Consider the following 64,166-nt stretch of genomic DNA (forward strand, 5'->3'; position numbering starts at 1 on the left):
GTGCAACCCCATCCAGGACAGGGCAAACATCACCTCGCCGGACAGATGAACCACCCGCTAACAGCACCTCCGTCTTGTCTGGATTGAGTCTCAGTTTGTTAGCCCTCATCCAGTCCATTACTGTGCCCAGGCACTGGTTCAGAACAGTCACTGCCTCACCTGGATTTGATGAAAAGGAAAGGTACATTAAAAAGAAGACATAATAATCAGGGCTGGGAAACCATCTAGAAATTTCCAGGCACTGATATCAGGCTTTTAGGCACTTGAGAATCTTCCCAGCCTAAACATAACCGCCTCAGAACATAAACTCCTTTCATCTTTTTTCATGTACAAAAGAAGCAAGTATGTGAAAGCAGGAGCCGGCTCTCTTATTTCTCATGGGGTTGCTAACTAGTGCCCTTTAGCAAAATTCGTCAAGGAGAATGATTGCTTTGCAAGAAATTTTGTGCAATCATTATTTTGCCAAACTTCTCTGCCCAGCTTCAAGATCAATTCAGGTGAACTAATTTTCTTCTCCTTAATGATTAATGTTTCATATTAATATAGCCATAAGGAGGACAAGTCCAAGAAGCCTGTGTTTTCATTCCCTGACACAATTACATCTCATTTGAAGAATAATTTCTTATCATCCGTGTGTGTGTGTGTGTGTGTGTGTGTGTGTGTGTGTGTGTGTTTCCTTCAATACTCAATTTTTTAGGCATAACAAGAGAGGGCAGGATTCAGATTTTCCTGCAGATACTTATCAATATTTCCTGCAGATTCTTATCAATAACAAAGCACTGACCAGTAGAGGGTTAGGGTTAGGCACCCAGAGGAGGACCTTAGATGTTGAATGTAGTGTTCGGGTAGGTTCATGTCAGGAAAGGCGTTCCATCAGGTATTGCAGTCCCAAGCTGTGTAAGGCTTTATAGGTTAAAACCAGCACCTTCAATCGGGCTCAGAAACATACATGCAGCTAATGCAAGCAGGCCTGGGGCCATAGCTAGATAGGCATAACGTGAGCGGAAAGTGTGGCCGGGCACCGCAGTTTGTCCCAGCTCCTCGCGGTTTGTCACAAGGAGCCGGGATCCGCACATGTAGGGTGACCATATGACCGGATTTGCCCAGATTTGTCCAGGTTTTTGATGACAAATCCGGAAGTGGGGAAGGGAAATCCGGATTTTTCCAAAGAGCAGCTCTAATGGGACTTAACAAAAATGCTTATAACTGTCATTTTTTAAGATAAAGACATGAAACTTGGCATGATGGTAGCTCTTAGTAAGGGCTTTAGTCAAACCAAATTTGAAACAGATCCGTTCATCCATTGATTTTTTAAGGAATTTTTTTAAAATTGAGGTCTTAAAATTATTATTTTTAAAATCATCATTTTTAAAGATAAAGTGATGAAACTTTGCACCGTGATAGGATTTAGGTAGAGCTTTAGCCACACCAAATTTGAAACAGATCTGTTCATCCATTGATTTTTTAGGAATTTTTTAAAAAATTGAGGTTTTAAAATTATTATTTTTAAAACCATCATTTTTAAAGATAAAGTGCTGAAAGTTGGCACCATGATAGATTTTAGGTAGCGCTTTAGCCATACCAAATTTGAAACAGATCTGTTCATCCATTGATTTTTAGGAATTTTTTAAAATTTGAGGATTTAATTTTTTTAAAAAAATGTTATTTTTAAACATAAAGAGATGAAACTTGGCACCATGATTGCTCTTAACAAGGACATTAGCTATGCTAAGTTTGAAACATCTGTTCATCCATTGTTTTTTTAGGATTTTTTAAAAAGTTCAAAGTTTTAAAATTATTGCGTTTTAAAACTGCTGGAGCCATATCCTTCAAACTCAGGTTGTCAAACCTCCTCTTAGGGGTGTTGCACATTGAGCAGTTTCAGCCCTTGGCATTAAGGGGATCTCCAGTCTTTAGGTAAGAAGTCTTGGGCAAGTAAGGCACCTTTCCTGTTGCAGATTTGGTGGGCAGTTGGGTACCTGGAGCTCAGCAGAGGCAAGGCATCCACAAATCAAAATGACATTGAATCTCTCACTTGTTCTTTATTTCAGTGATTTTAACATTAAGATGTTATGTAGAACAGATTTGTCTTAAATGTGTGCTGTAAAATCAGACATGTGACCAAGGCTATGTTCGGGTGGGCACGCCCCCTTGGTGCTGGACATGCCCCCTTGGGGGCCAGCCATGTTGTCCTCCTTTTTGGTTTCCAAAATATGGTCACCCTACGCAAATGGGGCACAGAGCTCCTCAGGAGCACTGCGCCCATTGGGGATGGGGTGGGGAGAGCGGGGAAAATATTTTTTAAAAAATAACCATTTACTTTTTATGCACAAGCACTTATGCGCTGCTGGCTCTTTAAGAAAACAAAAAAATGGCGGGTGCAATGCCTCTCCATCTGAGGTCATCACGCGCCACGTGTGAATTGAGGGGGGAGATCTTGCGATGAAAAAAATCACGAGATCTTCACCCCTCAATCCTGCTAGGCCGCTAGGTCTAGCTAAAGCCAGAGTGGGTCTTATATGCTCAAACCTTCTGGTCCGTGTTATCAATCTGGCCACTGTATTTTGCACAAGCTGCAGGTTCCAAACCATCTTCAAAGGCAACCCCATGTAGAATGCATTGCAGTAACCTAACTTGAAGGTTACCAGAGTGTAGACAACTGAAGCCAGATCATACCACCCTAAGTCAGTTAGTCCTCAATTAGGGTAAATGAAAAAGCACTACTCCCCCAAGATAGTGGGAGAGAGGTCCTAATTTTGTTTGTTTGCAACATGCACAAACTACCTTTCACCAGAAAACTGTTCACACAATGGCTCCACCCCAGTATATACATTAAAAATGAATGGGAAGAACTTTCACTTAATGCCACAGTAGCTGCATTATTATTGATGCTGCATTTAAGATAAAGAATTCAATATCATTACGTATTTATTTTCCAGTTTGCACCACTGGAAGGTTGTATCAGTGTTGCTGTTGTTGTTTTAAATGTATGACAAAGGTGAGAACCCCACATATAAAGCAATGGTGGTGTTGTCCCGATACAGAAGATAAAAGGAAAGGGTATTAATATTTCAGTACTTTAAAAAAATCTTGTAGGAAGGTCACACATCCAAAAAGTCAAGACATTAACATCCAGGAAAATGTGAACAGAAAGCAGGATCAAGAACTCTAGGAAAAACAGGAAAATAACATCTCCAGGACTGTGGTATCAAAAGCAAGGTCAGAAAGCGTAGTTCATGTGGAGTGGCATCAAAAGGGTGTGGGTGTGAGTGTGATGTAATATATTTAAGTGATATAATTGAACTGGATGTATTAAATGATATCTGGTATTGATGCATGTATATCTTGTTAGAGTTTATTTTTTGTAAGTTATCTTACTTTAGAATACAATTGAAATATTTTTGTTTCAATATTAATGCTCTTGTTTAACAGTATATTAATCGAGGTCTATTTGACTCCCCATATAATAAAATAGTCCCATTATACATCCACTCACAGCACAATCCTTATGCATCTCTATTCAGAAGTAAGGTCTGTTGAGTTCAGTGGGGCTTACTCTCTAGAAAGTAGGATTGTAACTTCAATTTAATTTCACTGCAGCAATAAAATAGCAGGAGGAAATTTTGTGGCCAGAAGATATTATTTAAGGTATGAGTAAAATCAGAGTTTTAGTATCTTGTAGCTTGAAACTGTCACTTAAAAGGAAAATATTCCATTTGTCAGTAACTAAACCCTCCAGGTAGATTAACTTCCTGACTGTAAAACTTAGGCTGTTGCTTTAGGACTAAGGCACTCAACTCTGTTCAGTCTAAGTGTTCACCGGTAGATTTATTATAACCAGAAGCAAATCGTTCAGATTAAATGTGGGAAGAAGGTACAATTGAGAATGGTCAAAGTGTTCTCTTTTTTAAAAAAATGCACTCCCGTGTCAAATAGCAAGAAATCATCAGCCCACTTATTTAGGATAGGTACAAGAATGCCAAATCATCAAATATTGTCAAATCACAGAAACTGGCTCGCAGCCCTGACTCTTCCTTCCTCCTTCAGCATCACTTGCTCTTTTTATCCAAAGTGTACGTGCCTGGCTGTGACTCTTGTCTTGTCAAATCCTTCTCTTCCTCCTCCTCCTCCTCCTCCTCCACCACCACCACTATCCTCTCCTCATACATCTTTTCTGCAAAGGACATTTGTTCCCACTGCACCACAACACTCCCTTCCCTCCGAACCTTCGATGCAGCCACTGTGTGCAGCAGCCGGACCAGGGCGATCTGCAGCAGCCCAGGAGCAGGCCGCACTTCCTGAAAGTAGAACCAGCTCTGGGTCACTACAGTTCACTTTGCCATCATGCCACTAACAAGTAGGTCTAGCTGTTGTTTCACGAGGGTCATGAGGACAGCAGCAGGGCTGCGAGCCCTCAATGCCTCGTACTGGAGGCAGCCCTAGTTTAAACCAAGTTTCCCATTCCATCTGAACAAGGAAACTGTGATTTAATCATGGGCTAAAAACCAGGGTATGAAAGGGAGGTTGTTAAGAAATTATTTAAATTCCCAAGGAATGAAAATTGTGGGACGTTGTCTATATATATTCATGTTAGGACTCAATTGTATATAAAATGTTTGAATTAGTGTTGTTAGAGTGTTGAACTGGGACCGAGGAGACCTGGGTTCAAATCCCCACTTAGCCATAAAACTCACTGCGTAACTTTAGGCCAGTCAATGGTTCTTGGCCTAACCTTCCTCACAGGGTTGTTGAGAGGATAAAATGGAAAGCAGGAAGATTGTGTACTCCACCTTTGGCTCCTTGGGGGGAAAGGCAGGCTAGAAATTTAACAAACAAACAAGCAAACAACAGCTGGGAAAATAGAATATATGAAAACAGAGAAAGATATTCATAATGCTATTTCTGCTATATATAAGGAAGGATTCTTCATTTTTCTGTATCAGACTTACAAAAATGTCATCCCATTTTTAAAATGGGAGAATAGGTGCACAGCTACCATCTTCATTGAAGGAACTCCATGTGCATATCAGAGTTTACAAGGAGTACTGGATTGGGAAGCCTGGCTTTTCTACCTTCTTAGGCATGTTTTATTAAGAATATGTCTGTGTGGCAGGATTATCTGGGATGCTACCACATTGAAAAAGCAACGTCGGACACAGGGTCCAGTTTTAGCAGTGATGGTGGTCGAAAAATATATTTGTACAAATCCCCACCATGAAGTCAAAGGTGTATCTGTGGATGTTATTTCCTCTATTAGGCTGCATTCCCCAGAATAGTGAGGCCGCTCCACACAGAAGCAGAACTAAAGTAGACTGGCCCTCAAAAAAAAGAGTACCTGAAATGATGATACATGGAGCATTCACATTGACACCTGGCTGGTTTGAAATATTTTTGGACTTTAAAAAAAATGTTTTACATCCTCAATTTTGGCCAGTCAGCAAATTTAACCCAATTAATCTATTGAAATGGGAAATGGCTAGTTCCTTGCTTTCTAGAAAATGTACCCACCCTACTAACAAAATATCAACGCAAATCCTACCTTCTTTCTGCTGTGTTTCCACAGGTTTTGAATATTGCACTAGGCATGGGGGGAGGGGAAAATATGTGGCATGGAAGAAGGAACACAGCTAGGCAGACCATAATTTAACATTGTAACTGAAAAAAGAAAGACCGAGAGACCATCACTTAAGAGAGGGAAATAAAAATTAATCGGATTTATTTTTATTTTAAGCCATTAGGACTGATATGGAAAGACTCAATTATATCTTTACTTCCTGTGGGAAACCTGTATGCAGTTAATTTGAATAATACATTGAAGTTCCAGTTAAATAATGTCAATTACTGTATTTGCATACAGGTAGCAACAATACCAAGCATGTGTTTATAGGGGGATGGGAGCCCCCTGCCTCCTGCTACCAACTGTTGCTGCTGAGGCCATTGGAGGGAAAGGAAGCAGCAGCAAGGCACCTCTCCGTCATGTGTGGGTCCAGGTCCAGCTGAGACCCCCCCCTCCCTCCTGCTACCAGCTGTTGCTGCTAAGGGCATCAGAGGGAAAGGAAGCAGCTGCTGAACTTTGCAACTAGGAATCAAGTGCCTGAATTTGCATTTTTTTCCTTCCTCCCTCCCAATCCCCTTTCCTTTTGTGTCACATTTTTTAGATTGTAAGCCTGTGGGCAGGGACTGTCTTAAGAAATATTTTTGTAAGCTGCCTTGAATGCCTTTTTGGCTAAAGGGCAGGATAAAAGTACTACATTATTATTGTTGTTGTTGTTGTTGTTGTTATTTTTTTATTTATATAGCACCAACAATGCTGTACAGAATATACAAATAAAACAGCAATACCCTGCCTAGAGACTTACAGTCTAAAATCACATTAAAACATATGAAGGGGGGGAAGGGGTTACACAAAACAGAAATAAGGGAATAATCATAGCAGTGAGATATAAATAAATAATAAATAAATATAATAAATAAATAAATGCGATGCTGACACTTCATTGCTGAGTACAACCAACTTATGAAGCCGGCAGCAGGATTTCTTATCTGAATTACAGATAAGAGTGATGCCACCTTTTGAGTGATGCCATTTGTGTGTCACCAACGCATTGTATCCAATGGTAGCTGTCTGCCAGTAGAATCGACACTGCACACACACCCCTACACACCCACAACTCTGCTCTGGAAGGTTGGGAGACCCAGCAAAGCAGGTTTGGGGCAGGGGGGCACAGAGGGGAATGCAGAAGGCAGGGAGAGGAACACAAATGCAAATCTGGTCACATAACATTTAATGGAGTCCATTATTGGTTGAAAGCATTATTAAAGCCTAAATTAGTAGTCTTATACAACCAATGGCTTTCTCATTCACTATAATATTGGGTTTAGCATCCATGGAACTTAGAGATAACACCAACATTACTTTAAATCCATATCTAGCAGTTACATCTCTCTCTGTTTTTCACTTTACTCAATTTTGGCCCGTATTTATGTGAATCAAAGTCTCATGGAGCTGTACTTAGAAATAAATCCAAGTTGTCTAATAGAGCTTACTCCCTAGTAAGTATGTATAGGGTTACAGCCCAATTTATATAGGGTTGGGTTTGCTTTCCATTGGCCTTACTCATGGAAGTTGCTCCTGCTGAATTTTCAGGGATCCTTCCTCCCCGCCGACATATACTCACGTGCATGAACCACAGCTCACCCCATTCAGCAGGATCCCCTGACCCTCTGTGTAGCATTCTCAGGGGGGCTGGAAAGGCTGCAGATGAAGAGGGCAGAAAAGTCCACTTCTTCTCGCCCTGTTGAACATACCTAAATCTGAATCCAATCCATCTACTTTTATGCTATACGCGTCATGCACTGCTAGCTGTTACAAATAATATTGATCAGTGATAACAAGAAGTTATCAAAGAAGCTTTGTGTGTTTTTAAGAACCTTTTAAAAAGAAGTGTATAGTTCAGGGCCTCTGTAAGATAGGAAATTCCCCAAGTATCTGGTGAACAGTTGTTATGAACAAGCACAGATTAAATATATCTCTTCCGGAAGCAAATAAACATCGGTAAAAGAAAGGCCACCCATGGTCACAGGGCTTGAGAAGAAGAAGAAAAATAATGAAAAGAAAAGTGTCTTTAATCATATATATATATATATATATATATATATATATATATATATAATCATAAACTCCAAATTAAAAAGGCAGGCCTGGTACAGCCTCCAGTATTGATTAAAAGCCCACAAGCTTTATCACCATGTAATTGCTTCATGACCTGTTTTTCAACAGCACAAGCACCAAGTTTTCTGAATGAGAAATTTTAATTTCAAGGTACTTCTAATTTATTGCGCCTGTTACTGTTATATTACAAAGGGGCTGCACAGTTGCTCTGCAGGCATGACATTTTCTACTCAGCTTCAGTTCAATTTGCTCCTTAATTTCCATGTAACAAAGCCTTTATTTTCTTGTATCTGCAGTGTTCCCTCATGCCTGCCTTAGAGGCTTGTTCTTGGCTCTTCTTCATGGAATAACTTTTTCTAATTAAAGAGGTCAAAGGGGAGTCATCGCTCTCAGAGTGGTACTCCCAAGCCGGGTTGGGTGGGAGACTTGTAGTGGGAAGACATAGCCTCTTCTACTTTTAAAGTAAGAGAGAACAGAAGGCACTGGTTTCTGTTATGAAGGAACGTTACCCATTGGAGTTGGAAGTTCTGAAGCAACTCCCCTGCCCTTCCTGCCCTATTTTCCCTAGCATGATTGAGACAAAACTTAGAAGAGGAAATTCCCACAAGCCGCTGGTGAATGACTCCCAACCCATCTGTCTCTCCCTGCTTCCCCTGTTTACTTTCCTTAGTGGTTCCACTCTCATGGGAAATTGGAACTGGGTAGGAGGCAGATAGGCAGATAATGGGCATCTCTACATTAAGGAGCACTTATGTTGCCTTACCAGGACTTTGTGCTTCCTGCTTCTTTTGTGTGATTGTAATGCACTGCATTTACACAGGCAGAGAGGGGCAACCACATGGTTTGAATGGCTAACCACGTGGTCTGTTATTGTAAACTTTTCCTCTTTCTGCTGCTCATATACTTGAATGGGACAACACCCCCTAGTGGGTGCTTTGGGGCCTTGCTAGACATGCCAGATAAGCCAGCAGGGAGGCAGGGCGACAGCGCGCTACCTTTAGCATGCACCGCCACCGCCTCCTCCTAGACGTTCGACGTGGAGGGGCTGCGGAAGCCCTGTAACGTTGGCCATTTTTGTTTTTAATTTAAAGGGGCCATGTGAGCCCCGAAGCCGCCGGACAAGGTAAGTGCCTTTTTAAAAAAAATTAAGGCCCCCCCCCGCTCCTGATCCCCCCCTGCCATCCCCGATGCCTCCCTGCCCACTCTTTCCCTGCCCGCCCTCCCCATCCCCGATGGCCGTGCCCGCCCGCCCGCCCTCTCCCTGATGCCTGTGCCGCCCGCCCTCCCTGTCCCCGATGCCCGTGCCGCCCGCCCGCCCTCTCCCCGATGGCTGTGCTCGCCTGCCCTTCCTGTCCCCGATGTCCCCAGCCTTCTCCCCCTCTCCTGCCGGGTCTGGCCTTCCCCCCCCCAGCCCGATGGGCACAGCGCTCGTATGAGCACTGTGCCCAGTCCGTGGCTTTTCCCGGCTACTCGCGAGCAAGTAGCCGCAAAAAGCCACAGACCTTGCTAGACGTTCCGCACCCCTGGCCTCAGGCTGGGGCTGCGGAAAAGGCGCACCATAAGTGAATTCGCTTATGGCGCGCTAAGGGAGGTCTCAGCGCGGCCTGACCCCGGACTCCCCTGTGCGTCATCTGGATGCACAGGAGGGAAACTGGGCCTCACACTGCGCTAAGACCTCGTCTAGCAAGCCCTTGTAGTGCAATTTCAGCTACACACATTAGGAAATCCAGCGATATTTCAGGAAAAATGGTATATCCAGGGGGGGCGTTTAAGAACAGAATTATCAGGGGGTGACAGGGAAGCAGCGATGGTCACAGTAGATCTTTCAAGGGTTAAAACAACTAAATGCCATTATTTAGCTATAGACTGAGCATGCTCAGAAGCTCACAATCAATTCTTAATAGTGAATTCATAAAACTCTGGCCCAGGCTCGTTAAAAAGGTGAAAATTACGAACGTGCAAAGTTTGACCAGCAATGCAAATAACTACGAAATTTGGTGGCATAACTAGTGTTTTCCTAGTGATTCTTCCACCTCTTTTTATATAGATAGATAGATAGATAGATAGATAGATAGATAGATAGATAGTAGGGAAAGATGGAAGAGGGGCACAGTTTCTTTTGTTTGGTACTGCTAGGAGATGTCCATTTGGAATCAGATAGGGCCGGCCCTGCAATTAGTCAATTCTCCAGCATTTAGCTCCCCGAAGGAACTAAAGGACTTCTTCCTAGTCCCCTAAATAAGGACTTAAAGGGCTAAACCAGCCAATTCAGGGGGGTTACATGGATACTTTCATTAGCAGTTTATACAGGAGGTTCAGTTGTGCAAGACAAGGGAGAAACGGGACGCATCAGTGGGGTTGGGAACCTCTGTGTCACCTTCCCAGTCAAAGCGAGCTTCTACAGTGCTCTGTGCCATGGGGTTACCAGAGTGGGGAGTTGTAATTGCACACAAGGAACAGGCTAGTTTCTGATGGTGTCAGCCCCTAACTTGCCCAGTCAGCAGCACATACTATTAACTTAACTAGCCCTTAATGCTTATTTTCTCCACTCCAATAAGCATCCAACCCAAAATTCTAACAAAGAGAATGGAAAGATGTCTACTGTGTTAGAGTTGATAGGCTTTTATTGAGCCCCGTGGCTTCAGACGTAATTCCATTGGGATTATTGTGTCACTAAAGCATAATCAATTTCTTGCTTAGAAAAATGACCTTGCACCTGAAAGCCACTGTCTTTAATTATGCAGCAGAACACCACTGCGAAACATTGTAAGGCCAGCAACGAGGTGCCTTAATCACCTGCATTTCTGCCTCCTGTCCCCGAGAGGTTTTCAATATCTGTTAAAACTTGCCTCATGAAATTGAAGCAGGCTCCAAAAAACATCTCAAAACAAAAACACCTCTGACACTTGCAGCTTTTGTTTCAGGGCAGGGTAAGACTAGGGTGACCATATGGAAAGGAGGACAGGGCTCAGGTATCCTTAACAGTTGTATAGAAACGGGTATTTCAGCAGGTGTCACTTATGTGCATGCAGCACCTGGTGAAATTCCCTCTTTGCAGCCCTGGATTAACCTTTAAGCAATATAAGGGCGTTCTTACGGCACCAAGGGAAGGGGGGCATCACAGAGTACCAGTACCATAGCTGTAGCCATCTAATTTTAAGGGATGCCAGATTCATAGAAAGGGCCTAGCGGCATATGCTAAGAAATTTTTTCATTTGCATTTCCCCCCTTATAACAGTTTTATTTTTTAAAAAATGCATAAAACAGTGATGAAAATTGTATTTCTTTTCTGTTGCCCTAGTTATAAGTAAGTAATTGGCTTATATTGCTTGCTGCTATTTAGTGTTAAATAAATATAATTTTAAAAGTTTATATTTAATATAGTTGTGTGCTCTGGCATGGGGGATGGCCTTGAAGAAAACTTTAATGTCTTATTTCACCTTCAGCACCTATTGAGTCTTAATGTCTTGCCTGCTAAGCAATGGAAGGGCCAAGGGGGCACCATTATTGGGCTGTGCTTAGGGCATCAGCTGGCCTTAATCTGGCCCTGCCTCTTCGTCACAACCGTTCAAGCTGCAGAAGTTCTGTCCTGTTTTGTAGCTGAAATTCCCTTTTCTATACAGCTGTTAAAGATTTAGGAGCCCTGTCCTCCTTTCCATATGGTCACCCTAGGTAAGACAGCAGAAGAACTAAACCTGTATGTCTGAAACTGTGTGTTTGTTTTAGACACCCCAAGCAGGCTCACCTGAACAGAGATGGATCTAATGAATCCTTTGGCTTGGATCCTCCGTTTCCCTCCTTTCATGGAGCAGCACCTTGGGAAATATGGGAAATGGTGTACATGCCCAGTCAGAGCCTCAGGATGACCTGGACCTCTTTTATTAGCTAGAGTTCAGATGTTCAGGCTGCTCTTGATCAATACAGAAAGGGTGCCTACTACCTGGGAAGCCATCCAAGCAAAATGGAAAGAGATTGCCTGGTTTTCAGAGCACTGTTCTTGGCTGTGATGAACAGCTAAATGGAGATCAATTTCTGCTGCTGCCGCCACTACAAAAAGACACCGTGTGGAAGCTGTGTGTGTGAAATGATTTCGTAGGATGGGGAAAGTAATGCAGAGGAGGCTGGGTGATCACATTTTTGTGTGTATGAATACTTAGTGGGAACATCTTCCAGAACGGTCAAGAATATAATAAACATTATCAATGGTCTGGACACAAATGTTTCCCTGCAATAAGGTACATTTCTGAATGAGTGTGGCCCACTGGATCATGCCTTGCTAGAGGAAGAATCAATTTTCTTCCTGGAATACAAGCATACAGACTTACTTGTGTCTCTTAAAGCCAACGTGCTCTGAATCCCAAAATGCCTGCTTCAGCTGGGAGCAGAAAGCAGCAACTACAGCACCTGTGTGTGCATGTGTATACATGAATACCTCACACATCTATACATCCATACGCTTATATATTATATTATTTATTATATTGTGATATGATATATTATACTAGTGTAAAGCCCATGTCGCCATGGACGCTAGTATTCCTGCTCCTTTCCCACTTTTTTTGCCCCTCTGTCTCCTTACCACAGAGGGGCTCATGAATAATGAAAATATGGCTCATGTATAGTGAATCCCTCTCTGAAATTTGTATATGATATGGCCCCTCCCTCACAAGCCCCAATTGGCCACCTCCATTCCCTTTCCCCTCCCCACTGGCAACCTAACCATGCTACCTGCCTTTGTGCCACACTCACTGGCCAAGTAGGGTTGTCTGTCATCCCACTGGCGGAAGGGCTGCCCTGCCTGTTTGGTGTGGAGGAAATTAATTGCTATTAAAGCTCAAGCTTTGAACATGCTAAGATTTTCAAAATTTTCCGTATGTCTACACTGCTCAAGCTTCAGGTTAAAACAAAAATGAGCAAAATCGATCTGCTAGGTCTCAAGTAATAAGCGTTACATTACTGTTTTCTTATATAGATTATTATATTTATTATGTTATATTATATTCAGAGTTGTCTATGATTTCTTTTTCATTCCAGTCCTTTTTTGAGATGCCCTACACTCCGCCACCACCCTTAATACTGGTAAAAGTTATAAACAGGCTTTCAAGAAACTATGTCTTAAAATTATTGGTTAAGGATGTGCTTCATTTCTGTAAAAATGTTGCCAGCTTTGAAAACTACTGCAATAGCCAGCATGTGTCAAACAGCAGGATAATTCGGTAATACAGAGAAGGGTATACTTATATCCTGAATTACACAAGTGAAAATGGTTTATATACAAATTACAAGAATTATTTAACTGCAATATAATTTCAGTGAGAGAAAGTACTGGGGTGCTGACAGGCAGAATGGCTGGAGATTATAGCAGGGAGTAATGCCAATCCACCTATGAGGACACGATAAATGGTTAAATTGATGATGATTAAAAACACATTTCACTGGTCATGAGGGTTTTCCTCTGGTGGCATTGCTGATGCAATGTCCCCTTCAGCATAGCGAAGACCTGAGGGCAGGAGATGTAATCTGGCTTTACTTTCTTTTGAGATGTAAATTTCTCAATTATTACTTGGCTCTGGATTGGTTCAAGATTGGGTCATGTTTAGAATAGCCCAGGGGGAGCCAACTGCAGGAGGTCTGGGGGCCATTTTCATCCCCTGGATGCACCCCAGACCTCACTAACACCCCCCCAAAAAAGTTGCCAGTTTATCTCCACCCCACAACCACTGTGCTGCTAAATTCAGCAACAAATGCTTGCACACACACACACACACTCCACCCAGTTATTTTTAGTGGGGGAGGCATCTGTTGTGCTGTGGACACCTTCGTTAAAAAAATATTGCTACTGCTGAATTTGGTGGGGGCCACAGCAGGGGCTGCATTTCGCCCATGGGCTGTATGTGGCCCGCCCCTAGAATAGACCCATTAAAATAAATGGGACATGTTTGTCATGAACAAATTAAGTCTCATCTATTTCAATTCGTTGACTCAAAGGACGACTGGTCCAACATTCCTTTATTAGGTAGATTGCAAAGAAGGTTCTAAAGTAGGAAATTTCCTCCCATTCGACTTGTTTTGGATGGGGTTGCACTCCCCTTGATGGGGCAGGTTCGTAGCTTGGGGATCCTCCTGGAGCCACCTCTATCACATGAGGCTTAGGTAGCCTCAGTGGCATGGAGCGCCTTCTACTAGTTTCAGCTGGTGGCCCTGTTATGCCCCTATTTGGACAGAGATAACCTTGTTTCAGGGATCTATGTTCTGGTAATCTCTGAGTTAGATTACTGCAATGCACTCTATATGGGGCTGCCCTTGAAGATTGTTCAGAAACTGCAGCTTGTGCAAAATGGAGCTGCAAGATTACTAACTGGGACCAGGTTCTGAACATATAAGATGAATTCTGGCCCACTTGCCCTATAAGATGAATTACACAGATTGGGACTGCAATACATTATAGAATGCACCTCTAGACCTGAACATACCAGACACTATGATTAGCATCTGGGTGCCCCTTCTTGAGTGCCACCTCCAAGGGAAGCTTGGAAGGTGACAACAAAGCCCATTATTGCACATCCTTCTCAGTGGTGGCCCCCTGACTATGGAATAAGGTCCCCACAGAGGCCTGCCTGGCGCTGACACTGTCACCTTTTCAGCACCAGGTAAAAATGACTCTCTACTCCCAGGCTAATAAACTGAATCTCAATCTGTAAAGTTTTTAGCTGTTTACATTTAGCTATTTTTCTATGTTAGAAATTGTAGACTATTCTTATTAGTTGTATTTTGTATTTTTATGAATTGTTGTAAACTGCCCAGAAAGCTTTGACTATGGGGTAGTATAGAAATTAAATAAATAATAATAAATAACTGCATCAGTTGTATAAAATCTTTCATAGATGCTGCATTTTATGCTAATAAAAATTTACCAGCAGAAATTTACAGTGTTTTTTTTAAAAAAATAATTTTAAAAAACTGTGAAGAAGTCTAGGGAAACCCACCACCTTTGAAAGGACACCAAAATAATTAACAAAATTAATCAGAAAACAAAAAACTGGTGTTATCACCTCCCCCATCAAGAAGATGCAAATTGCCTCCTGATAGAACAAAATTCAATAACAGGCAGTTGCTTCCAGATCCACAAAACAGCCCGCGGGACAACAGAGATGTACGATTAAGGGTGAGGAACAATAGTTGCAATGTGTCTGTTGTGCGAACCTCTGATAAAATGGGGCCTTGTGTCTACTGAATGCATTAGTAACTGCTTAATTTGCTGCCATGGTTAATTTGCTGCCATGGTTATTACCCTCTCAGGGCTTTTAGCTGCAAACACACTGACTTCAAACATAGTTCTCTGGTGATAACTTACAGCTGAATATGTTCTCTGTTACCCAAAATATCATTTAAGAACAGGGGAAGCTTCCTTATACTGAGTCAGACCTCTGAACTACTAAGGCCAGTATTGTCAGCACTGACCACCACAGGCTGTCCAGGGTTTCAGGCAAGGATCTTGGCCTGGAGATGCCGGGACTGAACCCGGGATCACATGCGGACAAAGCATATGTTTTACCACTGAGCCATGTCCCTGCCTATTTACTGAGGGAGTGTATCAGGGCTAGCAAAGCCAATGCCATTCCCGTCAGATAGATCTAGCAGATGATGATGATGATAACTGGTGGTGGTGGTGTTTAAATGAATAACAAGTGGTTAAATGAATGACATGTGTCCAAGTGTGCCCAAGCGTCCTGAAAAGAGTACATGGTGAAAATACCATGTACAAAATAGTTTATTATCATATTACCCCAGATATAAAATTTGACACATAGGGTGCTTCCAGCCAGAGGGCTCCTAACGCTACCAATCAGAAGACATTGTGCAGATATTGCATCTGTTCCTCCAGAACGGTTATCCCGAGGTAAGAAAAAAGACAAGAAGAGGTTGTGGGAACATGTGGAAGAGGTACAAGCGGAAGACAACATCACCTGGACATGGACACGTACACCATAAAATTCTATGAATTTGGCGTGGTGATGGTCACAAAGGTGATCAAATAAGTGCCAAATTAAAGGTCTCAGCTGAGTTTTTAAGGGCACACTCCTAGGCATGTTCAGACAGAAAAGCATGGCTGGCTGGGGAATGTTGGGAGTTGTAGAGCTTTTTTCTGTCTAAACATGCATGGGATTCTGCCCTAAGTCTCTGAACTAGTTTGGAAAGGAGATTCGTTCTCTCCATTCTTATCCCCTTTTCCAAGCTGCTTGCTAACCAATACCTCAGCTGCCCAGTCATGGTGGTAGCATGGATAAAATAGTGGTGATAGCAATAGGGTAAGGTCTTATGCTAGCACCTTGGATAGTCCCTTTAGAGTCCTGGCTGGTTTTGAATGAAATTCAGAGCGGATTCACCACCCCACTGACATTGGAGCCACCAGCCTCCACTGGCTTCAAGATACCCGGAGAAGAGTTACTATGAGCCCAATAGTATACATGTGTTCCCAGGGCCCTCCCTCGTCAGAACCTTGATGTGAGCTGATCTCCACAGTGCTGCGTGCCAGGCCTATTGGGATCCACTCATCACCGATTCTGGTGAAAGGGGTTCCCGGCCACTTAGGCTTTATGCTCTTGCTGCTCTGTAGTTGCTTGATGCAATCATTTATTTTGCAGCGTTCTGCTTTAATCTTCCATTTCCTTTCATTCTGTTAATTTGCTAATAAATCCTTAGCTGCCCCTTCACCCATTAGTGTGTTTATTGTATTATGAATCCGAAAAAGAACTGTTGCCTTGCCTGTATTGGCAACACAACTTGCATCAGTACTGGATACTGGCCTGGCTGGACCTTTGAACACCAATACAAGTACAGCTCTTCTATTTCTTCTTCTAATGCAGGAAGAGCCAAACCTAATTAGAGATCATTAGAGTTCTTGGTTCCCATAACACAATACAGAAACAAGATCCTCATTAGTGGTGGGAGGAAACATACAAAGAAAATTTACTAATGCAAAATGGGGTGGGATGGGGGAAGAGCCTTCCAATATAATGCTTAATGAGTAAGTCCACGGGCTTCATTAACCTGCACAAAGTGTATGTGTGTTGGTACAGTGGCTTTATTACCTCATTAATTAAAACATTACCAACAAGATGCATTCATTTAATGAGACTGCTCTTGGTTTAAACGGCAATACTAATTAACCCCATAATTGAGACATTTCTCACTCAATGAGAAAGAAAGAAACCCGACACAGCTACCTTGGTATTACCAAGCCAAGGTTTCCAAAGAGGGGGCAAAGCAAAAATCAACAAGACACACACACTCTTGGAATTATTTAATGTTATTAAAGGGAAGCTGGCCACCAGTTTCGGCCTGTTTGTCAGCACAGCTCTGCGTTGCCCTGTGTTTCTTTCTACTGTGCTAGGTACTCTGTGCAAGAAAGATGTAGTCCCATTGTTGTGTGGTTGTATGCTTGGGAAGCATAGTGGTACCCATAACAATTCTTGGGCAGCAAGAAGCAGCCACCAAGGAGAGGAGGCACCTGATTCAGTTGCCTCACTGCAGTTAGCGCTGCTATCATGCTACACCTGCACAGAGACCTCCTGCGGCCTACACAGGTGTGAAACGATTACATCAATTGCCAGCAGTGATTGCTAGAAGCCCTTGCAAAAGAACAAGATGTCAATGGTTGCATCACAGAAACCAGGTCCACCATCTCCACACCACCCTGATCATTTACCTCCAAACAATACCAATAGGTGGAAGGGTATCTCCACCCTCCCACAGCTATTACTCAGAGGTGGGACTCCAAAATAGCAACTACCTTGGGAGACAAGCTGGAACTTCCAGTACCAGACCACAATGGCAACATTAGGGTGACCACATGACGGGATTTGCCCGGATTTGTCTGGGGTTTTTATGGCAAATCCGGGAGGGGGAGGGGAAATCCGGATTTTTTTCCCCCCAAAGAGCAGCTCTAATGGGAATTAACAAAAATGCTTATAACTCTGTCATTTTTTAAGATAAAGACATGAAACCTGGCACAATGGTAGCTCTTAGGAAGGGCTTTAGTCATACCAAATTTGAAACAGATCCGTTCATCCATTGATTTTTTAGGATTTTTTTAAAAATTGAGGTTTTAAAATTATTATGTTTAAAATCGTCATTTTTAAAGTTAAAGAGATGAAACTTTGTACCATGATAGGATTTAGCCACACCAAATTTGAAACAGATCTGGGGCCAGTAGCAAACCCTATTAACAACAACAGCAGCTTGCAATGAGTGAAGATACAGTCAGAAAAGATATTTGAGGGAAGGGGGGAATGTAACACACAGAGTATAGCAAAAGCTTCAAAGTACAGCAAAACCTACAAAAGTAGGAGTGAGTGAAGTTAATTTCAGATACATTGAATCCCTCACTTGTTCTTTATTTCAGTGATTTTAACATTAAGATGTTATGTAGAATAGATTTGTCTTAAATGTGTGCTGTAAAATCAGACATGTGACCAAGGCTATGTTCGAGTGGGCACGCCCCCTTGGTACTGGACATGCCCCCTTGGGGGCCGACCATGTTGTCCTCCTTTTTGGTTTCCAAAATATGGTCACCCTAGGCAACATAGCCCTTTGAATAACCAATCTTGGCTAGCCCTGAGGAGAGGGAATTTATTCAGCAGTCAAGATTTAAGGCTGGCTACTGCCTCTATTATTCTATAGAAGATGGATAGAATCTCAGCAAAAAGGGCCAAATTGATCCTAAGCCTTAGGAGAGGCCATGCTCCCTCCCTCTGGCCCCATCCCAAACCCACCACACACACACACACATTGATGGTTTAGTGGTTTCCCATCTTTTGTGTAGTTCTCCCCTGTTGTAAAAGGTTTAAAAGCTTCACCCAAGACTTCAAACTAAAATATGTTGGTGGGGGTTTTGTATTTCTCGTCCTACCCCTGCCACTTTGGCTCCACCCCTTTGCCTTTAGCCCCACTCACCACTGAAATTCAGCCCCCAAGAGCATTTCTGAAATTGAACTCAACCCCTGCTCTACAATTATAACACAGTGCCAGGTTGTTGACGTTTTCATGCTTGAGCAAGGTACTAGGCAAGGATGTCCGCTTTCCCCATTGATATTTGATCTATGTTTGGAACTCCTGGCTTGTGCAATTAGACAGATTAGTAGTATTCACGGGTTTGTACATGCTGACCTAGAATTTAAAATTATTCTTTATGCTGATGATCTTTTATTGTTTATTTCTAAACTCCAGGCATCTACTATTCCTGCTTTGATGGAATTGATTAACACCTTTGGTGATCTTTCTGGTTACTCAATTGATTGGTCAAAGTCAGAGCTGATGCCAACTGGAGATAGTATATTTCCTAGTGTGTTGGCTAATGGCCAATTTCAGTGGGGCCTTGATCTTATCACCTATCTGGGAATACTCATTCCAAGTGATATATCTCAATTGATCAAAATAAACTTAAATAAATTGATTAGTGAGATTACACGAGATATAGACAGATGGGAGCCATTAAAGTTGAGCCTGTGGAGTAAAGTCAACACACTTAAGATGAACCTTATACCTCAAATTCTTTATGTTGTGGATAGGATTCCATTACTTATACCTGGCAAATATTTTCAACAACTTAATGCTTTGTTTCATAAATTCTTCTGGGTTTCTTCTCCACCTCGAATATCTTTGAAAAGGATGCAGCTTCCAATTAAAGAAGGTAGGTTTGGTTTTCCAGGCCTAGCTTTGTACCATCGGGCTTACCTATTGGCTTGTACTAAGTTCTGGTCATGTTCTGCTCCCTCAGAACTGCCACCATGGTCAGAACCTCTTCCCAAATGGGCAGCGCTCAGTTCTCATTATATCAGAATAAGTAAACCACCACCCCTCTTACAATTCTGGCTGCTAGAGAGACATGGTGTATAATGCCACGTCAATTACAGTTCTGTCATGCAAAATTGTCTATATGGGGAAACCCAGATTTAAGAATTGGAAAGAAAGCATTTCTGTGGAGGACATGGACTGACAAGATGATTTTTACTTTGGATCAATTAATAGGCTCAGATGATGAGTTTTTGTCCTTTTCAGACTTGTGTATTAAATATAATTTACCTGCTATGGCTCATTGCAACACCTGCTGGAATCTAGGTTTGGTCCAGCTGCTTTTACAGCTTCAGAGCCTCCAGCATTGTTAGAAACACTTTCAACAGCTGAACTGACACATCAATCCATGACCCATATATATATATATATATATATATATATATATATATATATATGAGCAGCAAGTAAATATACCCATAGTTTAAGACTAGATTGGAATAGAGAATTGGAGTGCCCTATCTTGCCTAACCAATGGACAGTTGCTCTAGCATCTGTATCTGAAGCTTCTATGGATTTCAGATTACATCTTATACAGCATTTTTTGTTTTTGTTTTGGGTCTATTGGGCTCCACAATGCCTTTTCAATAAGGGTTTGTCTAACTTGCATAATTGTTGGAGATGTAACACATCTAATTCTTCTTTAATTCATACGTTTTGGCAATGCCCCATAGTTGTCCCTTTTTGGAAGGAGGGTATAATAGGGATCAACTTTGTACTGAAACTATCTATAATATGGAACAATGTGCATGTCCTCCTAAATTACCTGACAGCTTCTTGGAAGTTAACACATGGTCAGTGCAGATGAATCTTCAGAGCCCTTATGACAGCTAAAAGGACAAATCCATACCTCCCATAATGCAATGGATCGAGGACCTAATAGCAACTTTTGAAAGGGTGTTATATAGGCACAATTTGTAAGTGAATAACTATACGGTCTGCTTTTCTTGAAACCTTTGTATAACTCTCCCTTTAAAAAAAGAAAAAAGAAAAAGAATGGTACATATGATATAAAATGAGGATAACCTTATATGCATAATGTATGGGGTGTTTTTTCTCTCATTTTCACGATGTATTTTCTCTTCTGTTTTGTTGATATTCACAATAAAAGAGAGCGAGAAAATAACACAGTGCCAGGTGCTGTACAAAACAAGAAATGAAGCAGTTCTACTACCTGACACAGCACTTAAAATCTGCATTAAGCTGATGAGGAGAATGGTGGAGACAAGAGATCAGGAATTGATGAAGAATAGTAAGTTTATTGTTTTGACCAAAAGTCTTAGCTGACAAGCAAATGCTGAACTCTATGACTAGATCCCCTGTATTCCAGTTTTTTACATATTAGTTTTAGCATGGGAGTTTCCCTAACGTTCATTCTAAGTAACAAAAATATTGCACTTCGTACAGAAAAAAAATTATACAAGCCAACACATTTTTTATAAAGTCTGAGAGAAAGACCTTTCTCAAGCCAAAGTGGGTTTAAACCAATCCAAGTAAATGAGAATTGTACATTATTTTGTTGAAGTATATGCAAATTTACTATATGATCATTGGACAACTTTGAAGGTCATCTGGGAGAAAAATACTTTGTCAGAAAACCAAGACCAATTCTACACCAGATCTACATAACACGATGAAAGCGGTTTGAAAACAGTATACAGAACGTGTCATGGGGCCCAACAGTTGTCAGTGCACTTCAATAGCATTACAAAGCAGTAGTGTAGATCCTGCCCAAACTATTTTAAAACAAAGTGCTACGGGGATATTTTTCATCATCCATGCCATGTTATCCATACAAGGTGCAAGAATCAGGATCATATTTTTCCCTGAACTAAAGCCAAAGCAGTTACATAAAAACTTTTTTAACCTATAAAGATATGTGGAGGAGGCTTGAAGCAAAAAAATTATAATAGCTTTTAAAATCCTCGAGGCTTTTCATTAATAGGGGAAAAAATACTATATAAGCACAGCAGGAAGTCTCTTAAGGATTTGTCTTAACCCTTTTTTTGCTTTAGATCAATCCATCCAACAAACATGAGTACTTGAACTAGTTTTGCTAATAGCTAGGAATCCAGAGAAATAAATGTGCATTCATGTTAGAGAAAGCAGCAGTATCAAATTACAGCTCAGGTCAGCCATGAAATTGCAGCTGCAATTTTTTTTTAGGACCACTGTATGCTAACAGACCAGGGCCTATCTGTTTTTCTTCACCACTGGTATTGAATTTCTAAATTGTTTCTGTGGTTCAAGAAGTTCTGATACCATTTATGTTATGTCACTAACAAAATATGCATCGGTAGGGAAAGGCTCCAGAAATCTAATAATCATGTGTCAACAGAAGAGAAAAGCCGCAGTTTCCTCTTTATGAATAAAACATTTTTAAATATCATTTTCATTTCTCAAGTCATGAGACCCAACAACATCTCAAACTCTCTGTTTGATCATACTATGCTCATTTGACTTTGGCATTCTTGTTTGGCACAAGTGGGGTTACAGGCTAGGTGCAAACTGTGGTAACTAATAAGGCTCTAGAGAGCAGAACTTTTTGCTGCCATACCGACCAGTCAGTAGGGAGAGATCACACATGTAGACTCCTTTCAGCTGTTTATATGGGGAGAATACAGTTCAACAGGTAGTTGTCCTGAGCAACCATCTTAAAATGAATGAGAGTTGTACAACAATCCTACTGTAACAACATATGAGGTAAAAGAAAGAATGTAGTTAAAACCTCTTCATTAAAAGTATCTTCTAGAACAGGGGTTGCAGAACCTCCAGCCCATGGGCCTGATTGGCCCATAGAGAACCCCCATCCAGTCATAGAATCATAGAATAGTAGAGTTGGAAGGGGCCTATAAGGCCATCGAGTCCAACCCCCTGCTCCACCTTAAAGCATCCCTGACAGATGGCTGTCCAGCTGCCTCTTGAAGGCCTCTAGTGTGGGAGAGCCCACAACCTCCCTAGATCATTGGTTCCATTGTCATACTGCTCTAACAGTCAGGACATTTTCCCTGATGTCCAGCCAGAATCTGGCTTCTTGTAACTTGAGCCCATTATTCCGTGTCCCACACTCTGAGATGATCGAAAAGAGATCCTGTCACTCTTCTGTGTGACAACTTTTCAAGTATTTGAAGAGCACTATTATGTCTCCCCTCAATCTTCTCTTCTCCAGACTAGAGAAGTCCACGAAGCCTGTGGGGTTCTTCCAGCTCCAAGTCCTACCCCCTAGAGAATTCCCCTTGGAATGCATCTCTCACTATTTTCTCTGATCTCAGAAATAATAGTATGGAGTCTAGCCACCTGCATCTCTGTGGTTATCTCCAGTCTGAGATGGGAGATAACATTGGGGGTTCGCCTGAGCACCAAGCAACAGCAGCGGACACACACACACCCCTCTGTTTTCTCAAATCAGAGAGAAGTGGGGGATACAGGGCAGTGCAATCTGCCCATGCTGGAAGAGCAGTAGCTCTTCCTGGCATGGCCCAATCCAGCTGCTCTGCATCCCTATGGTTATCTCAGATCTCAGTTCAAAGGTAACAGCAGAGATGCATGGTAGCATGCTGGCCACTGTCACAAAGAGAAGACAGGGACTCCACTGGCACTGCTTGAGTCCTTTTCATTGTGCTGGGAGAAGGCACCTAACTCCATGCCAGCAGAGAGAGAAAAAGGGGGCAGCTGATGTCAAGGGGTGAAGATGCCCTGATACCATCCAGCCTGCAGTGGGCCTAGTAGGGGGCAATCTGCCACCCCCGCACTAAAACGGTTCTCCCCTGTCCCAGCAAGTTTTTAATTCCTCAAAATTAGCATTGCCTCCTTGCTCTTTAAATAGAAACAATTCTACCAAACTTCATAAAGAACTGTAAAGGTGGGTTCAGTTTTCTTTTGAAATCTAACTAATGTGAAGCTTTTCTGCATCCAGTCCTGATTTACACAACGTTACCCTCAGGGTTTTTATTAATGAGATAACTACAAATATAAAGCATTATCCTGGCAAATCAAGTAATGCCATTAAGGATGAATTCTCACAGCTGTAGTAAAACTGCCACCTTGCTTTTTAAAAATGATGGCTGTGGTATCATTACTCATTGTCACCCAGGGAAGAGCCCAGGAAAAGGGATGGTCGCAGTGCTCAGAAACGTAATTCTGAATATTGCCTCTACGTTCTTTAAATAGAAAGAAGTCTACCAAAGCTTTATGCCTATGTATAGAAATCATAGATTATGTTGTATTATGTTGGACGAGGAGGTGCAGGGAACGCTTATCAAATTTGCACATGATACAAAATTGGGTGGGATAGCTAATACCCCAGAAGACAGAAACAAACTTCAAAGTGATCTTGATAGGCTGGAGTGCTAGGCTGAAAACAACTGAATTAAATTTAATAGGGATAAATGCCAAGTTCTAAACCTAGGAAAAAGAAACCAAGTGCACAGTTACAAGATAGGAGACACTTGGCTCAGCAATACTACAAATGAGAAGGATCTTGGAATTGTTGTAGATCACAAGCTGAATATGAGCCAATGGTGTGATGTGGCTGCAAAAAAAGCAAATGTTATTTTGGGCTTCATTAATAGAAGTATAGCTTCCAAATCGCACAAGGTACTGGTTCCCCTCTATTCAGCACTGGTTAGGCCTCATCTTGAGTATTGTGTCCAGTTCTGGGCACCACATTTCAAGAAGGAAGCAGACAAGCTGGAGAGTGTTCAGAGGAGGGCAGCAAGGATGATCAGGGGTCTGGAAACAAAGCCCTATGAAGAGAGACTGAAACAACTGGGCATGTTTAGCCTGGAGAAGAGAAGATTGAGGAGAGACATGATAGCACTCTTCAAATATTTGAAAGGTTGTCATACAGAGGAGGGCCAGGATCTCTTCTTGTTCATCCCAGAGAGCTGGACACGGAATAATGGGCTCAAGTTACAGGAAGCCAGATTCTGGCCTGGACATTGGAAAAATTTCCTGACTGTTAGAGCAGTACAAAAATGGAACCAATTACGTAAGGAAGTCATGGGCTCTCCCATACTAGAGGCCTTCAAGAGGCAGCTGGTCAGCCTTCTGTCAGGTATGCTTTAAGGCAGATTCCTGCAATGACCAGGGAGTTGGACTCAATGGCCTTATAGGCTCCTTCCAACTCTACTATTTTATTATTCTAAGTTATAATAACCAGACGCATTTGGACTAGACCAGCATCTTGACAAGCCAAAAGTGATGAATTTGCCATTCGCAGGAACCCTTATAATTAAGGTTCAAAATTGGGTGGGAGGCAGGGGGAACAGTACTACTACAGTTACAATGTTGGTCTTCTGACTGAAATTTTGGCATTTCATAATAGATCAAGCCAGTTTTGCATATGATCATCAATCCCCCAGTATCTGGTAACCTTTGGATGACGTTGTATCTGCCCGCTTGAGGGTCATGATTGTGTGACATTCCTGTGATTCAATTATTATCCTGTAGATGGAGCTGGTGTTTCTAACACAGATCCTCTGGCAGACACCTGGCCTTTTGAAACCACCTGTGGTGTGTTCAAAGTCCTGAAAATAGCTGGTTATCCTCTCAGTATGCTGATATGAAACTGCATTTTGCATGTTCTAGTCATTGTTGAAGCCCCATCAAGAACTGACCTCTTTCTTATCCAGAGTGACGCATAACCCTAATTTTACAGTTTTGAGAGTAGGAGGTCTCATTTTCCTAACAGCAAAACCAGTGTATGGTGAGGCAGCAAAACTATTAAATATTTACAGCCAATAATATAAAGAGCCAGTGTAGTGTAGTGGCTAGAATGTTGGACTGGGAATCAGGAGATCCAAGTTCTAGTCCCCATTTGGCCATGGAAGCTCACCGGGCAACTTTGGGCCAATCACAGACTTTCACCCATCCTACTTCACAGGGTTGTTGTTGTGAGGATAAAATAGAGAGAAAGAGGATTATGTATGCTGCTTTGGAGGAAAAAATGAGGCATATAAATGGAATAAATACACAAATGATGATGAAGGGGGGGAACTCTACATGCACTGCATGTGGAATGCTCATCTTCCTGTACCCAGGACCAAGAACTAATTAGCAGAAGGCTGACTGGGGCATGTTGGGAGTAGTAGGCCTTTCTTCTGCCTAAACATGCATAGGATTGCACCCTTAATGGTTTTATGAGGCTGGGGCTCTTTTGATGGTGATGTGTATTATTTCACTTAATTCCAAACGGGCCCCTGCTGCATCTGGGGAACCTCGTGCTCATCCTGCAGTATGGAGCCCTAGATTTCTACCCGAAAGGCCCACACTGACAGTGCCTCTGGGGGCCACTTTGCTTTTTTGCCTTCTTAATTGAGATAATTATAACCCAATCCTAAATATGCTTACTTGGAAATAAAATAAGTAATACTTGAACAATGTGGGGCTTACCCCTGAGTAAATATGCATATAAATGGTCTCTGAAATTAGTTAGCCAGTAAATTATTTCAGGGGAAAGCTGCTTCAAAAACAATCTATGCCACTATATATATATATATATATATATATATACACATGCAGAGAGAGAGAGAGAGAGAGAGAGAGACATGTAGAGCTAAAGTCTTCATGCCCTGCTTGAAGCCATGTGGTTGGTCACTGTGGAAGGTAGGACTAGACCAAGGCTGGCCCAAGCCATTTTGCTCCCTGAGGCAAAAAAGCAAAATGGCTCCCCCTCCCCATTCCACCTACAGAAGAAGCTGACTAGACTACCAGTAGAATCTTATTTCTATATTGTTGGTTGGAGGAGTGTTTGCTGGAGAGGGACTAACATCAAGGGCTTGAGCATTTTCACCTGCCTCATCCCACCCACCACCTTGGATCCTGATAAATCCTGCTGCATGAAGACCTGGGAGGGAGAGGGTGCTTGGTGTAGAGATGCTAAGAGCTTTGTGGGACGAGATGAAGGTGAGAGATGAAGGCTGCCACAACTGCCAACCTATGCTTGTAGGCTACTTAAGAAAGTAAGAAGAGCCATGCTGGATCAGACCAACAGTCCATCTGGTCCAGCACTCTGTTCACACAGTGAAGAACCCTCATGTAGAATGGAGATGTATATATGTGTGTCACTATTTTTGTACTGTGCTTTATTCTCTCTCTTGTTTAGTGCTGTTTATTAGTTTAGTTAGATATTATATATCTATTGATATTTCTAATATGTATTTATCTGCCAACATTATGGTTATTTGTAATTATTTCTATTGTATTTTTTTAATATTGGTATTTATTGCTATTTGATATCTTGTAAATTTTGTTTATTGTTCAATTATTATGTTGTGAGCCCCTTTGGGCACAATTTTGTGGGAAAGCGGCATAAAAATAAAACTTTGAAATGAGATACCGTTGATGGGATAGCATACTCCACCACAACTGGAGGGCAGCAGGCTGGTTTAGGGGATGCAAGACAGGCTGTGTGGCACACACACAACTTTCTCCTCCAACATGGGGGAATGACTGAGGGAAGGAGCATTCAGGAGAACAGCTGGGGGCTGTTGCTACTGCCTTCCCACACCAGCCACCTGAGGCAGTTGCTCTACTCTGCCTACTGGTAGGACCGGCCCTGCACTAGATGGACTGTTGGTTTGACCAAGCAAGGCTGCTCTTAAGTTTTTATTTTGCATTTCATTCCACGGCAAAGCATTTTTCACTCTTGCCACAAATGCTAAACCACAGTCCCCTGTCGCTACTCCCTGAAGAAAATTGATCCCTGGCATTACATTTTCCATGAACTATTAATGTTAAGAATTAAATATGGCAATAACAGTGTTTATGAAATATTAATGGTATTCAGTTTTCCATTACTACAGCCCTCTAGGCCTAAACATAGAAACTGAGCAGTTAATTTCAGTTCTTTGACTGACAAGTTATCTCAGTGCCTCACTACCGGTGGTTCTACATGCACTGACAGACACCAGTGCCATTGAAGCCCAGGGTTTTTAGAGGAAAGGCCACTAAGGGGCAGCTTCCAGCTCACAAAAATCAGCATCACTTGATTTTTCAGCACTTGAAGACTTTCACTATGGCTGGATAAGTGAACCAGTTTTCCTGGGAAAGTATTGCATTTGAGATGGCATTGGGCAACCAAAACTAATTCTGGGGAATTCGACTTGCAGTGGCACATTTGTTTATTCAGTAATAGGATTTATTTTATTATTTATGGCAATTATTTATAGCCTGCCTCTCAGGATAAAAACCTACTAAGGCAACATAAGTAAAACAACATTAATAAAACCCATTGTAAACCAGTATTAAAAATAACTCATAAGGTTCCATCCCAAGGGGCAGTTGATGGTAGAAAGCTTTGTGAGGGAAGGAAAGGGCAGTCTGGTTAAAGCAGGAGCCTGAAGTGATCTTTGCCTGCCCACTACCCTTTCTTGTTTGGGATCCTTCTGACATGGCAGCCAATAGTCTTCCACTTATTTATAAGCCAAGAGGCTAATTGTTCTTTCAATAATGATCTACCCTTGTTCGAACCCAGTGTTCTAATCTACCCGAATACAGGGAAGGAGGGAATCCAAAATACTCTAATAATCAGATAACAGGAATTGGCAGTGCTTTGGAGACCCACAGAGAATTCAGGATAGTCAGGAGACTCAGGTAATTGAGAATGATGAAGCTTCTGCTTGTGACAAGATCTCTGCACTGTTATTGCTAGGAAAAGATTCCAAGGAATCTCCTCCCTACATTTGAAAAACATTATGCTGGATTCCTGTTGACTTTCAACTCTAATGGGACCGAGGAACACTACAACATAAGTAATTACCTGTCAAATGTCCTTGCCTTTCAGATCTGTAATTTTATTCAGCAGAGAATCTATCCCCCTTGGTAGACCAGCTGAGTATCTTCACTTAGTGGTACCTTCAAATCTTCTAGAAGTTTCCAGGATGATGTAGTTGCTGTGTTATTACCTGAGACAGTAGTAGGCCTATGTTGCTGGTACAATATAGCCTGATTGCCCCAGAATTCTGTAGTAATCTGTTTATTAAAAACATATCACATGCTTGCACCTTGCATCTGATAGTGGACTTTAGCCTATGAAAGCTCATGCCATAATAAATGTTTGTCTTTAAAATGCTACAAAACTCCTTGTTATATCACACTGTACAACTGCATTGAATAAATAGAAACAAAAAGTGACATTTTAGTACGTTTTCATGGTACCCCATGAATTTTGCAGATATCTGCTTTGCCTGCATGTGCACAATTCAACTTTTGCTGATAACTTCCATTCTTCCATTTCAGCCCTCTTGTGGTGTCTCAAGGGATGTACATCATTATTCAGAAGAAATACTTGCACGAAAGAATCTGTTGTTTGTAGCAATGGTCATTCATTGGTAGCTTTAAGCACTTACCAGAAATGATTCCCAAAAATTTTTTAACACACACACAAAACTATTTTCTGTGTTAAAATCTAACATCAGACTGCCTGATTTAGGATAACTCGAACATTTTAAGAGAGAGAGAGGGAGGAAGACAATGACACCTGTTATAGGCAGCAATAAAACTGTCCAGATGATCAATCTTGTTTCAGGCAGGGGTAAAACTCCTTGAACTGAAACACAGCAATCAATCAGATTGACAGGAATATTACACACACTATCTCTTGAAGTAGTATGCTTCCTAGCTAAAATTCCTAATTTGTCTTTTCTTTGCTGCCTGTCAGGCACAAGATCTGTCATTCATGCAGTTACTAGCCATAAGCAAAGAGCAACTATGCACATCTCCATTTTTAAAGCACGCCTGTATTTTTCTGCAGTCAAAATTCCATTATCACAAAATGGCCTCCATTTTTCAGGTCTCCCATTCTCTCTCTCCCTCTCTCTCTCTCTGTGGAGAAAGAGAGACCTCCCTCACACAGTATCTTTGGGATATATGAGAAGCTGCCACTTACAATATATCACAGAAGCCATAGCCTGGTGACTTCTACATGATCTAAGCTAGTGTAACCCCTTGGTTTGTGTGCATAATTACAAACATGTATTAGAGCACTGTGACGTCACCACCATCTGTTATGCTGCCACCACCTTCTTCCTTATTAAGAGAGAACCTTAAACTTGAGTGTGTGTGTGTGTGTGTGTGTGTGTGTTTATAACCTTTGCCTTAATTACTTTGTGGTTTCATTCAGCCCTTTATTGGTAACAAACAAGACTGAGAAAGGGAGGGGTTACAAGAACTAATCAAGATTTAAAACTTTATTTACAAAAAAATAAGATGTTTCAGTATAGCTTAGGTTTCATCGTGTTAAACGAATGTTATGAGTTTTTATTTATTTTTATTACATTTTTATACTGCCCGATAGCCGAAGTGCTCTGGGAAGAGCACAATTAAAACCATAAAAATACAATAAGTATACAATAAATTAAAACTTTAAAAGGTAAAAGTGCAATATAAAATCAGATAAATTACAGTCCAGGGAAAGCCTGCGTGAAGAGGCACGTTTTAAGGAGGTGTTTAAAAGCTTTAACACTTTCCGTCTCCTGAACCACACAAGGGAGGGTTTTCCAGAGCATGGGTGCCACTACAGAGAAGGCCTGCCATCTCTTGCCTCCTTAAGAGTCACACCTTCCTTCTTTTCCCCTTGCCCTTCATGTGGCGTTTAGGCTGTAGTCGTGGGGTGATTGGGACACCATATACTTTGGGTTTAAACACAACAGTTTACTAATATATTAAAATCAGCCAATTGGTAATAAAGAGATGTTCTCCCCTTCCAACACCTGTCACAAAGGGGAAGCAAACCTCCAGTCCTACATAGTTTTCCAGTTCCAGCCCTTAAAAGGGGGCATAATAGCATAGGAACCTGTACAAACCCCAAAATATATAATTCCCACAGGTTTGATTTTGTGTGTTTCTACCGGTGGAGCCAGTGAGCATACCACATTAGATATTTTGCTGTTTCTCACACACACACACACACACACACACACACACACACACACACACACCTCAGACAGTAGGCCTGGGGCTTTGCAGAGGACAGGAATGGGGGCCAGGCTAACAACATAGTTAGTGCCACTTGCAGCAGCTGCACCACACACACACACAGACCCCACACAAAACCTCAAGGGGGGAAGCAATTGTGCTATTGCAGTAGCTGTAGTTTAGTGAGACTCCTAAAAAAAACCTGGAGAATTTCTCATCCCGCAGGAGAAATTTAGTGAACTGGTTCCTCTTCCCATTTCTCTGTCCATGTGAATTTCAAGGTAGCATTTGCCCAGAACTCTAGAGGCAATTGATTCTCACACAGCTAAACCCCTTGATGGATCTGGAATATAATTGCCGTTTCAGGCTTTTCTCTAATTTTCCAGGCTAAATTAGAATGAAAAAAATCCCTTTTCTTGGCTGCTACCAGCTTAACTAAGAAAGCATGAAGAGAATGTGAACGTATGCATGCGTGCAAGTACGTGTGTGTGTGTGTGTGTGTGCATGTGCGCGCACACAGAGATCATTTGAGCAGAATCACGCTGCCTATTTCAAAGAGAGCCAATACAGGGACCACTTAAACCAGAGTCAGAATGCTTTGTTTCAAATAAGAAGATAAAGGTTGTGACTTTTGATAGAAGGTGATTTGCATAGCTATTGACAGATCACAGTGGTATTGTAATACGTGCATTTTGAATTTAGTTAATATGCCTTTCAACACTCTGCACCTCTGCATGACCAACTGAACTGAAGGAAATGCAAAGCCTCTTAAAATAAATATGGTTTGCAAAAACAAGCATTTGAAAATGCAATTAAACTATGCTGCCCCTTCAATGCAAAGCAAAGATGTAAATGAAGCCACAGTGCCCTCTTGTGGGAGCAAATCACATCTTTAAGACACAAGAATAGGACAGAAACCAGATATTTGTCTAAGGACTGATTCACACATATAGATAGGTACATGTACACAATAACTGGGTTTGGATTATTTAACCCACAACAACCTGTGGCATTTACGAGCACCAAGTTATATATGCAACTGGAGAGTTGTCATGTTGTGCTAAGCCAGTGAACGCAAGTTATGCCAGGGTTAAACACTAACCCTGGCATACCACACGTGGGTTGCATATTCAAAATGGTGGCCTAATGTGCCACAGCTTTACCATGGGTTAAATATATATATATATATATATATATATATATATATATATATATAATATAATTTTTATTAACACAAATTAAAATACATCAACATCACATTAAAACAATCAATCAAAAAGAAAAAGGAAAAAAAAGGAAAAAAATTACATAGATTTGCTCAACTGTTAACATTTGTAATTTATCATTATTCATAATCAAACAATACAATTGCTCCCCTTCACCCTTTGGGATCTATTCCTGCTTCCAAAATCTCATTACTTCTTCTGGTGGTGGTTTTCCACTTCCCTTAGAGAACACATATACCAGGAACTGTTTCCAAATTCCCTCAAATTCATTCGTATTTGTTATGCCTCTTCTTACTTTTATATTACATGTCAATTTATCATTAATGGCAATATCCCAAATTTCCTTATACCATTCTTCAATACGATAATTTCCTTGAACCTTCCAGTTCCTAGATATAATTAATCTCACTGCTGTCAGCAAATTTGTTATCAATTCTTTAATTTCTTTATTACACTTTAAATCTCCATATGATAGTAATGCCACACTAGGTGTCTCTTCAATCTCTATTCCAACAATTTCTTTTATCTCATTAAACACCATTTTCCACAATTTTTGTACATATTCGCATTCCCACCACATATGTAAATACGTTCCTTTTTCCCCACAACCTCTCCAACAATTTGCTGAATACAGCTTATTTATTTTATTTAATCTCACTGGGGTTAGATACCACCTCCATATAATTTTATAACAATTTTCTTTAATTCTCACCGACATGTTTCTCAACACTCTTTGTCTCCATATTCCCTCCCAACTCTGTTGCCCTATCTGTACCATCAAATCTGTTGCCTAAACCATCTTCCCCATATTCTCTATCTCCCCCTTCCCAACCAGTATTCTATATATTCCACTCGTTAAACCTTTTATCTCTTTATTTTCTCCTTTTTCCTTTTCTTTTTTAACAATCAGCTCCTCAAATTTTGTCAATTCTCTACATTCACCATTATCCCTTAACCATTTCTTCGTCCATTGTTCCAAATGCCAATAATTTAACCAGGTTAAATTCTTCCCCTTTAACACCTCTTCTATTTTTTCACGAGTGTTCATCTCGCTTAACCATTTTTTTAAGAAATCCATGGTGGGCTGTCATTTTGAGCAAGCAGACCCAATGGGAAGAATTTAATGTTGCACAAGCAAACACCTGCTCGTAAAATGGGTTTTTTTCCTTCCACCACCACCCCCAGCCATGTGAAATCTGCCCCCCAACCCTTTGGAGTAAATATGGGGAGGTGCAGGAGACTGCAGGGAGAGGGGCAACCTGTTCTAATAAGATGCCGTTCTGATGGCAGACAGAAAACCAATAGATTTCTCCCACTGAGTGTTCCACTGCTGTGTCTTGCAGCCATGTGTGAACTTCCTCCACTAACATTTGTGTTTGACGTTTTTATATTGCCAGTGTACGATATTTGATTCAAGTCACACACTTGCAAAGTTTCACACTTCCAAAAAGCTTTTGTTATGGATCTCAAAATCATGAGTCCTTAAAACCTTCCCCAACCTGGCATCCTCCAGATGTTTTGGAATACAAATCCCAGCATTCCTGATCATTATCCATGCTGGGTAGGGCTAATGGGAGCTGGAGCCCAAAACATCTGGAGGGTACCAGCTTGTGGAAGGCTGCCTTAAAATACACCATCTTTTCTTTTACTTTAAAAGTAGAAAAATTACAGGTTGCTTCTTTATATTCCCCTTTGGGGGAAATGAGATAGGCTGTTGACCAGTTATAAGACGAATCTTTAGAACCCCTATACTTTGGTCTCTTCTAAGTATACTTACCGTTTCAGGTCAGTTTTTCTTCCTCCTCCACCAATCTTATGGGAACTCAAGTAGTGGACAATTTGGCACTGCATAAGAAAGAACTAGAAGATGGTTGGCATATCTTTCCATTAGATGAGTGCTGCCATCTTGCATGTTTTGTAATGTTCCTCACAACAAAATTATTCTAAGATCAAAGAGGTAAGGTCTGTATTTAAACAGAATAGACCAGTAAATCCACGTATAACATCAGACCCTGTTGTTTAAGAGGGTCTGTTGCCACAGAGGCTTGCTTATTCTAGATGAAAGAGAAGAGCTCTCACTTTCTCACAAAAAACCATGACTCTCACAATTTTGTATCTTGTATAAGATGCACTAGTCTGTTATCATCACTGCAAAAAGGTAAGATTATATGTTGTATTCATTTTTATGCATTCTGTTGACTGACTGAAAAAAGATGTCTGAACGTGGGTTTTTAAAAATTGCATCCACAGCTAGATTTTGCGTGTTGGCAGTGGGGGGAGCTTTAGGCTCAAAGATGATGAATTGCTAACAGGGTCTCAGCTGAAAAAAGATTTGTCCATAGGCCCATGTAAGCTCTATCCACTGTGACTGCAATCCAGAGACTACTTAAATACCACTGGACTGACTTGTGTTTAGTGCTTCAGAATCATCTAGTATCAAACAACACTTGAGTAGCAGTGGCAGAGATTTCCCTGAGGCAAAAGTGAAACTGAAGCCAAGCTCACCCACTATCTGGAAAACTAAACTACTTCCCCCTACAAGGTAATCTAGACACATCTCATTTTCTGAAGAAGTTTAAAGACAGACACCAAAGAGTTAAGAAATTGTGCTTTAATACAAATTATACATAAAATCTATTCATTTTTAAATCTTTACATTTCTCAGAACATCTGATTCTTTATAAACCTTAAGTCCATCACCCTATTAAATACGTTCTGTAACAATGCCATGTTAGGCTAAGAAAACACATATTGCACATTATAGTGAGAAATTCAGTCAGGCTATATGAATTGGCAAATTATCCAAGCAATGTTTTAGACTTGGCCTTAACACTAATTTTGCAATAGAACAAATGAGCCACTTTTCATGAACTAAAGGGATATTGTTTTTACAGAATAGCATTACTAAAATTTCAAGTGAAATTTAAGAGGAACTGGACATTTCAATTCTGTCAACTTGAAAGTTTGATCTCGTTGTAACTCCATAAATAGCATTTAGTGCAATCTATGCCAATATGTCAAATGTTCATTTGGAATGATCACAGCACATATTAGCACCTAGAGACGGCCTCAGATAGCAGCCTCTAAGGTAAGATACAGCCTCCTCAATTTGCATTTCCATCTGTACCAAAAGAGAATTAAAATGCCAGCTGAATCACATGGAAAGGACTATACTACTTCCACTGGAAGTACACTTGTTCTGGAAAGTGCCCATGTAACTCAGAATTTGAAACTTTAGTAGCCTGATTGAACAGAAACTATTTATCTCTTTTTTGGGAGGGGGTGGGAAGAACATTTCAAATAAATATATTACTTGGCACAACATGCTAAACTGTAAGCCACCATTTGGACACTCAACATTTTCGTAGGCACAAACTTTGCTAATTAGAGTAGCAAGACATGCAATCTGCACTGAAGAGGCTACGTAGTCCTAAGCGCTAATGTGGATCTGCTAGAGAAGATACACACCCAGCAGAACCCATTAATCATGTACATGCCCCTTGCAGCAGCATGCTTCGTTTGACAACATGATTACAGCAGTGGTGAACTGAATTGTTTTGGTTTGCACTTTTCTTCACATTGAGAGCTTATTACGGCCAGGATCCAAAGAACTATGAAATGAATTCTGCAATCCCAAGGAAGCATGAGTTCTTCTTCCAAATGGGAAATTGCATTCAAACTGCTCGTCAGTTTCAAAAGGCATGAGCGATCATAACCAGGGATGGGATCCATCTCTGTAGAATCAAGAAATTCACTGGGCTAGTGAAGCTCTATGGATCCTAGCCCAAGTTTTTCCACTGGAAAAACCCTCAGGCCATTATTCCAAAGTATTCAGCTCTTTTCCTTTACATCTTTCCTCCTTACATCCTCGTTTAACATTGTGTTCACCTTTCTAGAATAAGAACCCTTGCCTATCCCAAACTGCTCGTCATTAGCACATTCATTTTTATCACCTGTGCTGTCCTAATAACTTCGGGACATACCACTCCAAAAATCTGCGTGGATTCTAAATCAGTAATTGATCGAACATTCTATGGGTGAGAAAAAAAAACAAAGGCAATTAAGACCTGGCCTCGTCTATACTGCTAACTTCCTTAGAAATAGTAACATCATGGAAATGGGAAGGAAAAGAGTAGGGTGAAACACAAAATCTGCTAGGCAAACAGAAGCCTACTTTGAGATCCCTGAGATTCATTTGTTTGCCAAAGAGATTAAGCAAGCCCTAATTATTTCTGTGATAAATATTATGTGGTTAACTTGAAATACGTTTAGGAAAGCAATACATATGTTATGAAAGATCAGATTGGAAATGTAATAAAATGGATATTTACACATTACAGTATAAGATGTGATCTAAGTTTGTGTCTCACTCTCAAAAAGGAAAAGGTTTATGTATTAATTTGGGGGGACATTCTTTGATGAAAAGTAATTAATAATCATGTTTCAATCTCTTGAAAAATAATCCTCAAGAGTGTTTTAATTGTATTCTGTAATAGAGAGATGCAGATACTACTTTTGGGAGGAGAGGTGGGGAAGAGGAGAGGCTTTGTTCATCAGAAACAAACTCTGGGGAGCAATTTCATGGGCCCTAGAGAGCGTCTGAAGGGTCATAAAATAATTCAGATTCCTGGATCCAAGATTGGAGAGAGCACTCATACCTCAGACGCAGGAATCCACTCTCCCCACGCCCCTCCCTCTCACAGCCAGCACAGAGAGAACACCATCTGCCTTTCTGAGGTCACAAAATCAACATTGGAGCGGAGGTAAAGCGGGATTCCAGTGGGCTGGGAGGGGACTGGAGAGGCTGGATTACGTGGTACCCTGAGGCCTAACCAGACTCCTTTTCTCCCCCCTCTAAGAAGCCCCAGCGAGAGGGTTAAAAAAGCTGAAATGCAGACGAGAAGTGCAGCGGAGGTAAGAATTCCCTCTGCCACTCTGCATTGGGTACTTACAAGCATCCTGTTTCAGAGGCTTATGAGCACTGAGGGCATGCTATCGATTGCACCCCTTTAGTTCTTTTGCCCGAAGGTGCTTCAAAATGATGCACCACAACATTCATCTTAAGACAAATGACATTTTCCTCGCAACAATTGAAATGGAAATCAAAGGCCAAAACATCTTTTGAAGATCAGCTCTGCTTCACCTGCTATAAAAATACTTGTCCAGAGAAGGAAAAACAATCACCTGTAAAATACTCAATCTGCATTATGTGTGAAAGAGAGTGTACAGCCCTCAAATACTACTTGGGATGTTATTTATTTATAATGTTTCAGCAAAAGGTTATTTAAAAAAGGCTATGTCTTTTAGAAAAAAAAGAGCTAAAACATTTGGCTCTATTGAGTGACAAAGTAAGAAGGCACTAGATCCAAAAGCTTGCATATTAGAACTATAAGGAATGTAAATACTTAGATTCTGTATTAATTCAGGTAGATCTCCAAGAGAGGCATAAAACAGAAGATATAAGTAGAAGAATGTTGTGAATGTCTTAAAAACAGCAATGCATGGTCATCAGAAGAATGAGATGAGTGGTTTTGTGCATTTATACCTACTACAAGGCACCTTTTAAAAAAAATTACTGGTTTCAGAAACTAGTAAACTCCATACACCCTTGAATGTGCAATCCAATTTAAGAACACTGTTTTCAACATCAGCCTAGATGTTAATCCTGAACACAGTGAAGCAATACCATGGCTGGTATTACAAGTCACATTTCAATTATGAAATTTTCAGCAAGACATTGAGTAAACCTATGGATATTTTCCTACCTGAGCAATAATTAGTACTGTTTATTGCAAGTGAAACAAACAAGCTTCATGAGAAAAATTGCACATTCCCTTTTCGTTCTCCCACCCCATTTCTTATTTTTATTTTTGGAAATAAATTTAAAATAGTAGGTTCTCTCCAAACATTCTAATTTAGAATACAAATAAGAGGTGGTGCCAAAGCAGCATTTCTGGCACAATCCACTTGCTCTTTTTTTTTTTTAAGCAATCTTAGACTATCAAGCCTTTATCAGCCATATGAGCTTTGAAGTTTCACACATGAGAACTTAGCTCACTTTATACTGAACGTGCCACGTTTTATATGTATTTCAGTTACAATAACTGCCCTCTAGCATGGCATCCTCTTTTCAACATGGAACTACGTCCTTCATTAGAAGTGGCTACATTTGCACCTGCTAAATGTAGCTCAAGAGGGAACATCATCTTCAGGACAAGATGCTGCCTTGCATTTCTTTTTTAGAATTATGCCACATGAAATGTTGTTCAGATCAAGCCTACCATCTGATCAATCTGTCTCATATAAATACTCTTCAAAGGCAGCAGGTATCTCCTCTCATCTGGTACTCTGTTGCACTGTAAACAGAAGGAGACGTGTGTTTTTAAGTTGCAATTCCAAATAGCTCAAGAGTCAAGGTTGATTCTTACAATTTTTTAAAAAAAAACACACAAGATTCCCTATGACAATTAGCACCTGTCAACATTAGGACAGCTCTCAGAAAGACGACATACTCAGGTACAATTTCCAATAGCTTGCCATTCTAAAGAAGGCCTAGAAGAAACAGAGTGTGTGTACCTTTTATGTATGGGATTACTCAAGCACAACCGTCTTTAGAAAAGAGTGAGAAATAATCCTCATGCTGAAATATTTGACTTTGAAAAAACCCAAAATGACTTCTAGTGATTTTCAAAGGAATAAGTACCATCTCTCTGTTAGGGCAAATCCAACTTTTACATTCTAGGGAGTTCAACAGCAGGATAGCCATCTGTCAGGGATGCTTTAAGGTGGATTCCTGCATTGAGCAGGGAGTTGGGCTCACTCGCTTTACAGGCCCCTTCCCACTCTACTAGTCTATGATTCAACTAACTTGATATCTTAGTCAATCTATACCTCTCTCTATCAGCAGAGGAAGGATATGATGAGTGAACTAGGTTTCACTGCATCGATTGCAGGATTTTTCTGGCTACCTGAGCCAAAAATTATTATTTTTCATACAAACTCAATCACTGCTTTTAAAACTCAGCTAAAAACTTTTCTTTTCCCTATAGCCTTCAAATATTGAGTTTGTTCTGACTCTATACTGTTAGCTTCACCCTACCCGGTGCCTGTTTACCCTACCCTGTGCCTGTTTGCATTCTCCTTCCCTCTTTATTGTTTACTACAACTTATTAGATTGTAAGCCTATGCGGCAGGGTCTTGCTATTTTCTGTGTTATCTGTACAGCACCATGTACATTGATGGTGCTATATAAATAAATAAATAAATAAATAAATAAATTAATAATAATAATAATAATAATAATAATAATAATAATAATAATAATAATAATAATAGAGAAGGAGCACACATTCCCGAGAAAGCGAAATTGAGAGTCTCACCAGAAAGTGTAATTGAGAATGCCCTTATCATCTACATAGTTTCAGAGACACAGGGAGTCAGACCTCACTTAAAATAATACATTCAGTTCTGGTCACACACTTCAAGGAGGATGTAAAATTGTAGATAAAACAAATTATAGGAAGAACTATATGCAATATCATGAAGGCAAATAAAAATGGAGGAAACACTGAAGGATCTACAATGTGGGACAGACACATCTTTCCTAAAATTTGAATGCCAAAACACAAGGAGAAGTTGTCCTTTCTGCCACCAAGGAGAAAAGCAGTAAGCTGAAAGGTAACAAACTTGGGCTATACATGAGGGGAAAACTAAAATTACAGTTCACACACACAAACCAAAAATGTTCCTCATTTGGATAGGAATTTGTTGGGAATGCTTTAAACTAGGATATACTACCTTTAGGATAAAACAATACTCCCAATGCTATGCCTCAATGCACTAGCGCTATCAAGCTTATGTCTGAAATGTTACAATATTATTAAAGACTCAATTTTCCCTTCAGCATTTTGCTTTTAATCTGCTTGCACATCTTGATCCTCAACTAGATAGACAATCAACACTTCTGTTATGTACAAGAAACGAGGCCTTGGAAAATATCTGACACTCATGTTTGCTCCTGCCATCTTCACTCCTGAAATATGTTTTAAGTTCCCTGCAGGCTGGCACCTAAGATTTTGAAACGGCCTCCCAAATATCTCCCCATCCCCTAGAAATATATATAAATAAATAAATAAATTTTAAAAAAACTTTGACGGTGGCTGTTAAACATTTGAACTCTCAGACTATTATCCACGCTGCATTAGTCTCAGACTATTATCAATACTGCATTAGTTAAACAGTATAATAATTATTTCATTTCCACCATAAAATATTTGAAGATGAACTAGAGATACACTTATGAACATAGGAAGCTGCTTTAAACTGAGTCACCCATTGGTCCATCTAGCCCAGTTCTGTTGACACTGACTGGCAGCAACTCCCCAGGATTTCAAGCAGGAGGTTTTCCTGCTCTATCTGGAGATGCCAAGGATCAAACCTGGGACCTTCTGCATGCAAAGCAGGGGCTCTACCACTGAGCCACGGCCCCTCATTTTGCTGCAAAATAGAAATCCTCTTCTGTTGTAAGCCATCATACCCTATTAATACATTACAAAATTTCTTAGCGAAATTGCCTGCCATTCCTCATTACTGTACATAACTACTGTACTCAAATCATATAAGGCATTAGTCTATGCTTACATTTGAAGTGGAGTTGACTGCTTTTAGTTCATTAGGCTTCTGTTTTTCGGGTTTTTTCTGTTCTTCAGAGACAGTATCTTGCCATAGTGAAACACGAAGACGTTTGTCCAGTGACACTATGTGCCCCTCTGTAGTAAACATGTATCTGTTGCCCGATTTGTGCACTGGGTTTTCTTCATCAAATAGCTGAAACAGAAAAGATTGCATATTGCCTTGACGTTCCAAGTTTGGCATATGTTGCACCAACGTATTTGCCCAGCTGACAAAGATCAAATGGCAGATTACACTGCAACAAAGTGACATACAGAGATTTCCAAAACAGAAAAATGCATTGGCTTACATCATAAGCATTATATTAAACTATACCATGAATAATTCTAGGCAGGCCTACCACATGTTTGCTAGTTCATTGTAATGGACAAGACTTTTTTTAAAAAAAAGAAGAAAGCTCCGAAACTGACCACTGAGGATACATACCAAATACAAGTATTTACATGTTTCACTGAGAAAAAAGCTTTCCATTCGATCTTCTTTGGACTTGTCTATGACATGATGCAGAGTAGCATAACCACATCTGAAAGGCAAATTCGAACACGTTTATTTTTCATCCCCTTTCCATCTTCCACACCCACTAGAAAAACCGCAATGGCCTAAGAAATTAAGCTAGTCATGTCTCACAGTTCTCACAAAACGATGTTTGTTATTATTAATTTAGATATTATAGCATTTCTCCAGTTATCCCTGAATGTGCCACTGTTAGACAGGAGACCCAAGAGCAAACAGTGCAATCCTAAGCATAATTTCTTGGAAATAAATCCAACTGGAATCAATTGGGCTTACTCCCAAGAAAGTATGCATAAGATTCCAACCTCAGTTGTTCAGATACCTATTAGATGAAACATCTAAAATTTATTCAGCATAAGTAGGTAGATTTGTTTGAACTATGCCATATATGCAGGACAATTCAAAATTAAGACTTATTTCAGATAACTGAAAAGAAAGGGTTTCACTAGAAATTAAACTCTATTTTCCAATAGCTAACCACAAAGTTAATATAAAAAAGAACATGAAAACTAACTTTGCTTTTGTGTATTTCTCCAAGCTCTGCAGAATATCCATTCCTACATGGAGATAAAAAGGATTCTTTGTTGCCTGGATAAAGAAAGGAAATATATATTTTTAAAAAACTAGGTAATACCATGTGTAAAAGCCCATAGTTCAGCCTTTAGTTACTGCACCATATGATTCTTCTGTTACTATGTGTTACCTCCACTATCAGAGGCAGTAAACCTATGTACACCAGCTGCTGGGGAACATGGGCAGGTGAGTGTTATTACACTCATGTCCTGCTTGTGGGTTCCTGATCGACAGCTGGTTGGCGACTGTTTGAACAGAATGGAGGACTAGATGAACCCTTGGTCTGATCCATCATGATCTTTCTTACGTTCTTATGATCTGAAACCATTGATCCTAATTTGTTCTCACTAACTAGACACTACCCCTTGTTCAGGAAGTAGACCACTCTGCCATATAACTTTTTGGAAAGTCCCTTGAGTTTAAAAAGTGGCTTTTCATGTAACATTGAGGAATTATGTGGGCAGAACATGCCCCAAGACTTTTAGCACATAGAATTAGTTGCTCAGTTCTTTGGATCCTGGTTGTCATATCCAAACAATACAGCTCAGAATGTAGCTTAATCAATGCTCCCCTTGAATAGGAAAAGCAGCTCTCTTTAGCCCAAGAACAGTACTGTAAAATGTTCAGGTGAATACTAAATTCCTTTTTGGAAATAGCATACTAAAGTTATATTACATAGCAAGAGTTAGCTCAGCAAAGGAATGTTGGGCTGACTAGTGACATATACAAGCAATGTAATTGCCCTTTGGGTCATAGTTATAGCAAAGGTCAATCTGCCTGAGGTACACTTTTACATTGAAATCTCTACGTAAAGAAAACCATGCTGTCTGACTGATTCTCCTCACGATCATTCAATTTAACATTTTCAGATCACAGTATCTATGCTCTGGTTTGCAATATATTACAAAAGATCACAAGCTAAGGAGGACTGTGCAAGCCTACCCTAAAATACCCAACTGCTTATTTTGGACCACATCTAGCAAGAACCTGAAAAGCTTCTTACTGAAGTAAAAGGATATGCCTGTCAAGACAATGCTTCTTTAAAAATTGTTAAATACCTGATAAAGAAGATATGTGGATTCTACTAACTCTGGCCTTAGTGGATAAAAAAGGACATCGGGTGCCTGTAACTGCCAGTTGTACCTCTCTGGAAGAGCGCCAAATCGTTTCCATATCGCATAATAAAATGCATGTAGGCAAATAGCATCTTCTACATCACCTATTAAAACCTGAAGAAAAGCAACAACTATCAAATTGCATACATAAAAGGTCAGCTCACTGGTAAAACAGTAATATCACGCATTTAATTCATCTAGGAAGATGAAGCCTACATCATTTGCTAAAAGCCACACAGGGACTCTCCCTGGCCCAAGATCTGTGCTGTACAAAGTTCAGGTTACAGTAAATTATGTTTTGGAAACAGCACAACCAAAGTGGTATTACAAAGAAAGGAATTCTGGGCTGACTTGTAATATATAGAAGCAATGTAATTGCTCTTTGGATCAGAAGCACCGTGTACATGAAAATACACAAAGGGATACGGAAAAAGCTAATAATGGGCAGATTCTACAGCAGGGGTGTAAGCATATTTTAGCTTAGAGCTCTTACCACCAGTAACTAAGCCTTAGGAGAAAGGGGAAAAAACTACACAAAAACTGGGAAATCACCAAACAATTGATGGTTGCAGGAAAGGCGGTGGGGCCAGGGGGAAGGGAGAGGCCATCTGGGGGATCCCAAAGGGCCAGATTTGCCCCCACCCCCACCCCGCCCAGGCCTGAGGTTCTGGACCCGTTGTATAACATAGCCCAATTTTTGAAGTACGAATTAACACAGTGCATGCAACTCAGTCTAACATTCAAGTGGAACTAGTCAATAACTTTTGTGGAGTTAGAAGGACATTAAGGATTTTACTGGAGTGGTCAATGGCCAAGGAAACTTAGGTCCAATTCATCCCCTCCATTTTTTAGATCCTCCTCCTTCTAACACCACAACTCAACAGCACTTTCAAGAAGTGCTGAGCAGCTGGCCTAACAATTGAATGCTCTGGGAGTAGGCGTAGACATCCTCATTCCCCCAAATTAGGAGGATTCTAATTTGTTCAGACGATACACTAAGCCAAAGTGGTTAAGCATATTGAGCTAAACATTATGACTTAGCGTGTCGTGTGATGCATTCTTAGCCATGGTGGCTACTAACCATTTGCTGCAAAAGCGTTAGAGGCCTAACTATGGCTTAGTATGTTTCCTGAGTAGGCCCTAAGAGTGGGTATGAACTCTGGAATTGGTATGCACATACGTGTGCATGGTGAATTTAAGCCAAGCTGTGTAACTTGTCACACATTTGCATACTGGATTGTGTGCAAGCTAAGATTCAGGACTGGATATGCAGGACCTTTACTGCCAGATGCTGGTTTTGCAGTAAGGAACAGCAAAAACCTATTTTAATATGGGAAATACGTATATTTGAAGGTTCCCTATATTCTCTCCACCGCAGTTAAAATACCTGAAGTCCAGGAAAAAATGCCTGAAGAGAATCAATCCAGGTGTTCATTAACTGCCCACTGAACATATTTACATTAACATAGAGAGGTGGGTCCCCTTCACCTTCATTGCAGGCTTCCCTCCTAAAGAGAATGACAAGTAAGGTTTGATTCAGAACCATATACTAAATGTATCCATAATTTACAGTGAACCACCCAGAGAGCATCAGCTATTGGGCATTATAGGAATGAAATAAATAAATAAATAAGTAAATGTGATGCAGCTGTAAAGGAACAGATATTTGCAACTCTATTTTTTTATTATTAAATGCAGAAATCACACCTTCTGCCTACCAAGTACCCAGGATGATGTACAATAAAAATGTGATCAGAAATCATAATAGTTCCCATTATTGCCTGATCTTAAAGCTAGCATTCATAAACAGACACAGCACTAACTAAACATACCTTCCATTTTGAAAACCCTGCATATGAAACACATTTGTAATTGCAAGTAATGAATCACAAGGTGGTTAAAAACAAGCATCTTGCCCAAGATATCAAAATACGCTGCAACTTTGATGCTTTCAATATCAGGAGAACACAGCAAAAACTAAATGGGTGGTAATTTAGTATTATTATTCAATTATATAGCACCAATGTGCATAGCATTTTATGAAGAACAAGAGAAAAGGTTCCTGCCCAGAGGGGTTACAACCTATAATTCTATTACATCTTCCATTCAGTCCAGGCTTAAGTGTTACATCCTCTTAAAAATAGCACCAATAAGCCACATACCCTCGCCGCAAGTAATTCTGAATACTCCGGTAAGCGTTATTGAACATCTCTAGATCTTCTTTTTCTCCAAAGAGGATGTAAGATTTCAAAAGATATTCATAGAAAGAATCTAATCCTGCTCCCAAACCACTCTGCTTTCCAACCCAGTGGCCAGTTTGAATATTCACAACATTGCCTATGAAGTAAGAACAAACGGGGAGAAAGATCATCCAAAGGTAGCTACATACATAATTTCATTTATAACTTGCTCAACTGACAATGCTCAAGGGACCTTAAGATTGCCAAATAACACCACATAAGTACAATACAATTAATTAAAATACATGTATTTAACAAAATTCACATAGGACACAAACACAAATGCTGAGCATTATGTCTATTACAATATCCTGGGTGCAAAGCATTTAAGGTAAGAAAACTTCCTAAGAGTAAGCTGGAAACCCTTTGCACTGTATTCTAAAAAAATTAAAAAGTGGTTTGGGCAAAGGCAGAACTTCATAGGCAATCTCTTAATATGACAATTCACAAAGGGGATTTTGAGCATGAACACCCAAAATATCTCAAAAATATATTAGGGCTTGTACAAGAATGGTATCCCTCAAGGTATATAAAGCACAAACAATATAGGGAAGGCTTGCGCAACCTGATGTCCTCCAGATGCTTTGGACAATGACTCCTATCAGCCACAACCAGCTTGGCCAATCGTCAGAAATACTGGGAGTTGTAGTCCAAAACATCTAGAGTGTAACAGGTTGGGGAAGACTGGCATAGGGGTTTATTAAGAAAAAAAACCAGAAGTTTGAGGGACAGTACAGCTAATGGAGAACTAGTTGTAGGATCTCTCCTATTATTCTCATCACGTAAGTGTGTGGCTGCATACTGCACTAAAGGGGCAACTCCCTATACAACACATTACAATAATAGATACTCATGTTTGAGAGTTTCTATAACACTGCTAGAACACACTGATTGTAATTGTCCCGATAATCATTCACTAAATTCGGACCGCTTCACATGCTGTGAAACTTGCACATTTATCATGCCTACGTGCAGCAAACTGCACAGACAATCCTAACTCCCTCATAAGTTTCTACGAACAAGACACAGTAGGTTTACACATATCACAATGTATAAACTAGCTTTCAGGTTAGAGCTGTTTCACATATTTTGTTTTTAAGGAATATACAGATAGAAATCTGCAATGGATTCAAATGAGTTCAGGTTTCTATAAATCCGACCTGCAGATTCCACAGCAGACCAGATTTTTCTGGGTTGTGAAGACTTGTGAACCATTATTTTTACAGGGTGGGGAGGGGAGATAAGCACAAATGCATATTTGCAAACCAGAACAAAATTCTCATACCTCCCTAAAAAAAAAATCCTCCAATAAGCGGACAATGGAATGAAAAGTGCCTGACAATCCAGAAAACACAGACGGAACAGATTTAACAAAATCCATGTATCTCTAAATATACTCAGTCCAGGAATGTATGCACTGCTTATATTTGGTGAAATTATTTGAGACTCCCAGAACATCTCTCAAGAATAAGCTCACAACAGGGGTAGGTAAGACATGGGTTGATCCATCAGTGTCTTCCATGAGTGGGAAAGGGAAGTGATTATTTTAAATTCCCCCTCTTGTGCAGTCCCCGAATCCCAATTGTTCCAAAGGGTCCCCCACAATCCTCTGGAGCAGATTTGGGGGAGGCACAAGGGACAGCAAAGTTAAGGGGGTATCAGCAAAAATCATTACAGGATCACAGAGACAGCCAAGTGGACACAACTGAATAGAGCTCATCATTTACAGAGGGTTTTGCTCAAGTATTTTTACTATGATGGAAATGCTAATTAGAAACTTTGCATTCTCTTTTCAAAGATGAGAAAATGTGACATATTGCCTCATGCTGCGTTAGTATTCCCAACTTTGGGCCTAGAGGCAAACCAGACCCTGAATTTCTGGAAAATACACAGGCCTTGAATGGAGATAATTGAGCTGTTATGATTTGGGAAAACCCAGATTATAAAAACATGCTGACCTTCTCAACATTCTTAGAAACTGATTGACAGAGACCTAAGAATTAGATAAGCTCCCAGAAAAATAGTTCACTGAGTGTAAAAACTAGTGGATGAGAAGATAGAGGAGTTTTTGAAAGGAGGGGGCTGTAATGTACAGGATACAGCTGTAATGGCAGAGAGAGAAGATGCTTTTTGGATGCTGGTTGAGACCTACTGGATTTGAGGAGAGAGACTATTTTACATTTTTAGATAACTGTGACTCACCAATAAAAGGAGAGCTAATAGTGTAAATGAGAGAGACCCTCCTAACTTCAATACTTAGTATTATTCTACAGCCATTGTGGAACTGGATGCTAAGAGTTTATAATGTAAATATTTTTCACTAAGTCTGTTTTTATATAGATACACAACAGAGCTTATAATAATGTTATAAACCCCTATGCCTAAATTAAGCAACTATATCTTATTGTGGTCCTTTCTAACAGAGAGGATAATCAAGCCCAGATTCTGGAGGTGGTTTCTTCTCAAATCATTTCCACATTTTGGGTTAGTAAAACATGATTAAAAGTGATAGAATTAATGACAAACACCAAATAAATGATAGTGTAAGAGCTAAATTTAAGGGGGTTTGCTGAATTGGATTAAATATGCAATTAAATTGCCACCTTGAGCCACAATCTAAAGAAGCATATAGGGAAGTTCCATGAACCTAAACATTTTTCCAATTTTCTTCCCAGAAACTGCTTCCACAGTAGCAATGATATTTAGAGCTCTTGAGTTTTAAAAACCCAATACCAGTATTGTTTATTAAATTTAGAATTTAAAGAAATGGGGATGGGTGGTGACGTTTCTGCAGGAGCGATTTCTGAAGAGTACACTGACAAAAATGAAGATGCACTTGCTTCTTCTGAATACAGTGGTTGCATTTTAATTTGATGTTGGTTTTTCCCCTCTGTCCTGCCCTGTTTGGTTTTTAAGCTGGCTATCGTATCCAGTGTCTCGCAGAATTGTTTCTTTTTCCTTTGCGCTGTTTTGGAAACTTCGCTTTGCCTGTTTACAACATCTTTTTGGATTTGTTACCGGCTACGCTGCTAGGACTCTCCTAGATCAAAAAACGGAAGCTAAGAACCATAACTTTTGGAAATACAGTACTTCACTGTTTTGAATTTGCTTTTTCTACTGTGTGATAACCAGTGGCAATCTCTCAACGGGAAATTAAAAATGTGCTAGAACAAGGGTCAGCTAAACACAACAAAGCACCCAATCATCTTAAAATTGACTAATTGTTTGCCTGTGCGGAAACCGTAAGTATCCCAGACTCAAACTTAGTGTTTACTATTTCCACTGCTAACAGTTTCTCAGCTTTGGATATTGAAATTTAATGTTAATTTTTGTTCCAGTAGAAAATCTAATTTAAAAATAAAGGGGCAACAACTTCCTTCTGCTGTACATTAAGATAGCAGACACGTGAGATCATCATTCAAGGATAAAATATAAAAATGTAAAAGAGCACATAGTGTAATGATTAATTTGAAATGGAAGATTCCTAAGCAATTGGGTTCAAAGGTTCCAGTGCAAACATGCAAAAATTCTGGTGCTCTGGTTACTTAGTGGCCATCTTCCTGCCATCTTAACTATAGGTCTACAGAATCAGGACATAAGAAAATTATACACATTCTGTTCTGAATTATACAAGACATCCAAAAGCAATTAAGCACCTAATAGCCCTGTGTCATTGCTCCTTAAGCTCCAGAGTGCTTTTACAGCTCGGCGGGCAACCCATTCAAAAGTTGAATCCCCAAGAAGCCGGCTAAGTATTCCAAATTCCACCAATAAGGATCCCGCTCCTGCAGTGCAAGTCTCATTATTGCTGCCAGAAGGAACTCCTGTTCTTAAGTTTACCTGCAAAAACAAGGTTAACATAGATGTTTCTTGAGAAATAAGCAATTACATTCCTATTTCTCATAGTCTTCAAAGGGTTCTCCACCCCATCCCCCGCTTTATAATCAAATGCAGATAATAAGGTGACTCATGTATTTCATCAGAGCTCTGTCATGAAGTTGCATCATATTCCACAGGGAAAGTGTCTAGATTAACATTAGGCATGTAAATATCCAGCCATCAGAAAATCAGGCCAGACACTATGAAATTTCCATCTTGGAGCAAGAAGATTAATCTAGCCAGGAACATCTATTACAGAAGATGCGCCTCAGGATATATTCAAGCAAGAATAGTGGTGCATTCAGCTGCTAAGTTGCTTACCAGAAGGGCCTATAAATGTGGATGCCTCACAGTAGGCATTACTGCCTCCATAGGACTGCTATATAGAGGGGATTTTCAAAACATGTATTTTTATAAGTAAAGGTTTAATATCAAAGACTCATCTAAAGTTAAAAGTTGTGATACCAAAGAAAGTAGCTTACTCAAAAATTGGTCTTCACAGTATACCTACCCGAGGATAAGGAATTCCAGTTTTGGTGTTCTCAAAAGCAGGTAACAGCCTTACTGCTAGGTCGTGAGCCATATGTAAGAGCTCATCATCATAGCCCTTAATAGTCATATCACCGAAAGGCTGCTTGGCATCTGTAATTATTATGTGGGCTGAAAGCAAACTTCCCAGAACTCTGCAAGAAAAGAGACCAGTGATTGTTTAAAATAGGAGGAGATTCGTCAACTTGACAGTCTTTTAGAGTTTAAAAAAGCAATAAAGACTGATCTATTCCGGCAGGCCTATCCAGTGAAATTTTACAATGTTTTAAAGATGTTTTAATCATGTGTGGTATGTTTTTAATCACTTTTTAACATGTATTTTTAACATGTATTTTATATCATGTTTTTATACTGTTTGTTTTATACTTTGAATGGTTTTAGTTTTTGTGAACTGCCCAGGGAGCTTCGGCTATTGGGCAGTATAAAAATGCAATAAATAAATAAAAATAAAAATATAGCATCACAAACCTCAGTTATGCTCAAGTTTAGGAGTAAGGAGATCGTTAGTTATACCATTAAATGAGAAGGTCAAAATGTAATCAACAGAGCATCTTAACCTGGAGTTATGATGCAGCTATCTATCATAACAGTTTCTTTTGCCAGCTCAGAATTCACAATGTTGGCTGTCTCAATTACTTGCCAAGTTTCCTACAATCACAATGTTTTGTCAGCTTTGGCTGGTCCACCAGCTGTGGGTATTTCTGGACAGGGATAGTCTAGCCATAGCCATTCATCCTTTGATTACTGCGATGTTATATGTGGAGCTGACCTTGAAGACAACTCAGAAGCTACAATTGCTGCAGAATATGGTCACCAAGCCTGTACATGTTAAAAAACCTTTGAAAACTTTAATTAGCAACCTATCTGTTCCTGGGCCCAATTCGTAGTCTTTGTACTTGCCTATAAACCCCTACATACTCAAAGGAACACCTCTTCTCATATAATCCTGCCTGTGATTTAAGATCTTCTAAAAGTACCTTTCTCTGGTACTTTTTTTATTGGAGGTACAAGAGAAAGCTCTCTCAGCAGTGGTGCAAAGGCTACTGAATGTCTTTCCTAAAGAAGGTCACCTGGTGCATGTTGCAATCTTTTTGGTGGCAAGCAACAATAAAAATCAACCAGGCATTTTAATTTGTTGTAAACTTTAATTGTTAAGGATCTTCTTGTTAAGGATTTTAACCTAAGAAGGATGGGCAGTATACAAATAAAAAAAGTTCACACCAAGATCCTACGTGTCTGAACTTGGTATAAAACAACTTTTTACTATTACTTCATACGTATATCCTATTCAGCTCTATGCTGAGAGTGCCTCAAGGTATTTATATTTCCTAACAAAAGACATATCTATATTGGTAATCTTTTGTTGCCAAAAAATAGCAAGGATGGTAAAGTTGAATGATTTCAAGCACATGGCTAGATTGAACTGAATTAACTCCAAAGCCTGTGGCCACAGCTAGACCTAAGGTTTATCCTGGGATCATCCAGGGTTCGCCCCTGCCTGAGCACTGGATCCCCTGTGTGTCACCTAGATGAACAGGTTTGACCCCTGGATGATCCAGGGATAAACCTTAGGTCTAGCTATGGCCCATAATGAGCTTAGAGTGTGACAAGTTGGCCTCAAAAGAAGCTTCAGAAATTGCTAGCTAACACAATCTTCCAAGCCAGGTTGCATTTATCTCAACTGAAACAGGAGCTGTCAGTACAGTAGGTTTATGTACCCACCATTAACCTACAGTCATATTGTTTTTCCATTAATCAGAAGCTCAGCAAAAAAAATTAAAGTCTTACTAGAACACTATGAACCTTTGATTTAGTTACATGAAAACCAATGCCAAAAGGCTGGTAATTTGCCATCAACTCATAAAAAACAAGCATAACCACATAGTCCATGAGAAAGAAGTCCAAAATCCAGTTAGGCAATATCTTTATTAGGACTAACCAAAATGCCACAAAAGCTTGCACACCCTTTCGTGGTATTTTGGTTGGTCCTAATAAAGGTATTGCTCAACTGCAGATTTTAGATTTGCGGGCTGGTTTGCACTCTCAAAACAAGCCTTGGTGGCTCCATTGAGCCAATTTCTATAATCATTAAGCAGCTGCAGTTTTTGGTGACATCCAAACCCAAGTGGCATGGCTTTTTGCAGGGTTAAACAATGCTTAAATAACCTATGGGGGCTCACAACAAGCCACCATGGCTTATTTTGATCATGCAATCCAGGTTGATGAGCCAAAGGTATTTTATCTAACTACTATTGGTAAACCATAAGTCAAGAGTAGCAAGTTGTGTCTTGACTGCCTTTAAGTTGTTAAGTGCACACAATTTATGGGTGAAGAATAAACTGGGTAAGTTAACTTCAATGGTCAAGTCCTCAAATTTATTTATTTATTTACAATATTTATATACCGCTCCCCATTGAAAATTTCAGAGCGGTATACAAGATAAAATAAAATAAAAAGAGATTAAAACACTTTAAAATAGATTTTAAAATGCATTTCTTGCTTTTAAAGATTTAAAAATGGCTAAAATTACAGATCTTGGAAACAGAGTTGAAAGTGAGAAGTTTTCTGCTCATTAGTATTTTAACAAATTTAAGTGGCACTTGGAACACATTCATAGTACATCTGCATATACTACGCAGTAAAAGAATGAACTAGTCTAACACAGTGGAATGGAATGATTCTGTTACTCATGCCCACGAATTTCTACATGCTCATATCCACTTCTAAGAGCAGCTCACTCAAACTTGAGGAATATTTTTCAGGGATCAGAGTGAAGAACAGCATGCTATAAGGAAGATATTGATGGCATGCTCCATTTGTACTTCAGACAATTTTTGTAGCCTCTTGAAGCAAGGGCTGTACAGTTCCACTGAGTGTCTGGAATTTAATCTTAAGGAACCCATGTGTGCATTGCTTTTTTTGGTTTCAGAGGGAAGACAAAACATTTTCATTTTGACAGGGATTTGTTTTTAGAGGACTGATCCTAAAATTATAGTCTAATTCCCTGCTGCTATTCATTTACAATTCTAGTCTGTGTACAACTCACTGTAATATTTAACTCTCTATATTTATATATAACCTATGCTTTGCTCTAAAGTATCATTTTATTACACCAAGATTCTCATGTTGTGCAGAAAGCAAGCAAATATAATTTAGTTTTTCAGTTTCTGGAAATTGGCAAATTTACTTATTTTTCACATACATCAAATTTTAGCAGCAACTTACCTAATTGTTGCTTCAAAGACCTGGACGGTTGAATCTGTGTCAAATGATACCGTGTCTATGACTAACTTCACTGCTTTCCGGAACTCTGAGGAATTTCCCATTACCTTTGAGAGAAAAAATGAACATCTGATCAAATAATCATTAGGTTTTGTATTAAAATTATTTTAAACGATAGAATATAAAGCCACATATATAAACAGTTAATAAATATCTTTATTTATTTTCACACTTGCTAGAAATTTGTCACATTTGCCAGTTGTATTTTAGGCATCAAATAGTAATATTTATTTTAAAAAATAAACTATTGGGACACAACAAACACCAGAAAAGTCTAGAATTTAAGTGGAATCATTTATGCATAGTAATACATAATTGCAACAAACTATGTGCTATACAAACTTGCAAAGTGTAAAGAACCAACTTCCAGGGCTAGGGGTTGTGCTCTTGATTGACAGAGGGCTCTGGGTTTGGAATCCTCTGCCTATCCTCTGCCCTGCTAGCAAGAGTCAGGCTGGATGTGAGGAGGATGAAGGAGATTTTGCCTCCATTTAAAATCTAAAAAGCCCCTGAACCCATGTAGCTGACTTACCTTTTGGTGGGCAAGAAAGGGACTGGAGAGGCCATAGGATACTGCATATCCCGGCCTCTCCTCTCCCCTCCTCAATGATCAGCATGCCCCCCTTTTCTCCCTCAACCACTTCTCATAAGATAAACTTTCCAAGGTGACAGGGAGGGGAAAGAAGATCCACAATTGGACCTTCTCCACCATGCTCACAGCTCTGTCTACAGGCACTGAAGAGGTGATCCATGCTGTCTAGGGGCTATCAGTTTGCTAAGTGTGTAACATGTGGTTGACTAAAAACATCATTCAGAGGAGCTATGGTTCTTTGTGCAAGCTAAAAACAGACTCTGATCACTACTAATACTGATAGAAAAGAGAGGGGGAGAGAACAGTTAAAATAATCAGCATGTAATGACATCAGGGCATTCCACCTGGAAGAAAATGATATAAAAGTCTACTGTAGCAAGGGACTTACATTCAAGAATAGTGGTAGAGTAAAAAGGATGAGGTGTAGAATCAAGCTTTCTTGCCAGAATAACTTTAAAGAAGTAAGAATAAGAGAACTATCTATTAATAAGGAAACTACCTTGGCAACAAGACTTTAAATTACAGCTGCTTGTGGTTGCCACTTGCCAGTAATCGCACCCTTCCCAAGAGGTCTCTGGCACACGTAATAGAATCTCTCTCACTGCTTATGACTATGTCCAAAGCCAGGCATAAGCTGAAACCAACTCAGTCTCTTACAACAGGCACAAAGCAAGACATCCCTCCCAGTGCTCTTAAATGTGTGCAGAACTCAAGAGAGGAGGGGCCTATTGCTTTGCACTCCGTATCCAAGAGGAAGGCAAACACCAGAATGAGATTTATGGTGGGGGCCTCTGCACAGAATACATACTTGTCTGACAAGACAAGTAGGGAAAAATAACTAACAAAATTACTTCTCAGCTTCCCTGAAATTTGCAGATTTATCTCCTGCTCACTGACTGCCTCTGATAATATTTAATATTGGATTTTTTTCTTCCGATAATTAAAAAAACATTTTAACTCACTGCTAGGGTATCCAATGCATCAATCAGAGTAAGCGAGTAGTTTCCCAGGACATCATTGATATTCAGATTTGAACTGAAATAAATTTGGTTAGAAGTTAGTTCTATCAGATTTTCAAAAATAATAATTCAAGCATCTAATCTATGAAGCATGTAGCCTGATCCTATGCTTCTTTACCTGGAAGCAAGACTCAAAAGATTTAAATGGAATATATTCCCAGGTAAACGCACAGAGGATTGCATCCCTACCTACGTAACTTAAATCCACTATAAACATTCTCAGATTAAGCTGCTTTGAAGTTTCACTTTTAATTCAGCCTCCAACAATTTCTTTCATACTAAAAAAACCTACATGTGCCTAATAGGACACATGTTTACTGAAGTCATAAACATATTTAGAGAAATGATATAAGGAGGGCCAAGGAGTCTGACTGGAGAGACTGGACACATCTAAAATTTTAAAGTGAAACAAATATCAATAAGCAATACTACAGTCATTATAACCTGGTGAATAAAATATGGGAGTCTCAACTGGGAGATCCAAGTTCAAATCCCTACTGAGCTATGGACTAACTGGGACATTTTCAGAAATTTGTTCATTCTGTATGTTCTATACTTAATGAAATTTAAGCCTCTCACACAAGGTCAATGTGAATAGCAGAACAGGGTAATTATGCGATGTTTTCCTACTGGCCACTTTGATGTTATTACATACTAATGAACAGAGAGTATACACATCATCTATTAAACACAATTGCTCATCTCTACACACATACACAAACACACACCAACAAATACCCTTAAATACTAGGCATTTGCTCTGCTCCGATTAGAACCAGAGAATCAGAAGCGAATTGGCCTGCTCCGCCTTGCCCAGAGGCAGAGTAGAAGCGGACCGCGGACCCCTAGAAGCAAGGCGAAGAGAAGCGCCCATTTTCAGAGTGATCCTCTTTCCGCGGACCGATCCGATCGCCATTTTGAAACATTTCGCCCATAGGATTGCATTGCGGAAAAGAAAAGGGTATAACTGTGTTGTTTTTGAAGCTATCTTTCTGAAACTTCTTGTGCTTAGAGAGTCATGGCTGGGGGTCATTTTGAGCCTACTCTCAGCACTCTGCGTGGTGCAGTTCGCTTGCTAGAATTTTTTAAAAAGTAGAGTAAAGGCAGGAAAAAGATTACCTTTTCGATTGCTGAGGGGCAGAGTCAACTCCCGGTCATGATCACATGATCCAAAAGTTGGAGGAGGGGATAGGCAAAACGGGTAACTTGGGATTCTGGGAACTTCTCTTTCTTAGTCTGAACGGACTTTTCCCAGTGTTTTTTAAAACAGTAGCCCCACCAAATGCACAAACACAACCTGAAATCATATACTAAGCCAATAATAAGAGATAGAAAAAACACAGCACTGCTACCCACCCTAACTTTGGGGAACAGCTGAATAGATGTGGTGCAAGGGGATGAGTTCCCCTAGGGCATGTGGACGTGCCCTCACTCTCCTGTACTTGGAGGGCTATCAGAGCCCTCCAAAGAGTAACCCAGTGAAGCAATGCCTATCATGAGTTGAAGTGAGCGTTTGCTCTTAAAGACTTGTACCGAGACAGGACCAATCAAATTGGAAGATGCTTCCCCCTTTGGGCACGTCCACACACACACCCCATTACTGGTAAAAGACAGATATAGCCTTTTTAAAAAAGTTCTTCTTGTTGTTTATTCAGCAACACTGCTGCTTTTAATTCCACCCCTCCTTCGTTTATTTATTTATTTATTTATTCCATTTTATATGCATTACTGGCTTATCCTTGGCTCATTTCCTTATGCCCCCAGAAATGTCTGCTGCCTGCCTGCCTGCCTTCCCTCCCTCCTCCCCTGCCTGCCTCGCAGGGATGGTTTGTGTCTGGCTTTGACTCAGGGGAGAAGTCCTTCCTGCGCTCAATTAGACTTTTGGAAGTTCCAAATCCATTTTTCAAGTGTGGAAGAAGATTCATATTTAGGTGGATCTCTACTCCCCAATTCATGGCATCTTGGGATTTCCTTTGAAATGGCCCCATTGAGCTGTCTGCAGGTTTAAGCTCTGCCAAAAATCAGGGGATGATGGGATTGCCTTGTACCTTGGCATGATTGTGGGTTCTAGATGGCATCTGTGAGTGTGCCCACTTCCCTTTTTTTTATCTGTCCAAATGTCAGAGAACAGTCCACGTCTGCAAATGGGGTGCCCGATTTTCATAAATTCCCCAAAAATCAGGGGATGATGGGACTGCCTTGAGTCTTGGCATGCATGTGTATCCCTGGATAAGCTATCATGGTGCCGAGTTTGAGGTTTTTAACGTGCAAATTGACGGAGCTATCGAAAGGGGTGTGAATGGGGTGCCCGATTTTCATAAATTCCCCCAAAATCAGGGGATGATGGGACTGCCTTGAGTCTGGGCATGCATGTGTATCCCTGGATAAGCTATCATGGTGGCGAGTTTGAGGTTTCTAACGTGCAAATTGACGGAGCTATCGAAAGGGGTGTGAATGGGGTGCCCGATTTTCATAAATTCCCCAAAAATCAGGGGATGATGGGATTGCCTTGAGTCTTGGCGTGCGTGTGTATACATCCATGAGGTGTCATGGTGCCAAACTTGAGGTTTCTAACTATCACAGAAAAAAAGTTGTATACATTTTTAACTTAATGCAAGCCTATGGGGGGGGAACGGAGCTCCGATCCGGATCTGGAAGAGAAGCGGAGCGGGGCGTCCGTGCACACCCCTATTAAATACAATGTTGTAAAGGGGTGGATTTTGCTCCTTTCAAAGTATATCTAGCATGCACTTTTAGGGTGACTTCTAAAGACATAGAAACAAACAGCCACAACTTTGTCTATTGTTTTTGCTATAGCAACTCCTAATGTGGCAAACCACTGTCCTGTCTAAAAAGGTAGCTTGCCTCCTTGAAAGTGAGGAGTACTCCAACAAAAGTAACAAGGTAAGTTCTCTAGACATACTGTTCTCTCCTGTGGACACATATCCTTTCCATTCCAGCCTTAGATTCTTAGGATTCCTATTAGCTAGGCTCACGCTATATGGCACATCTACATAATTTTCTAAAAATAACTCAAAACATTCATACAATTGTTCATGTTTGACATTTTCATACAAGCGTAAGAGCGCCAGTTAATTCACAAAAGTCTGAAAGGAATTCATGGGCAAGGAACACAGAAGCTGTTCTCCAGTAAAAGTGAATGTTCAAAAACAAGAATAGCTGTGAACATGATACAGCCACGTTTTAGGACATTTTGACAAAAGCCTGAGCCTGGCCTTTGATGCAAGAAGTGCTTCATGGCCATTTCGGCTTCTTTTAAAATCATTAAGAAAAGTTATTTAGAAGATGTGGACAGCTGTCTTTATGGCGACGCTGTATTTAAATTTCCCCCTTTTCAAGAACTGGAATAAAGTTACTTTGAAATTACTGTCCTGGACTTAGTCAAGAGGTCTAAAGCTAGTATCAGTGCTTCAAGAGATGCTGAAGTTTTAAGTAGAGTATTTGCAAGTTGAAAAGAGGTGCAGAGCTACAGTTAATCTGTTCTATGAAAACTTCAATTATATAAAGAACAGACGTCTTGGGGAACAGATAGGTTCTTCTAAGAATAGGGTTCTTTGGACCTAAGGAACCATGAAAAACTTGGAATTCTTAAAAAAGGGATTAGACAAAGTCATGGAGAATAGAGTCATCAATGGCTACCAGTCATGCTAGCTTTATTCTACCTCCAAAATCAGAAGCAGCATGCCTCTCAATACCAGTTGTTGGGATCAACATTGAGAGAGGGTCATTGCTCTCTTGTCCAGCTTTTAGACTTTCCACAGGCATCTGGTTGGCCATTTTGGCAACAGGACTAGCAAGGCTCTTGTTTTCTTGGGTATGTGTATTCTACAAACTTTTGTGATTGTATTTCCAGGAATGCTAACTTCTAAATCAACTTGCAGACAAGCATAAAGGGTGTGGCATGTCCCCATAGATTTACTGTTCAATATGTTGGGCTGTGGTGAACAACACACACACGAGCAGGCTACCTATGCACATATCTTAACATGTAGCCGTTCACCAACAGAGAGAAACATCACAGAAAGCACACCAGTACTAATGTATGTACAGTTGCAAGAGGCAGAGGAACCTATCAGAAGCTCCCAAAGCAGCAAGCAAAACCTTAGTGGTAAAGTTAGCCTTTACACCTGAGAAGGATTCACTCCAGAGATGACTGCAGTGCCTCCTGGGAGAAATGAAGCAATGCTTATGCAATTTTCAAAATACTCAAGGATTTTTACAACAAACAACATACAAGATGGCATCACTAAGCAGAACACATTCAGATCTGGAACTTTTGGAGTGTGAAATGTAACAGAGAAAATGAACTGAGGAAGCAGACTCCAGGAAACCAATGACTGTCACACTTGAGGTAGTACCCTTTATACTTTGGAAAGAACAGTATGACACAATCTATAATTAATTATATCGCTGTATTGATTTATTGTCCATCTTATTAACTGCCATATTTTTATTACCAGTTTCATCTCTCCTAAATCCAGCTCTTTATATCTAGAAAGCAAACTTTCCATTTTCATCTAAATCCATCCTGCTCCTCAGATTCCGATGTCCAATCATATTCCTACTTAATCTCCATTCCTTTTTGCACATGCATCCAGAGTTAGTACTAAAGACATTGCTTATCTTCAGGCTTCTGAAGTAGCATATGGTTCTTACTGTAACGGTACTTAATAGATTTCCCCAGCTATTCAAAGAATGAGAATGGGTGGAAGTGAGAATACATCTCAACAACTAATTACTGAAGCATGGGGGTGACAGCTAGTTTTAGGGAGCGTGCCTAACTACTGCTTTTACTCATGCCCCCTAAACTAATAAGCTTCTCTTTGCAGGATAGCCTCATAACATGTCTCTCACTTCTATGAAAAGAGTGAATCCTTCCAATACTTCCCACTGAAACGTCTACTCCTAAAAGTCTATCCCAAAACCTCTCAAATCCCTCCTCTCCCCCTCCCGACCCAATTCTACTTCTTGCCAACACGCTCCCTTCACCTACCGCCATCTATGCCCGTCTATTCTTCTCTTCACCTCACCCTATGTCCATTTTCTTCCTCTTCCTCCTCCTCTTGTAGGAATTCACCTTCGATGCCAGATCGCCCCCCGACCCGAAGTGAAACCACCACAGAGACTGGAGCGCCCCTGGGCACGTGCAGAGCGCATCCCCCTCTCTATGCCACCCTAAGCAACCATAAAACGGGAGGGGAGCAGAGAGAACAGGAAAGAGCCAACAAGGCCCTGGGTACGATCCCCCAACCCCCCATGTGAAGCCGCCGCCCCCCCCCCCCGACCCGGCCCTTCTGCTCGGCCACTCACGGGTCGGCTCGGTCCGGCCCCCGCCCGCGGCACTCGATGGGGTTCAGCTCGTCCTGGGGGAAAGCGTGCGCCATGTAGTTGTCGTAGCCGAACGCGAACATGCCGCGGGCAGCGTCGCGGAGCTGGGCGCGGAGCTGAGGGGGGAAGGCCCGGCTGTAGCGCTGCTCGTACTCGTCGTTGACCACGACGCCGTCACCGCTGCCGAGGACCCTGCCAGCAGAAGGTCCGCCGTCACCGTCTCCGCTGCCGCCACTACCGGCTCCCCAGGCTCTGCCCAGGAAGGAGGCCCAGTGCGGGGCCACCAACCCGGCTCCGAGGCAGCGCGAGTTCGAGGCGGCGCCATCCGTGGCCGGAGCGCAGGAGAAGGCCCGCAGGCGCTGCTGGTAGAAACCCAGGCTGGGACCCGCCAGCCACAAGAGCGCTTGCCCGGCCAGCCTCAGCGCCAGCAGCGCCAACACCAGCGACCGCCATTGCATAGTCGGAGGAGTCGCAGCCGCCGCCGCCGCGCGCCCCTTCCACGCGCATACTTCAAGCGGAAGCCGCGCTCGGAACGCTCCGCGCCTGCTAGAGCGGGAGGGAGGAGGAGGAGGGGGCTGAAGGCGAAACCCCTCGACTCGTCCCGCCCTCTCGAATTCCTCCTCCTTCTCGGTCAAAACAATGACGCGTCTCCTTTAAGGATGACGGATGTAGAGGCGCGCGGTGGGGGTGTGGAGTGGAAAGGAAGTATTGTGACCCTTGACGAAGCTGGCCGCTTCGGAGCCGCCTTTGAAGTCGTCATCACCAGGCTGCCGTCGCCTCCTTTCCACCCCTCATAGATGCCCGTCCAAGGAGCGGTCGGACAAGGATGACGTATTTTGAACGACAGGGAGGGGCTTGCGCTGAGAAAGAGGTGGCGTGGCGCGCGGCGATTTCTCAGCTGAGGCGCAGCCAATCAGGGGGAAGGGGTGGGCTTTGGGCGCCCTCCTTACTTGATCTGCAAGTTGAGGCAACGGCGGCTACTCTTTCTGAGTTACGTTACGCCCCGCAGGGGTCGCGCTTGTGATGCAGTTCAGAGAGCGAGACGGAGAGAAATGAGAATGTACACAAAAAACGAAAAACGAAAACATTTGAAAACAACTTAGCTCTGACTAACTAAATGCCTTTTATTCCTTCCACCTATTAGATTGATATAGACGTATAGCAAGCCCTCACCAGTCAAGCCAGCCGCCCCTATCGTTAATGTGTGTTGGAGGCTTAATAATAATGGCTTGTTTATTTACAGTAGTTAATTTTTTAAAAAAATACTTATTTAAAAATGCTAAATTTCAATTTTGCGAGTATAATTCACAGAGCACAATTCTATAAGCTACTAGGCTTCAAAAGGGGGTTGGATAAATTACTGGAAGAGGCTATTAATGGCTTCTAGTCCTGATGGCTATGTGCTACCTCCAGTATCTGAGGCAGTAAGCCTATACACGCCAATTGCTGAGGGTCATGGGTAAAAGGGTGCAGTTACACCTGTGACCTGCTTGTAGGTTCCTAACCAACAGGTGGCCATTGTTACTGGGGAACATGAGCAGTAGAGTGCTGTTGTACCTGTGTCCTGCTTGTGGGTCCCTGGTCGACAGCTGGTTGACCACTGAACAGAGTTGGACTGGATGGATCCTTGGTCTGATCCAGCATGGCTCTTACGTTCTTATGCTTTAAAATATAAACCTGCACTTACTCAGAGTATTGCACTCATGTCTTGCTTGTGGGCTTCCTTTTGGGGCATTTAGCTAGCCAGTGTGCAAACAAAATTCTAGACTAGATAGGTCTTTGATTTGACCCAGCAGGGCTCTTTTCATGATCACAACCGGCCTTCATTGTAATACCGAACTCTGAGCTAATGACATAGGGTCATGAATAATGACATAGGGTCATGAATAATGACATAGGGTCATTATTCAGCTTTTGGGTTCAGCCATAGCAAGCAAAAGCCATATACAACACACAAGTAAAATAAAAGATAAGAACATAAGTGCCATGCTGGATCATACTGAGGGTCCATCTAGTGCAGCACTCTCTTCACACAGTGCCAGCCAGCTGTTGACCAGGGACCAACAAAGCAGGACATGAGTGCAACAGCAACTTCCCATCCATGTTCGCCAGCAACTGGTGCACACAGGCTTTCTGCCTCAAATATTGGTGTAAGCACATAACCATCAGGGCTAGTAGCCATCGATAGCCTTCTCCTCCAGGAATTTATCCAACCCCCTTTTAAAACCATCCAAACTGGTGGCCATCACTACATCTTGTGGTAATGAATTCCATAATTTAACTATGCGCTGAGTGAAGAAGTACTTCCTTTTATTTGTCCTGAATCTCCCACCAATCAGCTTCATGGGATGACCCCGGGGCTGAAGTATTTTTAGAAGGAGAAAAATGTCTCCCTATCCACATTCTCCACACCACGTATAATTTTGTACACCTCTAGCATGTCTCCCCTTAGCCTCCTTTTTTTCCAAACTAAATAATCCCAGCTGTTGTAACCTTCCCTCGTAGGGGAGATGCTCCAGCCCCTTCATCATTTTAGTTGCCCTTTTCTGCAGTATTTCCAGCTCTCTAATATCCTTTTTTAGGTGTGGTGACCAGAACTGTACACAGTATTCTAAGTGTGGTCACACCATGGATTTGTATAAAGGCAGTATGATACTGGCTGTTTTATTCTCAATTCCTTTTCCTATAATGCCTAACATGGAGTTTGCCTTCTTTACAGTGGCCACACACTAGGTTGACATTTTCATCAAGCTGTTGTACTTCCCAGGGTTCTTTTTAATGGTTAATGCTATAAAGACACTGCAAGGCTAATGAGTCATTGAGCAGCACAGGGACACTGGATCTCCTACAACAACTTGACCTAGTCTTTAGGACACATTGGCTCTTGTCAACAGAATGATTTTTCAGCACCATTCCCATGCAAGCATTGAATTGTTTTCTTTTTCTTGTTTTTATTCTAAGGTAACCTTAGGTTTGCACACAAAGGTTCTGGTTAATAATAATAATAATAATAATAATAATAATAATAATAATAATAATAATAATAATAGCCAAAGCATAGAACAAACAGATAATTCAAGAGATTTTCTTGCAACCACTTCAAAAAATCCTTTTACTAATGCAATGTAATGTGCCGCTGGATCAGACCAAGGGTTGGACTACTTGCATTTAGATTTTGCTGTTTCGCATTTGATTGCAAGCTCTCCACCACAAAATTTATTTTCTAAAAGGAATCTCTTTTGCAATAGCAAGATTACTTTAACCTTTCCTTTATTCTACTTATAGTCTCATAATTTAATCACAAATTGGTCTACAACTGGTGGGCTGTGACCTATAGTTTTTCCCAACCTCAAGGGGGGCCCCTCAACCATTTCAGATTTTTGTTTTTAAGAGGACAATGAGAGAGAGAAGAAAGTGGGAAGGCAAGCATACATAATAAACTCAGTATATAAAGTGGGAATCTTGTGGCAGTTTGAGATTAAAAGTGGGTCAAATCTAAATATTTGAATACTGCTGCAAAAGCAGATTCATTTCCTGCAAACTTGTTTTCTTTGGCTAAAGCGGTCTGCAAAGCCCATAATTATATTTCAAAAAGAATCTAAATAAGCTTGAAATCTTATGTTTACACAACGTTAAGCAGATAGGTAGGAGAAATGCCATCTTTTGCTGCAGCCCAAATCCCGGTTATATATAGACCACAATCATTGTTCAACAAACATAGACCCACTTGTAGTTTTGAAGAAAACTGAAACGATTTCAGTTGCATTATGACAACTTTAGTGTGACTTGCCCATCCACCTGCCCCAATCAAATTTTATCTTATATCTTTTCCCAATTCCAAAGTAAATTAGAGATTGTGATATGGAGAGGGAGCGTAACCTATCGCATGCCATATCGCCCCCACCGCAATCACTTTTCCCAGCACCAGCACCCTACTTGCTGCATTGCTGCACAAAAGCAAGCCACAAGTTTATTTATTTATTTTTATTTATTATACATTTATATCCCACCTTTTTTCCTCCAAGGAACCCAAAGCGGCATATATAATCCTCCTTTTCTCCATTTTTATCCTCACATCAACCATATGAGGTAGGTTCGGCTGAGAGTCTGTAACAGGTCCAAAGTCATCCAGTGTGTTTTCATGGACAAGTGGGGACTAGAACCTGGATCTCCTGAATCCCAGTCCAACACTCTAACCACTACACCACACTTGCTCTCTCCATGGGCATGATTGGTTATTGGTTATTTTCTATTGTGGATTTTATTGTTGTTAACTGCCTTGGACATTGTTTTTATACATAGGTGCACAACTATGTAACAAAACAAATAAATGAGATGTGTTTTTGAAAAGAATTTACCAGGAGGATGGACTTTATTGTTGTGGAACGAGCTCCCTAGAGAGGTTTGCTTGGCACCTATGTTTATTTATTAGAACCCGGATCTCCCGACTCCCACTCCAACACTAGCCACAACCCCACACTGGCTCTCTTTATGACACACATTGCCATATGGTGCGTGGGCTGACCTTAAAATCAGTGCGCACGTAGCTGTATGGATAGCAAAGTTTTACAATACTAACCTTAAAACCAAACCATTCCTTTTCCCCAAACGTCACCCACTAACCACATCTTTCTGCTACCAATTTTGCCTGTGTCGATCCTCATCAATGCATGCTAGTTTCCCCTATCGCCACAGC

General features: G+C 40.8%; 1 protein-coding gene across 1 annotated transcript; it reads right to left on the reverse strand.

Annotated features, from left to right (window-relative positions):
- Positions 1-34,264: 34,264 nt before the first annotated feature.
- On the reverse strand, positions 34,265-59,947 carry EDEM1 (ER degradation enhancing alpha-mannosidase like protein 1). The gene is made up of 12 exons (XM_063121592.1): positions 59,453-59,947; positions 54,065-54,137; positions 52,454-52,557; positions 49,191-49,362; positions 48,457-48,640; positions 44,723-44,897; positions 43,948-44,068; positions 42,504-42,674; positions 41,387-41,460; positions 40,786-40,882; positions 40,309-40,494; positions 34,265-38,024 (listed from the first exon to the last, which is right to left on the reverse strand). Exons 1-12 carry the CDS (start codon positions 59,926-59,928, stop codon positions 37,935-37,937), a joined length of 1,923 nt encoding a protein of 640 aa, XP_062977662.1. The 5' UTR covers positions 59,929-59,947; the 3' UTR covers positions 34,265-37,934.
- Positions 59,948-64,166: the final 4,219 nt, after the last annotated feature.

This window comes from Elgaria multicarinata, chromosome 3 (assembly GCF_023053635.1).
Source record: "Elgaria multicarinata webbii isolate HBS135686 ecotype San Diego chromosome 3, rElgMul1.1.pri, whole genome shotgun sequence".
NCBI lineage: Eukaryota > Metazoa > Chordata > Lepidosauria > Squamata > Anguidae > Elgaria > Elgaria multicarinata.

Excerpts from the sequence above, each read along its gene's own strand:
- EDEM1 (XM_063121592.1), bottom strand. The coding sequence starts at position 59,928 with ATGCAATGGCGGTCGCTGGTGTTGGCGCTGCTGGCGCTGAGGCTGGCC. Across the intron at positions 48,641-49,190 it reads CTGGAATTCCTTATCCTCGG|GTAAACTTAAGAACAGGAGT; the intron begins GTAGGTATACTG and ends TTGTTTTTGCAG. Across the intron at positions 44,898-48,456 it reads CAATGACACAGGGCTATTAG|GCAATGTTGTGAATATTCAA; the intron begins GTGCTTAATTGC and ends CTTACTTCATAG.